At 37.7% G+C, this 72,089-nt stretch overlaps 4 protein-coding genes and 2 pseudogenes across 8 annotated transcripts; 2 read left to right on the top strand and 4 right to left on the bottom strand.

Moving 5' to 3' along the window:
- Window positions 1-16,840: 16,840 nt before the first annotated feature.
- Window positions 16,841-17,680, top strand: LOC122035857 (CRM-domain containing factor CFM9, mitochondrial-like). The gene has a single exon (XM_042594998.1). It carries the CDS (start codon window positions 16,841-16,843, stop codon window positions 17,678-17,680), a length of 840 nt encoding a protein of 279 aa, XP_042450932.1.
- Window positions 17,681-19,001: 1,321 nt separating this feature from the next.
- On the bottom strand, window positions 19,002-20,716 carry LOC122035875 (probable anion transporter 6). The gene has a single exon (XM_042595027.1). It carries the CDS (start codon window positions 20,449-20,451, stop codon window positions 19,120-19,122), a length of 1,332 nt encoding a protein of 443 aa, XP_042450961.1. The 5' UTR covers window positions 20,452-20,716; the 3' UTR covers window positions 19,002-19,119.
- A 14,205-nt stretch (window positions 20,717-34,921) lies between these two features.
- LOC122035862 lies at window positions 34,922-36,370 on the bottom strand (annotated as a pseudogene).
- A 12,272-nt stretch (window positions 36,371-48,642) lies between these two features.
- Window positions 48,643-51,571, top strand: LOC122035860 (CRM-domain containing factor CFM9, mitochondrial-like). The gene is made up of 4 exons (XM_042595002.1): window positions 48,643-48,760; window positions 48,862-49,135; window positions 49,451-49,852; window positions 50,489-51,571. The coding sequence occupies exons 1-4, from the start codon at window positions 48,681-48,683 to the stop codon at window positions 51,422-51,424; spliced, it is 1,692 nt and encodes a 563-aa protein (XP_042450936.1). The 5' UTR covers window positions 48,643-48,680; the 3' UTR covers window positions 51,425-51,571.
- Window positions 51,572-52,511: 940 nt separating this feature from the next.
- On the bottom strand, window positions 52,512-57,580 carry LOC122035861 (probable anion transporter 6). Of its 5 annotated transcripts, none has more exons than XM_042595004.1 (2): window positions 57,337-57,580; window positions 52,512-54,250 (listed from the first exon to the last, which is right to left on the bottom strand). In XM_042595004.1, exon 2 carries the CDS (start codon window positions 54,151-54,153, stop codon window positions 52,822-52,824), a length of 1,332 nt encoding a protein of 443 aa, XP_042450938.1. In that variant the 5' UTR covers window positions 54,154-54,250; window positions 57,337-57,580; the 3' UTR covers window positions 52,512-52,821. The 5 variants fall into 5 exon arrangements, with proteins under 5 accessions (XP_042450938.1, XP_042450939.1, XP_042450937.1 ...); XM_042595005.1 differs by lacking the exon at window positions 57,337-57,580 and adding an exon at window positions 56,119-56,167; XM_042595003.1 differs by lacking the exon at window positions 57,337-57,580 and adding an exon at window positions 55,391-55,794.
- A 14,100-nt stretch (window positions 57,581-71,680) lies between these two features.
- Window positions 71,681-72,089, bottom strand: part of LOC122035888 — a 4,196-nt pseudogene continuing 3,787 nt past the window's right edge.

Below are 72,089 nucleotides of genomic sequence, written 5' to 3'. Positions count from 1 at the left end.
CTTTAGAGAGATTTTTACTAATGGGCCCTTTTAGAGTGATTACAGTTTTAGGGTTTACGTGGAAAGTATTTCGGAACAAGGTGAAAATATACGGGGAGGTAGGAGGAGGAAGGTCGGACGTGGGGGTGGTTTTGCATGTCGTGTCCGGATACCGGATGAAAATTTAGATATATTTTGACGTATAGGCCCTTTTGGGAGGTCAAAGGATAATTTTTGACTCTAAATATTTGCTAGGTATTGAGGCTTTAAGGGACCCATTAAGAAATTTAAGTATCTAAATTTCAAACATTTTGACATATCATATGATTTATTATGATTTTAAAGTTATTATATTATTAAAATAATAGATATATAATAAAAACATAATTGTGATAATAACATTAATTTAATTTTGTTACTGCGTGTGGTACTCTTTATCTCCCCGTCGAGAGAGAGAGAGGGGGCGGAGTGGTTGGAGAGATAATAATAAAGTAATAGATTTAATAATAATAATATTTATAATAAGTAAAGGGTAGTTAAAAAATTTAATAATAGCAAGGCACCACGTCTCTCTTCTCGGGATAGAGAAAGAGGAGAGAGATAAGGTAAAACTAAAATAATAATAATAATAATAATAATAATAATAATAAATCCCGTGTGAGAGAGAGGGGGAACGAGATGAAGGGGATGGAGAGAATATAATAATTAATTAATATAAAGCACAATAAGGTAAATATTATTATTGTAAAAATAGTAATAGTATTTAAAAAATTATGGGATAAGTGTGAGTTGGATGGAGAGAGAGAGTAGGTAGAGATGATAATAAAAATTTCCCACTTAATGACTCTCTCTCTCTCAATCATTGCCTAATTTAATTACCCAAACTACTAGGCAACCTCTCTAGCTCTGAATGATTGTCCGCATTAATTTCCCATTGAACCACATCTCTCCCAATCATTATCTATTTAATTTCCCGCTCATTTATTCCAATCACTCTCTCTCCTTTCCTCACTCCCCCCATCTCTCTCTCCCAATCATTGACCGCATTAATTTTCCACGCTCCCACATCTCTTACAATCATTGTCTCATTTAATTTCCCGCTCTCACATCATCTCTCCAATCACACACACTCTCTCTCTTCCTTTCTCCTTCCACCTTCTCTCTCTCTCCCCCTAAAGGATTCCCGCTCAAGAATATATTTAATTTATTTTTTCGGTTTTTCATTATATATATATATATATATATATATATATATATATATATATATATATATATATATATATATATATATATAAATGTCACTACTATCTCTCATAATTAGAACTGTATTAGACGAGAGAATTTGGTGATGACACTTCAGGGACTTGGAAGAAACTTTTTAAGGGGCACGTGATGGTATACTCGGAGAGCGAGTTCGATTTGCGTTCCCGTGGAAAGTATTTCGGAACAAGGCAAAAATATACGGGGAGGTAGGAGGAGGAAGGCCAGACTTGGGGGTGGTTTTGCATGTCGCGTCGGGATCCCGGATGGAAATTTAGAGTGATTTTTACGTATAGGCCCTTTTAGAGTGATTACGATTTTAGGGTTTACGTGGAAAGTATTTCGGAACAAGGTAAAAATATACGGGGAGGTAGGAGGAGGAAGGCTGGACGTGGGGGAGGTTTTGCATGTCGCGTCGGGATCCCGGATGGAAATTTATAGTGATTTTTACTAATGGGCCCTTTTAGAGTGATTACAGTTTTAGGGTTTACGTGGAAAGTATTTCGGAACAAGGCGAAAATATACGGGGAGGTAGAAGGAGGAAGGTCGGACGTGGGGGTGATTTTGCATGTCGCGTCCGGATACCGGATGAAAATTTATATTAAATTTTACGTATTGGCCCTTTTGGGAGGAACAAAAGATATTTTTTGACTCTAAAGTTTTGCTAGGTCTGGAGGCCTTAAGGGACCCATGACGAAACGTAAGTATCTAAATTTCAGACATTTTGACAAATCATATGACTTATATTTAGATTTCAAAGTTATTATATTAATAAAATAATAGATATATAATAAAAATATAATTGTGATACTAACAATAATTTAATTTTGTTACTACGTGTGGTACTATGTATCTCCGCGTCGAGAGAGAGAGAGAGAGAAAGAGAGAGAGAGAGGAGGGGGCGGAGGGAGGAGAGGTTGTAGAAATAATAATAAAATAATAGATATAATAATAATAATAATAATAATAATGATAATAATAAGTAAAGGATAGTTAAAAAAAATTTAATATTAGCAAGACACCAAGTCTCTCTCCTCGGGTTAGAGAGAGATGAGAGAGAGAAGGTAAAGCTAAAATAATAATAATAATAAATCCTGTGTGAGAGAGAAGGGAAACGAGATGGAGGGGATAGAGAAAATATAATAATTAATTAATATGGATCTCGATAAGATAAATATTATTATTGTAAAATAGTTATAGTATTTAAAAAATTATGGGGTGATTGTGAGTGGGATGGAGAGAGAGAGAGGAGGGAGAGAAGATAATAAAAATTTCTCACTTAATCACTCTCTCTCTCTCAATAATTACCTCATTTAATAACCCAAACTCCTAGGCACCCTCTCTCTCAATGATTGCCTGCATTAATTTACCACCCACCCACATCTCTCCCAATCATTATCTATTTCATTTCCCGCTCATTTCTTCCAATCACTCTATCTCCCTTCCCCTCTCCCCCCATCTCTCTCTCTCAATCATTGACCGCATTAGTTTCCCACTGTCCCACATCTCTTACAATCATTCTCTCATTTAATTTTCCGCTCTCACATCATCTCTTCAATCACACACACTCTCTATATTCCTTTCTCCTTCCACTTTCTCTCTCCCCCTAAAGGATTCCCGCTCAAGAATATATTTAATTTATTTTTTCGGTTTTTCATTATATATATTATTTTTTCGGTTTTTCATTATATATATATATATATATATATATATATATATATATATATATATATATATATATATATATATATATATATATATCTCATATTCAGAACGGCACTAGACGAGAAAATTTGGTGATGACACTTCAGGGAGTCGGATGAAACTTTTTAAGGGGCACGTGATGGTATACTCGGAGAGCGAGTTTGTTTTGCGTGCCCGTGGAAAATATTTCGGAACAAGGTAAAAATATACGGGGAGGTAGGAGAAAGAAGGCCGGACGAGGGGGCGGTTTTGCATGTCGCGTCGGGATTACAGATGGAAATTTAGAGTGATTTTTACGTATAGGCCCTTTAAGAGTGATTACGGTTTTAGGGTTTACGTGGAAAGTATTTCAGAACTAGGCAAAAATATACGGGGAGGTAGGGCGAGGAAGGCCGGACGTGTGGGCGGTTTTGCATGTCGCATCGGGATCCCGGATGAAAATTTAGAGTGATTTTTACGTATAGGCCCTTTTATAGTGATTACGTGTTTAGGGTTTACGTGGAAAGTATTTCGGAACAAGGCGAAAATGTACGGGGAGGTAGGAGGAGAAAGGCCGGACGTGGGGGCTATTTTGCATGTCGTATCGGGATCCTGGATGGAAATTTAGAGTGATTTTTACGTATAGGCCCTTTTACAATGATTACGGGTTTAGGGTTTACGTGGAAAGTATTTCAGAACAAATTGAAAATATACGGGGAGGTAGGAGGAGGAAGGATGGACGTGGGGGCGGTTTTGCATGTCACGTCGGGATCCCGGATGAAAATTTATAGTGATTTTTACTAATGGACCCTTTTAGAGTTTACGTTGAAAGTATTTCGGAACAAGGCGAAAATATACGGGGAGGTAGGAGGAGGAAGGTCGGACGTGGGGACGATTTTGCATGTCGCGTCCGGATACCGGTTGAAAATTTAGATAGAATTTTACGTATAGGCCCTTTTGGGAGGACCAAAGGATAATTTTTGACTCGAAAGTTTTGCTAGGTCTGGAGGCCTTAAGGGACCCATGACGAAATGTAAGTATATAAATTTCAGACATTATGACATATCATATGACTTGTTATGATTTGAAAGTTATTATATTAATAAAATAATAGATATATAGTAAAAAAAAATTGTGATAATAAAAATAATTAAATTTTGTTATTGCCTGTGGTACTCTCTATCTCCCCGTCGAGAGAGAGAGAGGAGGGAGCGGAGGGAGGAGAGGGTGCAGAGATAATAATAAAATAATAGAAATAATAATAATAATAATAATAATAATAAGTAAAGGGTAGTTAAAAAAATTTAATATTAGCAAGGCACCACGTCTCTCTCCTCGGGGTTGAGAAAGAGGAGAGAGAGAAGGTAAAGTTAAAATAATAATAATAATAATTAATCTCGTGTGAGGGAGGGGGAACGAGATGGAGAGGATGGAGAGAATATAATAATTAATTAATATGGATCACAATAAAGTAATATTAGTATTATAAAAATAGTAATAGTATTTAAAAAATTATGGGGTGAGTGTGAGTGGGATGGAGAGAGAGTGGAGGGAGAGATGATAATAAAATTTTCCCACTTAAGCACTCACTCTCTCACAATCATTACCTCATTTAATAAAATATACTCCTAGACACCCTCTCTCTCAATGATTGTCTGCATTAATTTCTCACTCACCCACATCTCTCCCAATCATTATATATTTAATTTCCCGCTTATTTCTTCCAATCAATCTCTCTCCCTTCCTCCCTCCCCCCATCTCTCTCTCTCAATCATTGACCGTATTAATTTCCCACTCTCCCACATCTTTTACAATCATTGTCTCATTTAATTTTCCGCTCTCACATCATCTCTCTAATCACACAGACTCTCCCTCTCTCTTCCTTTCTCCTTACACCTTCTCTCTCTCCCCCTAAATGATTTCCGCTCAAGAATATATTTAATTTATTTTTTTCGGTTTTTCATTATATATATATATATATATATATATATATATATAAATGATACTACTATCTCTCATAATCAGAACGGCACTAGACGAGAGAATTTGGTGGTGACACCGAAGGGACTCGGATGAAACTTTTTAAGGGGCACGTGATGGTATAATCGGAGAGCGAGTTCGTATTGCGTGCCCGTGGAAAGTAATTCGGAACAAGGAAAAAATATACGGGGAGGTAGGAGGAGGAAGGCCGGACGTGGGGGCGGTTTCGCATGTCGCGTCGGGATCCCGGATGAAAATTTAGAGTCATTTTTACGTATAGACCCTTTTAGAGTGATTACGGTTTTAGGGTTTACGTGGAAAGTATTTCGGAACAAGGCGAAAATATACGGGGAGGTAGGAGGAGATAGGCTAGACGTGGGGGCAATTTTGCATGTAGCGTCGGGATCCCGAATGAAAATTTAGAATGATTTTTTACTAATGGGCCCTTTTAAGAGTGATTACGGTTTTAGGGTTTAGGTGGAAAGTATTTCAGAACAAGGCGAAAATACACGGGGAGGTAGGAGGAGGAAGTCCGGACGTGGGGGCGATGTTGCATGTTGCGTCCGGATTCCGGATGAAAATTTAGAATGATTTTTACTTATAGGCCCTTTTTGGAGGACCAAACGACATTTTTTGACTCTAAAGTTTTGATAGGTCTGGAGGCCATAAGGGACCCATGACGAAATGTAAGTCTCTAAATTTCGAACATTTGGACATATCATATGACTTATTATGATGTCAAATTTAATATAATATTAACATATAGTAACAGTATTTAAAAAATTATGGGATGAGTGTGAGTGAGAAGGAGAGAGAGAGAGGAGGGAGAGATGATAATAATAATTTCCCACCTAATCATTCTATCTCTCTAAATCATTACCTCATTTAATTACCCAAACTCTTAGGCACCCCCTCTCTCAATCATTGCCCGCATTAATTCCCCACTCATCCACATCTCTCCAAATCATTATCTATTTAATTTCCCGCTCTCCCATCCTCTCATCCAATTACTCTCTCTCCCTTCCTCCCACCCCCCCTCTCTCTCCCAATCATTGGCTGCATTAATTACCCACTCATCCACATTTCTTCTAATTAGTGTCTCATTTAATTTTCCGCTATCCCAATCTCTCTCCCAATCACACACACTCTCTCTCTTCCTTCCTCCCTCCCTCCCCCTTCTCTCTCTCTCCCCCGTAAAGAATTCCTGGTCATGAATATTTTTAATTTGTTTTTTCGGTTTTTCATTATATATATATATATATATATATATATATGTCACTACTATCTCTCCTTTTCGGAACGACACTAGACGAGAGAATTTGACGATGACACTGAAGGGACCCGGATGAAATTTTTTAAGAGGCACGCGATGGTATATTCGGACAGCGAGTTCGTTTTGCGTGCCCATGGAAGGTATTTCGGAACAAGGCGAAAATATATGGGGAGGTAGGAAGAGGAAGGCCGGACGTGGGGGCGGTGTTGCATGTCGTGTCCGGATTCCGGATGAAAATTTAGAATGATTTTTACTTATAGGCCCTTTTGGGAGGACCAAACGAGATTTTTTGACTCTAAAGTTTTGATAGGTCTGGAGGCCTTAAGGTAAGACGCTAAATTCCGGACATTTTTACATATAATATGACTTATTATAACGTCAAATTTAATATAATATTAAAATAATAGATATATAATAAAAAAATAATAGTGATATTAATAATAATTTAATATTTGTAATGAGTGTGGTACACTCTCTCTCCCCTTCGAGAGAGAGAGAGAGAGAGAGAGAGAGAGAGAGAGAGAGAGGAGGGGGCGGAGAGAGAAGTGGTTGTAGGGATAATAATTAAATGATAGATTTAATAATAAAAAAAATAATAATAATAAGTAAATGGTAATAAAATTTTTTTAATATTGGCAAGGCACCACAGAGAAAGATGAGAGAGAGAAGAAAAAACTATAATAATAATAATAATAATAATAATAATAATAAATCTCGTGTGAAAAAGAGGGGGAACGAGATGGAGAGGATAGATAGAATGTAATAATAAAATAATATGGATAACAATAAGGTAAATATTATTATTGTAAAAATAGTAACAGTATTTAAAAAATTATGGGGTGAGTGTGAGTGGGAAGGAGAGAGAGAGGAGGGAGAGATGATAATAATAATTTCCCACCTAATCATTCTCTCTCTATGAATCATTGCCTCATTTAATTACCCAAACTCTTAGGCACCCTCTCTCTCAATCATTGCCCGCATTAATTCCCCACTCATCCACATCTCTCCCAATCATTATCTATTTAATTTCCCGCTCTCCCATCCTCTCACTACAAGAAAAAAGCTAATAGACAACGCTTTTAAAGCGTTGTCTTTGTGCCTGAAAAAGCGTTGTTAAAGGCACTGTTGTTAAAAGTCTGCTCAACGACAACGCTTTTAAAACGTTGTCGTTTGTAGCAAAGACAACGCTTTTGCAACGCTTTAAAAGCGTTGTTGGTTTATGCAAAGGCAACGTTTTACAACGCTTTTAAAGCGTTGTTGTTTTTTTACAAAGACAACATTTTTTTGCAATGCTTTAAAAGCGTTGTCGTTTTAAATAAAAAAATAAAAAAAATATTTAAAAATTATTATTTTTATATTTACGAAACTATTATTTTTCTTTTACCATGTCTAGATTCAAATTTTACATATAATCAACTCAGCTAATGATTTCAAACTCATACCAAAATAATAGAAATCTAACGTTGAAGTAATATTAGTATTTAATTACATAAGAAGCTAGTAAATATCAAAATTAATACTAATTCTGTTTTAAAGTAGATAGTGATATTCACATATAAAACAAAAGAGCACAAAAAATCTGTTTTGAACAGCTGCAATCTGTTTAGCCAACAATCTGTTTACTTCTAAGAAGTAGCTACTGAATATTGAATACTAAAGAAGTAGCCAACAATCTATTTACTCGAAACAGTACAGTAGTTACTGAATCCGGACGCTTAGTGTACTGATCAATTACTGAATCCAAACGCTCCTTAGTGTACTGATCTCGACTGTCCTGTATCCACCTACAAAAGTAGCAATAATATGTTTCAAGTCCATACATGAGCATTACTGATGGCTCTCAAAAGAAACAAAACAATCATTGGAGACGAATGAATGAATACTCACAACCAATATTAGATGAACAATCATTGGAGAACTAGTATTAGATGCTAAAATTGCATAAACTTTTGAAATTCTATCAAGTTCTGAAAATAACTATTTTTTTTACTTCAGATTCCACAATGGCTTCAATTATGACATCTGCACTTTTAAGATCTTCTAAACTTGATGTGTATCTCGAGTGGTTCAACAAATCAGTACCTACAAGCCATAACACAGATGCAACAAGTGCTGGAAAATGGAAGCCTATAAGCTCTCATTTGCAGCAGCAGAGTATCAAGCCATTAATGGCTGGGCAGGATGAAGGAGAGGGACTATCTAATGCATACGTGTTTAATAAGGCTGAGAAAACAAGGACAATGGCGGAGTCATTACAGATTAGTATGGAGAATAGTAGGTTTCTCAATTTTTGCACTGCAGTTCAGATGTGCAGTTTCAGAAATCAGATTAAGTCCTGGCAAATTCTGAAGCAACAGATGTTTTCAACAACCAGTGAAATAGGGACTGATGAGACCATTTATAGCAGCAAATTGGAGGGAAGACCTTCAATGGTACATACAAATTCTCGAACACCATTCCAAGGAGTATGAAAGAACCTTTTTTTTTTTAATTCTGATTTCTACATCTGATACTCTACAATATCTAATAACTGAAGCTACCTTGAGTTTTCATAATCAGCAACCATCAACTGACTTGACTTGCCTTGCTGCTTTTTTGGGAAAACCAAGAGAGGATTAAAAAAGACTAGCAACCATCGTTCATGAAATTTTCTTCAATTATGTTCAAAGGGAAACAAGTGATTTCGCTACACAAGGCTAACTGGAGGTACCAAAAAGATGAACAACCCATATAAGAAACTTTCGAACATAAATGGAGGTACTCAGAGAATACCCACTGGTATTGATCAACATTAGAGTTGTGAAGGTTACAACATTGCTATGGCGACTTCATAACAAACAATAAAAAGTTGCATAAAGAACCAAACACCAAATTTTACCATCAAACATTAGTAAAAGTTGTAGACATTTCAAATCAAAATAAACGAGTTCAAAATGTGAAACTTTGCTAGAGAATCAACTATAATATGATAAACTGTGGTTTGTAGTACTCAGTATAACATCTATTTCTCAGTTTTTGTCTTATGTTGCATCTGTGTTTTTTTATTTCATATTTACATGAAGTATATATCTTGTAATACAAGCAAATATCCTGAAGGTCAATAATATAGATCTATAGTAAGCTTCTACGCCTACAACCAATGAAATTCTATAAGAACTTCTTATGAGACATCAGTTGAGGTTTGTGTTGTTTACATTCCTTTCTAATTTTAATAGAGAATGATCATGGCCAACATGCGAGTAAACAACTTTAAGGAAATTCAACAGCGTTATACTTTAACAAGTGCCTTAACTGGATTGAATAACTTACTTAAAAGAAGTAATGTCTACCTGAACATTGCTTTCTTCCATTAAAACCTCCTTAGCTTTTTCGCAAAGCACCTAACCTGAAATTTTATTTAAAAACATAAATATAGTTATTAACTCACAATGATAAACTGCAAGAAATTCCAAATATTATAAAATGATCCTCCTCCATCAGAAAAAACACCTCCACAACTCAAATAAACATAGCTAAACTTCATCTTATCGCACCATATATGATATACTAAACAAATTTCCAAAGCAGTAAATGTTGGAGCAATCCCGATGGTCCACGGGACCATGTGTTTTGGTGTTTGGGCAAAGGGTTTAAGTTAGGTTCACCCTTGTATTTGATATGTGTATTTGAGTTGTGCAGGTTTGCAGGATACACATGTGACTCAGGTTGATGGCTTCGGGTCCGGTGAAGGATGGAGCATCCGAGGGACCGTGGACAAGACAGCGAGGACAAGAGCCAAGGGAAGCGACTTCGAGGCATACGCGAAGGATGGCATTGGGGACGAGCCGCGGGCTTGAATGCATCCGAGGGACGAGAGCCAAAGGAAGTAGGCTTGAAGGCAAAAGGTCAAAGCTGCAAAGGAAGAATCAAGTGAGTCATAAGGGTGAGGGTACGAGTGCACGAGATATTGTACTCGGAGTAAAATCCTAGTTTTTAGGGTTTTACTGTAGCAGTACTGTAGTGTTACTGTAGCAGTACTGTAGCGCTACTGTAGCAGTACTGTAGCAGTCGACTGCATGTTTTAGCAGTCGACTGGTGCAGTCGACTGGGGCAGTCGACTGGCAGCGAACAGAATTTCCACAGAGGGCAGTCGACTGCATGTTTTAGCAGTCGACTGGTAGGCGGGGTTTTCCAACCCGTGGCCTATAAAACCAAAGCTTGGGAGCTTGGTTTGAGTTGACGAAATAGAGGTGGTTAATCTCTATTAGTAGTCTACCAGTGCCCTAGCGTCAAAGGAGCTCTTGTGAGGGTTGTGGTGAGGTTTCTCCACCCACAAGGAGGTTTGAGCTAGCCGGAAGTTTTCCGGGGAGTAATCCACCGAAGGATCGGGATCGTCCACCTTACGGACAGCCGTGGAGTAGGAGCCCTAATCTCCGAACCACGTTAAACGATCGTGTCAATTGGTTTGCTTGTCTTTCTCATTCTTAGTCTTTAGCTTTCGTATTTGTATTTGTATTGTTTGTATTCCGCTGTGCTAACAAATACGTAGGAAGCGCTTATTTGGGGGTGCCGTCTATCCAACCCCCCTTCAAGCCGGCCGTCCGATCCCCAACAGTAAAGACTAAGAAAGAATGTACAGATGAAAATAATTCTCATTGAGACAAATCAACAAACAAGTCCTCTCTGCCGAGTCAGTGTAGAAAAACAGATTCAATTCCTAACCAGCAAACCACGCACAAGCTGGAAAATGCTATTAGAGCACTAAAAAACAGTATGAGATTCAAAAAACAGAATCACTTACCACCGTGAACTTGAGACCTTCAGTCTTCGACAACGAGCCCATCAGATGCTTGGTGCCTGTCGCCAAGACAGGCGCACGCCCATTTCTTGCGCCGACTTCCGCAGAAGTGGAAGGAGCTCCTGGGACAAGCGGCAGATCAGGAGGCGCATAAGAACGGAGAGATAGTGGCGGAGATAGAGGCAGCAAGTGCTAGAAGATTACCTAGAAACGAAGAGGATAAAGAGATCAGGGATTCCGAAGCGGAACCGAAAGAAGGCGAGTCCGGTCGAGGATTTCTTCGCGTCGCCGAGAGCACTGGGAGGAGACGACCGAGATTGGCGGCGACAAACGAAGACATGGCCACTCTTCGAAGCAAGATCGTAAGGGTTTCCTGTGGACTTCCTTTGGAGTTCGTGCCGAAAGCGCTAGACAGCCCAGAATCGAGATGTAACCTCCTGTTCGTGCCGAAAGCGCTAGACAGCCCAACATCGAGATGTAACCTCCTTTTCGTGCCGAAAGCGCTAGACAGCAGATCCCAGTAATCACTAGAAACAAACATCTCAGCCAAACCACAGACCATAACAGCATCGCAGATCTGTAAATCACTAAACACCCACTCAACCTCAGATCTGTAAAGAATATGCATGAATCGAGCAGAAAACCCCCAAAACAAACATCCTAACCAGAGAAGGAATAAATCGAAGGAGCGATTGGACGAAAATAGGCGAGGGAAAGGGCGAGATGTAACCTCCTGTTCGGCGAGCGGCTTGCACTGCATGAGCTGCACGATCTGCTCGTCCAGGTTGACATGGGTGTCTGAGGCCAGCACTGGACTCACACTCATCTTGTCCTCATACCAGTCACCACCTCAACGTCAAGGGCGAAGGAGGTGAAGAGATGGGTCGATCTGTCGTGATCGATCGCCTCAGCACCGGGATCTGCCGCTTGACGAAGGTGTGGTCTTGACGGAGAGGAGTTCGGAGGAGTGGTTCGCGGAGAGGGGTTCGCCAGAGAGGGGTTTGCCGGAGAGGAGTTGGATGGAGAAGGCTGCGTGAGATGAGGAGTTGGGAGAAGGGTTCGGGATCAAAAACGATCGGAAGATAGAAGTTAGGAGAAGGGTTCGGGTTTTCTACTCCTTACCTATATCCAACGGTTTGTATTAATCAAGATTTATCCAACGGTTTGTATTAATCAATATTTAGATAAGAATTTAAACATAGACAACACTTTTTATAAAACGTTGTCGTAGATATTAAAAAAAAGTCTAATAGACAACGTTTTTTACGAAGCGTTGTCTTTGACCCGTAAAAAACACTAATAGACAACGGTTTTTAGAAAAGCGATGTCTATTAATAAGAAAATAATGAAATAGACAACGCTTTTCACTAAAAGCGTTGTTAAAAAAAAATAGACAACGCTTTTTATAAAAAGCGTTGTCGTTTAAGTGTTGTAGAATCCCAATTTTCTTGTAGTGTCTCATCCAATCACTCTCTCTCCCTTCCTCCCACCCCCCCTCTCTCTCCCAATCATTGGCTGCATTAATTGCCCTGATCGTAAATATGTCACAAAACAAATTTTTTAAATAATATTTTAAGCGATTCAAATTTTTAATACCAAATTAGGTCAAATTGGAATTAAAAAATTCCAAAAATAAAAATATTTGGTAAAAAATATTTTGATGGATATATTTACGATCAGGACAATGATACGAATGCATAGAAATTTGTTTCATCAAATTCTGATGTCTCTAGGTAGATGTTTTTTAATACATATATAGGTTGCTATTAACTAAAAAGGTGATGTGCAGTGAACGATTGTAAATTAGTGTCTGAAAGCTTATATCTTGACCTATAGACATCGAAATTTGATGAAACAAGGTTCTATGCGTTCACTGCACATTTATCATGTAATGTAATGAAAGCTAATCAAATATAATCTTCTATAATCATCTTTGATAGTAGATGTATGAGAAAGGGGGAAAAAGCTCATTTATCAAAAACTAAATTACCCAATGGCATTTTAGCACAAATTCACACAAGCACAAAGGCTCAAAAGCACAAAAGGGCAACAGGCATAATGGGAAAAAAAACCAAAAGGTCAAATGCGTAACATCCCATGTAACCCACTATAGTACCATGAAACCCAATTAGGCAATTAAGGCCATCTTAGGCCTAAGGCCTAAAGCCCTGACCTATTTGCCCTTAAACCATAACGATTAACGCTTAACGCTTAACCATTTACGATTAATCAACTTAAAATATTTAATCAACTTAAAATATTTTTCAAAAATTAATCAACTTAAAGATTTCACCTAAGTTTCAAAATTGGCTAAACTTTTCTTAAGTAAATCTTTTAGACTTTATTGAAGAATTATCTCATTATACATTTAGCTAACAGTTTTACAATGAAAATTAATTATAAAAAGCCATGCGTTTGAATAGCTCTTCAAAATTAGCCAAACATTCTTTTTTAAAAGCTAACTGTTCTCTTTAAAAGTTTTTCCTAAACATAATTCAATTTACGTACTTAAGAAAATTCCTTTTTAAAAGACTTTTAAGTTTAATCAAATATCTTTAAATAAAGTCTTTAAAAGCTTAAATCTTCAAAATTTTGGCTAAACATAGTTATTTGGCACTTAAACTATTTTCACTTAGCAAAATTTCTCTTACAAAGGTTTCCCTACAAGTATTTTTTAGGCTTCAACATGTTTCACTAAATTTTTCCTACAAAGTTTTTTTTGATTTATGGCAAAGGGGGAGAGTAGGACAAAAATTCAAATTAAGGATTCTCTTATTAAGGGGGAACCTTAAGGGGGAGCCTTAACTTTGAAAATTTTAAAGTTACCTTAACCTTTATAAAGCTTAAAATTTCCTTAGCTGGTCACTTAAGTATGCTTACGTTTGTGCTTAAACTTCTTATTTAAAAGCATGCTTATGTTTATTTATGTATTTTGTTTTACTTAACTTTGAATCTGAGTTGTCATAATAAAAAAGGGAGAGATTATTGGTGCGGGAAGTATCAGACGATCGAATCCAAGTTTTGATAATGGCAAAGAGTTCAAAGTTAAGTCATCTTGTGATCTAATAAGTTCATGGAGCTTGCAGGAAAGTCCTAAGTGCTCAGTAAAAGCCCTAGTTGCAGTTAGACAAGGTGAAAACCCTAGGGGGTGGTAACCCTAGGTCATAGGGGGTGGTAACCATATGCGGAAAGTCTTGGCGGGTCGAGAGCTTCAGGCAAAAGTCCTAGGGGGTGGTAACCCTAGGTGAAAAGTCCTGGTGTCGCGAACCAGGTGAAAGACTGGACATGTCAGGAAGCGGGAGTTCAGCAGAAAGTTCGAAAGCATAGAGCGCCGAGCAAAAGTCCAGTCGATCTGGAGGATCGTACTAGCAATAGGTAAATCTCCTGAGTGGAGTAGGTGAGGGCGCGTTCCCCATAGAGGGAACAGTAGGCGTCAAGTCGACCTAGGATTTCCGATCTGAAATCCGAAGTCAGACCCGGACAGTCCGATGACTGTCGACTATTATTTGTTATATCATTTCTTGTGTTAACTTTGTTTTGCAGGGTATGTGTTTGGGACTAACACACTTTACAGGAACAAAGAAACAACTTTGGCCTCGGATGAACAGTGTCTGAGGCGCCTCCAAGCCCCTATGGAGGCGCCTCGGGTACAAGCCGAAGCCAGCTGTCTAGCGGAGCTGGAGGCGCCTAGGAGGAAGCTGGAGGCGCCTAGGAGGAAGCTGGAGGCGCCTTGGACCATGCGTTGGAGACGCCTTGGAGCAGCTTGGAGGCGCCTTTAGAGGGATAAGGCGCGACCAGGCTTGCACTGATCCATTCGTGCGACTCGGCGGCCTGGAGGCACCTCGGACAGGCTTGGAGGCGCCTCCAGCACTGTATAAAAGAGGGATTCAAGCAACAGCAAAAATAAACACAACTCCTGAGCAATCCTAACGCTACAAGCTGCTAACGAGACGATCCCGAAGTGCTGCAACATAACCCCGACGACCCGGAGCTCCAGCTTTCGTTTCTTTGTTGTCGGTATTGCTTAATTCTGTTGTACTTAATTCATATATGTACTATTACGATTTGATAGTGAATTGCTCAAAGTAATCGCTCAACGAGCGAGAGCCTTGGAGTAGGAGTCCCCCAAGGCTCCGAACCAAGTAAAAACACTTGGATCTTTTCTGTGTTTGGTTTTTCCTTTATTTCCGCTGCATTACTCTCGAACGATTTCCGAATACGAAACAAACGAAATAACCACAAGCGCTATTCACCCCCAACAAAGTTGAATAATTTAAATAAATTAAATAAACTATATAATTTAAGTTAATTGACAAAATTAGATAAACCAAATAAATAATTTCATTAATGATATCATTTTATCACTATAACTAAATAAAAATTTAAAACATATTTAAAATCTTAGATCAAATGGAGGTAATCGAATTATTCTATATTTGCTTAGTTTAGCAATAGTTTAATTTTATATACATAATGTTTATTAAAAAAACATAATGTGATGATTAATTTTTATATTCATTACCTTAAACAAAATAAACATATCATAATCTATCTGCTTAATTTATATAACTATCAAATATGCCCTAAAAATATTTTTCAAAAGTATTAAAATAAATGACTTTTTTTTAAAATCATAATTTTTTTGTGCTGTTAGTTGCAAAGAACCCATTACACAAATTTATTTACCGTCCCATTAAACAAGGAAAATATTCATTAGGATTTACTTATAGTCATTTAGAACTATTCCACCCTCATGATAGATCCTCATAAGGATGGCGTGGTACTTAATCTCCTCCGTCCCTTTAAATTTAGGTTAGATTTTATGAGAAGTGCTTAAGGAAGATTTTATAGTTTAGCACTTTTAAATTACTAAAATAAGTACATCCAATGGAATATTAGAAATAGACTGTTAATACAGATAACATGATAAGAATGGAGATATGCAATCAAGAATGTTTCTAATTCCCAGTTCATCATACATGTGAACTCAAGTAGAAAAGAAGACATACTAATGGAGTGTTTGATTCATGGAATTGAAATATTATAAGAAATAGATACAAAGTTGTTTTTACAATGATAAAATGCTTTACAAGTAATATTGTATAATTCATCTAGCTCACACGATTTGCCTAGTTCAGTGTGATTGATCCACCCTGCCTCCCTGACTAAGCAAACTGGCCAATTAATATGCATTTTCAGATTAAATAGTCCATCCAGCCCAACTTGTCCCTTACCCTCCCCAACTTGTTCTGCCCATTCGGTACTAGTTATGCCCAAACCATATAGTACACTTGACCCACCCAAATTGTTCAGCCTGCTCAATCTTACACCGTCCAACACATGCAACCCGACGTGCCTGTCAGGACCATTCGGTCCAGCAATACCTATCGGGCCACCTGGCCTAATCGCGCCTTCTGAATCATCTGGCTCACCATGTCTTGACGGGTTAATCAATCCAACCACCTAATCATTCATTCAACTCACCCCCACCCACCTGCTTGGACTGAAGCAGACCAATTATAATCTGTTGTAAAAATACAACACTCCATTTGAAATAAGAAAAAGAGGTACAGGAATGTAATTGACCATAAAACTTCAAGAACTTGCAACCATTAGTAGGATAATAACAATAGTAGCACCTTTAAATGTTGCAATTGTGACGAATAAACTCGCTTAGTGCACTCAGACAAAAGTTGGCCCAAAGCATCAGTACTCGGAAACTGTGCAGTACCAAGACCATCCATCCATCCATCCATAATGGCAGTTGACAGAAGTTCTAGTTGACTAGTAGAATTTCCACTGATAGAATCAGCACCCACGACAGAGAGGAAATCATAATTCTCTGCGAGCCATGACCGAATTTGGCACTGCAACTCACCAGCTGGTGTATGAACAAAGAGTGCAGCAAGTGCCTCATTTCCAATGGCAAAAGCTTTAGACTCCTCAATTATTTCTCGGAGCTTTCATCCAGTAACATGATGCCTCCACGTCTCCTACGCTTTATTGATGTACCTTCTGAGGATGAGTCTATTGATGTACCTTCTGAGGACAGTGACCAGGAGGAACTTGACCGCTTTATTCGAGAGATTGAAGATGCTGCAGACAAAGAGTGGGAAGAGGAGGAAGCGGTAGAGAAAGAGGAACTTTCAAGAATTAGGTATTGGGGAAAAGATGACATGGGTCGGTCAAGCAGGGCACCAAATTGGAGAAGTGATAATTCAGAAGATGAGGATAGGGCTCATGTAAGGCGTTGGAATGGTACTTCTACTGGATTGGGAAATACAGAGAGGAAAAATTGGGATAGTGACAATGACATGTCCACAGCTTCAGAAGACGAGTGGGATTATGATGACAAAGTGAGTGATGCTACAATTGATGTTGATAGACATAACTCCTATAGTAAAGACGGGACTCGAGAAAGAGAGACAAATAAAATAAAACAGAGAAAAAGCAGGGCTGCCCCAAAGGAATATTTGAGAGATAGAGCTAGTGTTGAAACCAGATGGAGAGAACATGAAGATATCAGCCTAGATGGTGATGTTTTGGGAGATTCAGAAGATGCGGTTGGGGAATCAGAAGATGAGGACGGACACAATTTTGTGGAATCAACAATGGGCCCTTATGATTATCTCAGCAATGAAGATTCAGAAGACAACGATAGCGGGAGTAGACAGAAGATAGGTGCGCTTGATGAGAAAAAGGGTGATGAAAGTTGGGATAGTGATTAATCAATTAGGTGCCAACCTGCAACTCATTTTATATGCAGGTGAATGGAAGTAGCAATTGAAAATTGAAACAGAAAAGGTATGTCCTCTATCTAGTCTCTAAGCTATAATTTCTGGAATTTTCTTGATTTATTTGGTGTGCCAATTTTGAAGAAGGAAGATCAAAGGGTGAGTGAGCATTCTGTTTCCTCCTTGCTTTCTGGAATATTCTTTTTCATTCTCGTCTTTCTTATGTCTTGCAATCTATACTCAACTTCCTTCATTGTAGGCCTTTCCACACCTTTCAAACTAAGACATTTTTATCAAACTACTTATTTCAAAAAGCTCTTGCTCGGTTCCTTCTTGCAAAATACAATCTTCTACGAGATCAAAGAGCTTCTTCTCTCTTATTGTTTGATGAAAATTCATCGTTAGGTTTTGTGGTAACCCAGCATTGGTTAAGTAAATGGGTTTCTTTCCTGTTAAATCTCAAGAAGAATAACTCCAAAGCTATAGACATCACTTTTCTCGGTCAACTGACCCGTTTGATAATACTCCGGATCTAAGTATCCAAAGGTACCTTGAATTGCAGTATGTGAGTTTAATCAAGAGGATACTTTTGCCCTTAAAGTATCATCTAAAAGAATATTTAATGACTTGACGTCCCTATGAAAAATTGATATAGAAGTGTAGATTGACAAGTGCTCGTGCGGATTCTGTGGCAATTCTGAGACGATCATCCCATGATAATTTAGACTCACCTTGTAAAACATGAAGTTGAAAGGGCTCCATTAGAGATAAACTCATAAATTAACAAAGGTAAGGGCATTAAATGAATAGGTACTCAAAGAATTCACTCTTAGCAACAAGAGACACAGATAGCACTTAGACATGTTAGTTCACAGCATGCTTTATGTCCTGGATTTTGGTGCCTGACCATAACCAAGTTTGAATACTTCCAACTATCTCAAATTCCATTTAAAATCTATTAATGAAACTTCACGCGATTATATCAAACATGACAGCAACTTTAGACCAAAGCCTAATTGGCAATGAGTATAGATAGAATACCCAAACTGATAATACAACAACATAGAGCTCGAAGCTCATGGTCCCAAAGAAGAATAGAACCACATTAAATCTACTAGTCTACATAATAAAGACTATTTCCACAAATTAAATGTGTGACCATAAGATCAGTAAAACTCCCCTTTTTGTCACTAACAATAACCATAATAAAAGAAAAACTTTAAAATTTTCCGAGAATAATACAAATTTGGTATCTCAAAACTTAAATTTTTTCCAATCAGTAATACAAACTTGGTATCACATGCATTTACGATTTACCCTCTTGTACTACTTTGGCTAACAATATACTTGTACACTTTATTTTTGCTACCATATCAAATGGTAATAAGAGTGTGAGCGTCCATGGACCAACAAACATGCCGAGGGAGGGTTAGTTACTCAAAAATCTTTTCACATGTTGCGAATAGTAAAAAAAAGAAAGAACTAAATATGCAGAGATAGGCTGGGATCAAGAAGACATTTTTCCAACATTCTATGCTTGTAAGATCCATATCTGCTGACTTTGCGGCCTCCAAGATCCTTCCGGTGAGCCCGACGCCAACGATACCAGCTAAGGTCCCGGCGGTATTCGAAACTCCCATAGCAATTCCTGCATATCGCGGAGCCACGTCCATGTGATTTACAGCGAACCCGGCTCTTCCAAGTGCTAAGAATCCAAGAGAAATCGAAGAGCATATGATAGTCCAGGAGGGATTCCTGAATAGTGGAATGGCCATTAGAGCAAGAGCTGCAATGACAAAGTCGATGGTGTTGAGAAGCTTCCGAGTCTTGGTCACTGATAAGAGCCTTCTTGTGATTAAGTGATCAGCTAAAATCCCTCCTGTGTTTGAGAAGATGAACATGTTGAAGTAAGGAATCATCTTAGAAGATCCCATGTCCTGAAGACTGAGCTGAAGGCCGAGTTCAAAGTACGTTGGCAACCAATTCTTAAGTACGTACAGTGCGTATTGAAAGGTGAAGTTGTTTACCACGATTGCCCAAATCGGTAAGCTGAAAATTATCTTCTTCCAAGGAATTTTAGTGAAGCGCCTCAGGTTTCCAGCACTTGGGATTTTCTTTTCTCTTGAAACAGGCAAGTTGTGCTCTCCGAAACCTGCAGCAGCAGCTTTGGGATGTTCGGAACGAACTGGATCACTAGAAAACCTAAACCAGAGAAATGACCACATGATACCCAGAGATGATTCAACCATGAAAACTGACTGAGGTCCCTTGTATTTTACCAGACTTGGCAACACAAGCATACCACCAGCTGCTCCTAGGTACATCCCGGATGTCGTAAGAGAAACAGAACGCGAGCGCTCATGGGGAGGGACCCATTGTGCTAGAATTGTGTGAATGGAGGGGAATATAAAGCCTTGTGCCACACCTACAAGGAAGCGAGCAACAACCATCATATTCACTTTGCCGGCATCTAGTGGAGCAAATGCACATGTTAGCGACCATAGCAAAAACGAAAACAGCAGAACTCGTCGTCCTCCAACATATTGTGCAGCCAAACCCCCATGCACTTGTGACATAACATATCCATAGTAGAATACCGAAAGTATTAGACCCTTGCTTGATTGATTCACACCAATGCTATCTGCAGCCGCTGTGTACACAATTGAAAATCCTATTCGCTCTAGATAGCACACACTTGTGCAGATAAAGGTTAATAAAATGATACTGTACCGCTTTGGAAATCTCATCTTCTTCAACAGTTCCATTAGTTTATATCATGGAGTATATGCACATGTATTCAAATTTAACTCCTTGTGTCATTATTGTTCTTCAACAAAGATAATCCTGCACTCTTCTCTCACTCTGCATGATTTGGGAATATTGGCTCAACAAGTATAGGATTTCAACGAACCAAGCATGCTATATAAAAGTAACACAAGGGAAGCAGATCTGAACTCTCTAAGCATGTTATAAAACAAAGCAAAGGAAAGCAAATATGAACTTTTTAAACATGCTATAAAATAAGGCAAAAGAAAGCAACTTTGAGCTTACTAATCATGCTATAAAATAGAGCAAAAGAAAGCACTTGATATCTTACTTTAACCCTTCTAATCATACATAAATATGAATAAAGAAAAGGGAAACTAAATCTTCTATCTTACTTAAGCACTTAAAAACAAGTATTCTATACTGCAGTTAATAATAAAAAAAAGCAGAATAAAGAAAGAATATAAATACTTTCTTACTTGAAGACGACAAGGATGATGCTGATGTGTGTGTGATGCTGAAGAATGGGAACTGCTCTGATACCAACTGTAACGACCACCCTCCTTACTACTACTCTGAAGGCGACCATTACTTAACTACTCATTCTACTTAACTGATATTGCTATACTTTACAGATAATAAACTTGACATGATATATATATTGTTTCATTTTTTTTAAAAAAAAAAAACTATGAAGGCATGCTATATTACTACTAATTATTTCAGTGCTGCCATCAACCAAGCCTATCAATCATACCAAGATGTATTAGCATGTTTCCATAACAGCATTTAAAACTTGTATGCATGTGTATACCTTTGCATAATTCGGTCATGGCTGTTCTTACTAATATTGCATGCATAACAATGCATTAACAGCCAAACCTTTAACCATTAATAAGGAAAACATTAAACCAAGCTAATGTGAAACTTTAGCCTAAACCAATATACGAGTTGCCAATTCCAGCAGAATCAATTTAGCATAATGTCATCATGAATAAAGGTAGTCAATTCCAGCAGAATCGAAAAGCTATTAGTCCAGCAACCAAAAATAGACCAATTTCACAATTTATGGCACTAATTAGAGTATTAAACAGATTATGGAACATGTAAGAAGGAATCAAACTAACAGGTGCAATTGGGAGGTACAAAAATCAAATCTATATCTGCTTAAGGAAATTGAACTAAATCTGCACTTACTAATAGGAAAAAAGTAAGACTAAATCAAATCCAGCAATATAAAATAACATGTGCGGTTCTCTAATTTCTTTGGCAATTAAAAGAAAACTTCTATTCAACTCTTATCAGATTCTTAACAAGAATTCATTTAAATCCTCTAGCGAGGTCCCAAGCTTCCATATCAGCCACCACACACACACCATCAACGTCTCCTTGTCGCCTTCCTCTATAACACTTTAGCTTTTCCTTTACTTTTATCTATATCTGCAGTAGGAGGAAAGATAGTATCTATAAGATAAAAGCTTAGTAAGTGCTATCTACTCACAAAATCTCGATATGAAAAGCATGTGTACGAAATAAATTCGAAACATGATAAGAACTACTCATGCTTACTAAGAACAGCAACTAAAGTATAACTAACTGAAATACTAAACATGTGAAGCTAGTCATGCTCATAAATAGCAGTAGAAAGTCTCAATGGCATGCTAATATAAAAGAACTAACTTGCTGAATTTAAAGAGATAGAAATGACTATCTTGCTGAAATAAAACTAAGACAGTTAACTTGCTGAAATTGAAACAAAAAGAACTATCTTGCTGATTTCTGAACTTAAATTAAGTTTATTTCTTTTGTTCCAAAAGCTTATATATATATATATATATATATATACTTCAAAATAGATAATAAACTTCTTCTTGGGCCCGACATTGTACCACTTTGCGCGCATTCTTAGTAAGAATCGAGGTAGCTAATCCCGAAACTACTAAGATACTTCTAGGCCTTGTGTCTAGGGGCATCTTGGAGCTCATCCCTTGGACCTTGTGTCCGGTACATGCCCTTTAAAAGTAAAATACTTTTTATCTTTAAATACTTCTTATAATAAAATGCCTTGGCATTTATTTAAACACTTAGTGTGCTTTGATTCTAAATTCTGGAATTCAGGATCAACTTGTGACTTTAGTCTTGCTTGCTTGTACTTCTCACATATATACATTATACAAGAGATTCTAAAACCATATTCCACTGATATATAAAAGTATATATTCAAAACAAAACTCAACAGCAATTAAAAACTACTTGGTCATAGGAAATGAATTTGGTCAAGCCCACGGCAGCAACAAATTCCGAACAGCAAGTTTGTAAAACCAACTTATTTCTGAACCTTAACAGTCCTTTAATCATGCTGTGACTTGAAGGAAATATGACTACTTAGACATGCTTGAAATGTAAGGTAAATACATTTAAATTAACATGCTGTAACAATCAAGGAAGACCCTTAAACCTTCTGTCCGTGCTCTAAAAATATCAAAAGAACATGAACCAGATCTTAAACCAAATTGTTAGAGCAAGGGTTGAAATCAAAACCATAAGCTAGAATGAAAAGCTGCTCCTGTTCATTACACAATAACAAAAACGCAAACGAAAACCCCGAAAGCTACTCCTATCGCAGGTGAGAAGCACTTACATCGGGTTCTTGGACTTACAACCGAAGGGAAATGCTTTAGGGTTTCGGTGGAGCTTCGATTCTACCGGTTCCTTGTATTTACCGAGTTCTCATTGTCGGAATGGTCACCCACGGGTGAAAACCGGCCGGAAAAACCCTTCGCCGACGCCGGATGAAGGAAACCCTAGCCTTGGCTGCGGTTTTCGCCCGAGAGAAGAATCGCGCCGTCGGGAGAGAAAAAGCTTAGGTTTTGGTCACGGGAAAAACACTTAACCCTTTATAACTTAGTTTTAATTCGATTCCAACTATACTTAAATTTATTTCTCTCCATACTAGGTTAATAAAACCGTGTAGCTGAGCTGGTTGACTGGTTTTGTTTGGGCCATAGATCGCAGGTTCAAAACTCGCTGCAACCTATCTTTTTTTTTCCGAGTATTCTCTATTACTAACTTCAACCTTATATACATTTTATTCCATATATAATTAACAAAATAACTACAGACCGGTTGGTTGGGCTGGGTTCGGCTGAGATTCGGCTTGGGTCAAGGTCTCGGGTTCGAGTCTCACCTTCAACATTTTTTTTTTATCAAAACTTCTTTCTTTTTGTAACCCTACCAAACGACCTCCAAAAATTATATAAAAATACTCTAAAAATTCCTAAAAATCTCTAGAATATTTTAAAAATATTTTTAAATATTTTTATGAACTTTTAGAACTTAAAATAGGGAAAATTGGATCGTTACACTCAATCATTGCATAATTTAATTACCCAAACTCCTAGGCAACTTCTCTTTTAATGATCGCCCGCATTAATTTTCCACTCAACCACATCTCTCCCAATCATTATCTATTTAATTTCCCACTCATTTCTTCCAATCACTCTCTCTCCCTTCCTCACTCCCCCATCTCTCTCTCCCAATCATTGACCGCATTAATTTTCCACGCTCCCACATCTCTTACAATCATTGTGTCATTTAATTTCCCGCTCTCACATCATCTCTCCAATCACACACACACTCTCTCTCTCTTCCTTTATCCTTCCACCTTCTTTCTCTCTCTCCCCCTAAAGGATTCCCGCTCAAGAATATATTTAGTTTATTTTTTCGGTTTTTCATTATATATATATATATATATATATATATGTGGCACTACTATCTCTCATAATCAGAACGGCACTAGACGAGAGAATTTGGTGATGACACTTCAGGGACTCGGATGAAACTTTTTAAGGGGCACATGATGGTATAATCGGAGAGCGAGTTCGTTTTGCGTGCCCAAGGAAAGTATTTCAGAACAAGGTAAAAATATACGGGGTGGTAGGAGGAGGAAGGCCGGACGTGGGGGTGGTTTTGCATGTCGTGTCGGGATCCCGGATGGAAATTTAGAGTGATTTTTACGTATAGGCCCTTTTAGAGTGATTACTATTTTAGGGTTTACGTGGAAAGTATTTCGGAACAAGGCAAAAATATACGGGGAGGTAGGAGGAGGTAGGCTGGACGTGGGGTCGGTTTTGCATGTCACGTCGGGATCCCGAATGAAAATTTAAAGTGATTTTTACTAATGGGCCCTTTTAGAGTGATTACGGTTTTAGGGTTTACGTGGAAAGTATTTCGGAACAAGGCAAAAATATACGGGGAGGTTGGAGGAGGTAGGCTGGACGTGGGGGCGGTTTTGCATGTCACGTCGGGATCCCGGATGAAAATTTAGAGTGATTTTTACTAATGGGCTCTTTTAGAGTGATTACAGTTTTAGGGTTTACGTGGAAAGTATTTCGGAACAAGGCGAAAATATACGGGGAGGTAGGAGGAGGAAGGTCGAACGTGGGGGCGGTTTTACATGTCGCGTCCGGATGCCGGATAAAAATTTAGATAAAATTTTACGTATAGGCCCTTTTGAGAGGACCAAAGGATATTTTTTGACTCTAAAGTTTTGCTAGATCTGGAGGCCTTATGAGACCCATGACGAAATGTAAGTATATAAATTTCAGATATTTTGACATATCATATGACTTATTATGATTTGAAAGTTATTATATTAATAAAATAATAGATATATATAAAAAAAATTTGTGATAATAACAATAATTTAATTTTGTTACTGCGTGTGGTACTCTCTTTCTCCCCGTCGAGAGAGAGAGAGAGAGAGAGAGAGGAGGGGGCGGAGGGAGGAGAGGTTGTAGAAATAATAATAAATTAATAGATATAATAATAATAATAATAATATTATTATTATTATTATTATTAATAAGTAAAGGGTATTTAAAAAAATTTAATATTAGCAAGGCACCACGTCTCTCTCCTCGGGGTAGAGAGAGAGAGGAGAGAGAAGGTAAAGCTAAAAGAATAATAATAATAATAATATTAATAATAATAATAAATCCCGTGTGAGAGAGAGGAGGAACGAGATGGAGGAGATGGAGAGAATATAATAATTAATTAATATGGATCACAATAAAGTAAATATTATTATTGTAAAAATAGTAATAGTATTTAAAAAATTATGGGGTGAGTGGGAGTGGGATGGAGAGAGAGAGGGAGAGATTATAATAAAAATTTCCCACTTAATCACTCTCTCTCTCTCTCTCTCAATCATTACCTCATTTAATAACCCAAACTCCTAGGCACTCTCTCTCTCAATAATTATCCGCAATAATTTCCCACTCAATCACATCTCTCCCAATCATTATCTATTTAATTTCCCGCTCTCCCATCATTTCTTCCAATCTCTCTCTCTCCCTTCCTCCCTCCCCCATCTCTCTCTCTCAATCATTGACCGCATTAGTTTCCCACTCTCCCACATCTCTTACAATCATTGTCTCATTTAATTTCCCGCTCTCCCATCCTCTCCCAATCACACACTCTCTCTCTCTTCCTTTCTCCTTCCACCTTCTCTCTCTCTCCCCCTAAAGGATTTCCGCTCAAGAATATTATTATTTTATTTTTTCGGGTTTTCATTATATGATTCCATAACTATAACTAATTCCCAACTTACCGAAACACAAGATTTGAACCAAACAAATCTTTTTAAAAAGTTGTAGGTTGTTGCAAATTTGAGTGAAAAAATTCTTGGAAATTCCAACCCTAGAATAGGAGTATCAAAAGTTCAATTAATTAACTCATTGAATTTATTCATCTACAAATTGCTTTTAAAGTGTCAATTGTATCACCAAAAATTGGAAAGTATATCACTTTGTATTTTTCATAAAGAACCAACTTGGTTAAGTAATAATGAAAGCAATTTAAACTATATGCTTTACAATGAAACTTTGGAGGACTACACAATGTATACTAAGCATCAGACTATCATCCTGCAATGGAAGGGCACAATTCACCATATGATTCACAAGAAATGATGATACATGCTGAATGAGTAACAAGGATAGCAATAAATACAAGCTCGACATGGAACCAGGAAAAAACCAAGTCAGACTTGTTGGTGCAACCTTAGGTCAAGGTTGACCTGACTCGAGTTGACCTGACTCGAGTTGTATTTTGATGTTTGACTTAGGAAGATTGTTGGTGCAACCTTAGGTCAAGATTGACCTAGTTGAGTTGTATTTTGATGTTTGACACTCGTGGAAGAGTTGTATTCTTGATATGGGACAAGAATAGATGTTTGGGAGATTATTGGTGCAACCGTAGGTCAAGGTTGACCTGGTTGACCTGGTTGACCTGATTCGGGAAAAAGTCCAAGTATGGAGACTTGGCAACGGAAAAGTCCAAGCAGGGAGCTTGGCACTGGAAAAGTCCAAGTATGGAGACTTGGCACTGGAAAAGTCCAAGCAGGGAGCTTGGCACGCGAAAAGTCCAAGTATGGAGACTTGGCACTGGAAAAGTCCAAGCAGGGAGCTTGGCACGCGAAAAGTCCAAGTATGAAGACTTGGCACGGGAAAAGTCCAAGTATGGAGACTTGGCACTGGAAAAGTCCAAGTATGGAGACTTGGCACTGGAAAAGTCCAAGTATGGAGACTTGGCACGGAGAAGTCCAAGCAGGGAGCTTGGCACGAGGGAAAGTCCTAACTGGGATGTTAGGCAGTTGGAAAGTCCTGGTGAGTGAAGTCAGGGAGTAGGAAAGTCCTAACTGGGATGTTAGGCAGTGTGGAAAGTCCTGGTGAGTGAAGCCAGGCAGTGGAAAAGTCCTAACTGGGATGTTAGGCAATGGGAAAGTCCTAACTAGGATGTTAGGCAGTTGGAAAGTCCTGGTGAGTGAAGCCAGGCAGTGAGAAAGTCCTAACTGGGATGTTAGGCAGTGTGGAAAGTCCTGGTGAGTGAAGCCGGGCAAGGGAAAAAATCCAGATGGATCAAGGGTGATCGGACATCTGGTGTGGAGAAGTCTAAGTGGGTCAAAAGGATTGACCGGACAATTAGCGGGAAGTGCTAGCAGGTCAAGGGAGTGACCGGATGCTAGGAATGATGTACCAACAGGTCAAGGTTGACCGAATGTTGGTGTGGAAGCCTTAGGTCTAGGGCTGAGAAGTTTGGATCGGTCTGATGACCAATCAGATCTTGCCTCGATCGGTCCGGTGACCGATCGGGCGTGCTCAATGCTCATTTTTGACTGTGTTGTTGGAGACCGATCGAGGCAACGCAACCTCGCGAGAAGAAGCCGTGGATCGGTTCGCCGACCGATTCATTTATGGCCCGATCGGTCGTGGACCGATCGGGCTTGATCGCGACACCGATCGGTCCGGGGACCGATCGTGACAAAAAGTTTATGCGCTTAGGCCGACGGTCGCATCGATCAGGTTCTAGCGACACAACGGCTAGTTTCTTCGCCGTCTTCTTCGCAGTATAAAGGGGTCGAGGGCCTGCACGACTACTTCTTCTTCCTTCCTGTTGGTGTTGTTGTGCTTGAGCTTTGTTGAGCTCCTCCTTGTCGAAGCTTCGCGTGAGCTTCATTCCACGACTGGATCAGCTGCTGCTGAGTTGCTTGTTGCATCTGTCCGTGAAGTTGCTACTTCATCCGGGACCCCAGTCGACGAGAAGGCATGCTACTGTGTTTACATTCCTGTTGTATTTTGTTCTTGCTATTATCTTGTACTCTTAGCTTGCTGTTGCAAGTGATTGTGGCGAGGTTTCTCCACCCACAAGGAGTTTGATTTAGCCGGTTTTCCGGGGACTCATCCACCGACGGATTGATAGGCTTCGTCCACCTTACGGACACGCCGAGGAATAGGAGTTTCATCTCCGAACCTCGTTACATCCTTGCGTAGAGGTTTGATTTCTTCTCCTGTTTTCTTTCTGCATTTAGTTTCTGCTGCGCTAACCCTAGTTTGTAGAAAGAAACGCGAGCAATTGGGGTCAGCTATTCACACCCCCCTCTCTAGCCGTACGAAGAGATCCTAACAAGTGGTATCAGAGCGAGGTTGCTCTTCGACGGATCAACACCCGGGGGAGCACGGGCTAGAGATGGATCAATTCGGAGAAGACATCACCATTCCACCCTTCTACAACGACAACTTCGCATATTGGAAGGTAAGGATGATGTATTTTCTTAGGACTAATATGTGGAACTGGTTTTGTGTACAAGAAGGGTTTACTACTCCAATGGATAAAGAAGGAGAGCCTCTAGAGAAGAACAAGTGGACGAAGGAACAAGTCCACCAATCCACGATCAACAATGAGGTAACTAAAACAATTGAATTTTCATTACCTACTAATGTTTTGTGTAAGATAGGTAAATACAACAATGCCAAGGAGTTGTGGGATAACTTGGCCAAGTACCATGAGGAGAGCTCCACTTCAAGCCATGAAGAGGAGCCTAGTGAGCCAAGTAGCTCACATCATGGAGGGAGCGAATTGGGAGTTGAGGGCTACTCAACATCCAAGGAAGAAGAGGAAGAGAGTTCCTCTTGTTCAAGTTCGGAGCAAGAAGAAGAAGTTCCCACCTCCGAAAGGGTTGAAGAAGAAAGCTCATCTCCATCCACAACCCTAGGTAACTCAAACACTGTGATTTCAAGCAAGTTACACATAATGTGTTTTGAGTGTAGGAAACATGGACATTACAAGAGCAAATGTCCAAAGAAGGTTAGGAAGACTCCACCGGCACCAAAGGTCAAGGAAGCCGGAGTCCCAACACGCAAAGGCAAGAAGCACGTGGTGTGTTTTCAATGCAAGCAACGGGGACACTATAGGAGCCAATGTCCGAAGGGGAGGAAACCTCACAAGGACAAGGGATGCACATCGATAGGGGGAGCTAAGGCAAACCCTAAGGTATCTTTTAAAGCTCATTCGTGCAATTCTAGTAGGATACATGCTAGTAATTTTATTGCATTAGTCAATAATGATAAGCATGTTAACACTAAAAATCAATACATGTGCTTAGGTGCTAAACATGTCAACCTAGATAGGGATACTACTAGGAATGCTAACCCTAGGATTAACACTTCTAAGGTTAAGGAAAACCTAGGTAGAAACCCTAAATCAACTAGACACATGCCTAGGAACACCTCAAGAAAGAATGACAAATCAAAACTTGAGGTATTAGAAAAGGAGAATCAAGTCTTGAGGTCAAGGCTTGATACCCTAGAAAAGGCCCTTAAAAAGTTAGAGAAGTCAACTCTAGGGCCTAAGGGTCAAAAGTCCCAGGACAAGAAAGGTTTGAGTCACAAATCTAAGTCCCAAGTGGTCAAGCCCACTTACCACAATGTTCCATTCGATTATGGAACAAAACCTAGGGCTGGGAAGACCATTACCAAGGTTACAAGGGGAGTCACCCCTATAGTTGACCTTGATGAGACCCAAATGACCAAGGCTTCAAAGCCTAAGAGGGTCATTAGGAGGGTTGCTAGGGAAGTCATCCCTAGTGAATATTTAGTGAACCCAATGAGCTCACATAGATATTGGGTTCCTAGGAGCATCTTCTCTATCCCATAGATGGGTTAAGAGTGTCAACTCCAATTAGAAGGGTAGTTAACCCAACTTTGAGGAAATTGACACTCAAGGAGCATTTTCAAGGTTTTGATAACCTTTGAAAATGAAAAAGAATTATTATTTACTCCTTGAAGAGTAAATTGTGCCATATTTGAAAAATATCGATTTTAATCTTATTTGGCACAATTTAAGAAAACCTAGAGAAATACCATAATTGGGATTTTGGTTTTCTCTTAGGGATATATGAGCAATCTAGGGTTAGATTTTAAGTTAGCTAAGGCTAAGGATACTTAGATAGGGAATTTAGGTATTTTATTTGTGCTAACTTGCCATGATTGGTTGCCATATGCCATGCCATGACATCATATTTATTTTATTATCATTTGAAATGTCATGATAATGCTTAGGCTAGTTTATATGTCATGCTTTATTTAAGTTTTCAAACTTTATGCCATGACATCATGACATTGGCACATGTTTTTACTTATGATATCATTATATGCCATGTCATCATCTCTTGCATTATAATCAATGAAATTGATTTGAGGACAAACATATAATTTGATATTGAGATCAAATTGGTGTTTAGAAAATACATGAGAACTTAGCCTAAGTTGACCTTAACCCATATCTCACATCAAATTGACTTGAATGTGGTTTGATACACCTTAGATGTGTGTGAGATATTAGGATCATGAGTTAGGATCAAGGTGCATTGTCCTTGTACCTAGATGACCCTAATTCAAGAAATTAAGGATCATAGGGAAAGCTTGTGTACAAGTCATGTACATCTAGCCCTAAGATTATGGTCCTAAATTCAAATGGTTTTAAAAGCATTTTAAAATTGATTTGAAAAACCTTGATGAAGCTTTCCTAGTGATAGCATTCATCATTGAACATTGTGATACAAAGTTGAGTTAAACTTGAACTATTTCAAAGTTTTTGAACTTTGTATCAAGATTGAAAAATGGAAGTTATTTTCATAGAAAACTATTTTTCCATGATAGTATATGTTGTGAGGAATGTATCCTCAAAATTTCACAATTTTTCGAATTTTCTGGAATTTTCTAGGAGTTTCTGAATTTCGGGAAGGAAATTTCAGAAATCTGCCTATCAGAGTCTGGATCGGTCTGGGGACCGATCCAGGTAAGTCCTGATCGGTCTGTGGACCGATCCAGTGAAGCATGGATCGGTCTGCAGACCGATCCAGTGAGAACCAGTAGCTCGAGTGCGATCGGTCTGGGGACCGATCCATGGGGTTTCTGATCGGTCTGGGGACCGATCAGAGCGTGCCAGTTTCTGATTTTCAGCTGTTGGTCTGAAATTTCAGCTAGAAGTTGGGTTTTGTGGATTTCTAAAGGTTTGGAACTCACAAAGACATTGTTGGTGCAATGGTCAAGGGGGAGTTAACCTTTAGGGGGAGTTTTACCTAATTGTCAAGGGGGAGTTGACTGTTAGGGGGAGTTTTTACTCCTTAAGACTTTTGAGGATTAGTGATATGGGAATCACTAAGCTGATTGTTGAGTTTAGTATTAAGGGGGAAATTAAGAGTTTCAATGAAATGTATGGGACTTTCATTAGGAAGAAACTCTTGACCTTGATACCTTTTTTTTTCCTTTTTGATGTGTGTCAAAAAGGGGAGAGTGTTCATTGGAGAATTATTGGAGAACCCAAGTTAGGTTATCGGGTTAACCTAAGCTAGGGAAAGAATGTCAAGGAATGTTCAAGAAAAGAACATTGGAATTCTTTTTGATGTGTGTCAAAAAAGGGGAGAATTATTGGAGAACCCAAGTTAGGTTATCGGGTTAACCTAAGGGGAGAATGTCCAGAGAATGTTCAAGGAAAGAACATTGGACATTGGAAGATGGTTGGAAAACCTAAGTTAGGTTATCGGGTTAACCTAACTTGATTATGGGTTTTGTCAAACATCAAAAAGGGGGAGATTGTTGGTGCAACCTTGGGTCAAGGTTGACCTGGTTGACCTGACTCGAGTTGACCTGACTCGAGTTGTATTTTGATGTTTGACTTAGGAAGATTGTTGGTGCAACCTTAGGTCAAGATTGACCTAGTTGAGTTGTATTTTGATGTTTGACACTCGTGGAAGAGTTGTATTCTTGATATGGGACAAGAATAGATGTTTGGGAGATTATTGGTGCAACCGTAGGTCAAGGTTGACCTGATTCGGGAAAAAGTCCAAGTATGGAGACTTGGCAACGGAAAAGTCCAAGCAGGGAGCTTGGCACTGGAAAAGTCCAAGTATGGAGACTTGGCACTGGAAAAGTCCAAGCAGGGAGCTTGACACGCGAAAAGTCCAAGTATGGAGACTTGGCACTGGAAAAGTCCAAGCAGGGAGCTTGGCACGCGAAAAGTCCAAGTATGGAGACTTGGCACGGGAAAAGTCCAAGTATGGAGACTTGGCACTGGAAAAGTCCAAGTATGGAGACTTGGCACTGGAAAAGTCCAAGTATGGAGACTTGGCACGGAGAAGTCCAAGCAGGGAGCTTGGCACGAGGGAAAGTCCTAACTGGGATGTTAGGCAGTTGGAAAGTCCTGGTGAGTGAAGCCAGGCAGTGGGAAAGTCCTAACTGGATGACTTGGCATGGAGAAGTCCAAGCAGGGAGCTTGGCACAAGGAAAAGTCCTAACTGGGATGTTAGGCAATGGGAAAGTCCTAACTGGGATGTTAGGCAGTTGGAAAGTCCTGGTGAGTGAAGCCAGGCAGTGAGAAAGTCCTAACTGGGATGTTAGGCAGTGTGGAAAGTCCTGGTGAGTGAAGCCGGGCAAGGGAAAAATCCAGATGGATCAAGGGTGATCGGACATCTGGTGTGGAGAAGTCTAAGTGGGTCAAAAGGATTGACCGGACAATTAGCGGGAAGTGCTAGCAGGTCAAGGGAGTGACCGGATGCTAGGAATGATGTACCAACAGGTCAAGGTTGACCGAATGTTGGTGTGGAAGCCTTAGGTCTAGGGCTGAGAAGTTTGGATCGGTCTGGTGACCGATCAGAATCAGATCAGTGGCTCACTGATTGTAATCTGATCGGTCTGGAGACCGATCAGGAGGCAACGCAACCTCGCGAGAAGAAAGCCGTGGATCGGTCTGCTGACCGATCCACCCATGGCCTGATCGGTCGGCAAGACCGATCAGGCATAAGCCTGATCGGTCTGTGGACCGATCAGGGCTTCGATCGCGACACCTGATCGGTCTGGGGACCGATCAGGTGACAAACAGAAGCTTCATGCGCCTAGGCTGATCGGTCTGCAGACCGATCAGGGTTCTAGCCGTTGCGACGCAACGGCTAGTTTCTTCGCTGTCTTCTTCGCAGGTATAAAGGGGTCGAGGGCTGCTGCTGCACGACTACTTCTTCTTCTTCCTTCCTGTTGCGAAGTGCTGTTGTGCTTGAGCTTTGTTGAGCTCCTCCTTGTCGAAGCTTCGCGTGAGCTTCATTCCACGACTGGATCAGCTGCTGCTGAGTTGCTTGTTGCATCTGTCCGTGAAGTTGCTACTTCATCTGGGACCCCAGTTGACGAGAAGGCAAGCTACTGTGTTTACATTCCTGTTGTATTTTGTTCTTGCTATTCTCTTGTACTCTTAGATTGCTGTTGCAAGTGATTGTGGCGAGGTTTCTCCACCCACAAGGAGTTTGATTTAGCCGGTTTTCCGGGGACTCATCCACCGACGGATTGATAGGCTTCGTCCACCTTACGGACACGCCGAGGAGTAGGAGTTTCATCTCCGAACCTCGTTACATCCTTGCGTAGAGTTTTGATTTCTTCTCCTGTTTTCTTTCTGCATTTAGTTTCTGCTGCGCTAACCCTAGTTTGTAGAAAGAAACGCGAGCAATTGGGGTCGGCTATTCACACCCCCCTCTCTAGCCGTACGAAAAGATCCTAACAAGACTAACATAGTTAACTCACTGTATTCAGCTTGAACAATATTTATAGTTCCAAGCATTGATATATTGCTTACTCCCAAGCTTGTCAAGAACGAGATCTCAAATACAATGAGAGGTTCACAAGATAGGAGCATAAATGTAAGATCATACAATTAACCAACAATAATTTTTTGCCATATCAAAATAAGATGTTATCATCATTGTTGTCAACATCAACAACCTATATTTGTCCCAACTCTTTGGGGTCAGATACAATAACCCAAACCCAATGAATTCAATGAGATAATATTATTGTCACAAACATATTTGAAGATTCACGAAGTACCTCCTATTAGAATACCACACTAAAATTGATTGGCTAACTACTTAGGATTCAAAAGCTTGATCTGCTAGAAAAGTGACCACTCTTTATATTTATATACTTAATAGATATGATCTGCTAGGAGCATTAATGTAAGGGCATTAAATGAATAGGTACTCAAAGAATTCACTCTTAGCAACAAGACACACAGGTAGCACTTAGACATGTTAGTTCACAGCATGCTTTATGTCCTGGATTTTGGTGCCTGACCATAACCAAGTTTGAATACTTCCAACTATCTCAAATTCCATTTGAAATCTATTAATGAAACTTCACACGATTATATCAAACATGACAGCAACTTTAGACAAAAGTCTAATTGGCAATGAGTATAGATAGAATACCCAAACTGATAATACAACAGCATACAGCTCGAAGCTCATGGTCCCAAAGAAGAATAGAACCACATTAAATCTACTAGTCTACATAATAAAGACTATTTCCACAACTTAAATGTGTGACCATAAGATCAGTAAAACTCCCCTTTTTGTCACTAACAATAACCATAATAAAAGAAAATTTTAAATTTTTCCGAGGATAATACAAATTTGGTATCTCAAAACTTAAATTTTTTCCAATCAGTAATACAAATTTGGTATCACATGCATTTACGATTTACCCTCTTGTACTGCTTTGGCTAACAATATACTTGTACACTTTATTTTTGTTACCATATCAAATAGTAATAAGAGTGTGAGTGTCCATGGACCAACAAATATGCCGAGGGAGGGTTAGTTACTCAAAAATCTTTTCACCTGTTGCGAATAGTAAAAAAAGAAAGAACTAAATATGCAGAGATAGGCTGGGATCAAGAAGACATTTTTCCAACATTCTATGCTTGTAAGATCCATATCAGCTGACTTTGCGGCCTCCAAGATCCTTCCGGTGAGCCCGACGCCAACGATACCAGCTAAGGTCCCGGCGGTATTCGAAACTCCCATAACAATTCCTACATATCGCGGAGCCACGTCCATGTGATTTACAGCGAACCCGGCTCTTCCAAGTGCTAAGAATCCAAGAGAAATCGAAGAGCATATGACAGTCCAGGAAGGATTCCTGAATAGTGGAATGGCCATTAGAGCAAGAGCTGCAATGACAAAGCCGATGGTGTTGAGAAGCTTCCGAGTCTTGGTCACTGATAAGAACCTTCTTGTGATTAAGTGATTAGCTAAAATCCCTCCTGTGTTTGAGAAGATGAACATGTTGAAGGAAGGAATCATCTTAGAAGATCCCATGTCCTGAAGACTGAGTTGAAGGCCGAATTCAAAGTACGTTGGCAACCAGTTCATTAGTACGCACAGTGCGTAGTGAAAGGTGAAGTTGTTTACCACGATTGCCCAAATCGGTAAGTTGAAAATTATCTTCTTCCAAGGAATTTTAGTGAAGTGCCTCAGGTTTCCAGCACTTGGTATTTTCTTTTCTCTTGAAACAGGCAAGTTGTGCTCTCCGAAACCTGCAGCAGCAGCTTTGGGATGTTCGGAACGAACTGGATCACTAGAAAAACCTAAACCAGAGAAATAACCACATGATACCCAGAGCTGATTCAACCATGAAAACTGACTGAGGTCCCTTGTATTTTACCAGACTTGGCAACACAAGCATACCACCAGCTGCTCCTAGGTACATCCCGAATGTCGTAAGAGAAACAGAACGCGAGCGCTCATGGGGAGGGACCCATTGTGCTAGAATTGTGTGAATGGATGGGAATATAAAGCCTTGTGCCACACCTACAAGGAAGCGGGCAACAACCATCATATTCACTTTGCCGGCATCTAGTGGAGCAAATGCACATGTTAGCGACCACAGCAAAAACGAAAACAGCAGAACTCGTCGTCCTCCAATATATTGTGCAGCCAAACCCCCAGGCACTTGTGACACAACATATCCATAGTAGAATACCGAAAGTATTAGACCCTTGGTTGATTGATTCACAGCAATGCTATCTGCAGCCGCTGTGTACGCAATTGAAAATCCTATTCGCTCTAGATAGCACACACTTGTGTAGATAAAGGTTAATAAAATGATACTGTACCGCTTTGGAAATCTCATCTTCTTCAACAGTTCCATTAGTTTACATCATGGAGTATATGCGCATGTATTCAAATTTAACTCCTTGTGTCATTATTGTTCTTCAACAAAGATAATCCTGCACTCTTCTCTCACTCTGCATGATTTGGGAATATTGGCATGTTAAAGAAGACAATTAAACAAAATTATCTTAGTCTATAGGACTTGAAGCGATCTTCATAAACAAAATTAAAAAAATCTGAAGCCATGGATGGCCATATTACAGAAGATAATTATGGAATCTTGCTGAAGCAACAAAAAACTGACAATTTATAATCAATTGGAAAACACACCACTGGATGAAAAATATACAGATGAAACTGATCAACATTCTGATTGAGTCAGCACAAACAAAATGAAGGGCTTTCTACTAGGACAATCAAGCCATTGGAAGAAGACTAATTTGTTGAGATTTATTTTCTTAATAATGTATGTATTTATGTGTGTTTTAGATTGATGTGGTGGTTTTGGGAAGTCGATAGTGCATTAAGACATGCAAGCTATTAAATCACTATGCATTGCAATATGAGACACGAGATTCATTTTCATATCAGTAGACTTAAGAGTTGACGTTGCAGATGAAGTTTTAAACACCAAAAGGGTTCAACAATAGTCCAATCTTGTACCAAATTTACAACTTCAATGATTTAGGAAGATAGTCCAGTCAATGGAAACAAAAGTCCAGTCTTGATCATAATCCGGTTGTAAAACTAGTTAAAATGGTTTAGGCGAGGCAAGAAATATCAGTAATTGATTTAACATCCAAAATGTCAATTGAGTGATAGATTTACGGAAATCTAGAAGAAAACATAGGGAGGATATGCCATAAACTATAGGGAAGGAGATGCCCTAGGGTAGGAGATGCCAGAAACCATAGGGCAGGAAACCAACCTTGTTGAAGAGTTGATGGGGTTGCATGATTGAATTGGTTAGAGACGACGGCCTCAAACTCGAACTCCTAGAAAGCACCTGCCTCTTCTTCCCGTGGGCAGGAAACCTCAAAAAGGAAGAGACGACGCTGCAGGGAAAGGAAAGAAGGGGGTGGGAGAGGTAAGACATGCGCGCGTCCGAAAGGAAAGGAAGACGAAAATACAAAGGCGACAATGGAAACCTAGCTCTCGGCTGAAAGGAAAAGTAGAAGAGATGATAGAAAAATATTATAATCTGTTCAAACTTATTACTTCCGCACAGAAGTATATGAATTTTATTTTGAGTTATTACTTCATCAAATATAAATTATGAAATAAAATATTAGTAAAAATTAGTAGTGAGACCCACGGTTTTTAATCAATGAAGCCTAAAATGAAATTTACTTCATCAAATTTATTATCTAAGCTAATTATCATATATACTTGATGAAATAATATATGATAATTAACTTCGATAATAAATTTGATGAAATAAATTTCATTTTATACTTCGTTGATTAAAAACCGTGGATCTCACTACTAGTTTTTACTAATATTTTACTTCATAATTTATATTTGATGAAGTAATAACTCACAATATAAAATTCATATACTTATGTGCGGAAGTAATAAGTTTAAACTGATTATAATATTTTTTCTATTTATTAATAAATTAATCGGTTTACTATTTTTAAACTAATCCTTTGATAAAATCCTAACTCCTAACTTAGCGTTTTTTTTCCGAAAACAAGTCTTCACCGTCCCCGACTCACATCTCTTCTACTTTTCCTTTCAGCCGAGAGCTAGGCTTCCATCGTCACCTTTGTATTTTTCATCTTCCTTTCCTTTCGGTTGCGCGCATGTATTCCATCCCCCCCCCCCCCTTCTTTCCTTTCCCTGCAGCATCGTGTCTTCCTCTTTGAGGTTTCCTGGCCACGGGAAAAAGAGACAAGTGCTTTCTAGGAGTTCGAGTTTGAGGCCGCCGTCTCTAACCGATCCGATCCTGCAGCCCCATCAGCTCTTCAACCAAGTTGGTTCCCACTTGAAAATTATGAGAGAATTATTTTCCACTTGAAGACCTAGGTAATCTCCTTACACATATTTACAAGTGAGCAAGATTAGGACTTAGCCTCAAATTGATTTGAATATATTATAAAAACTCTAAGTCCTCTTAACAATTTTGGTAGAAAATATTATGACTAACTATTAGAACTAACAAAAGAGGAATGGGCTCATTATATTGCACTTCTCTCTAATACAATGAATCAAATTTTAACCTATTAAGTACTTTTAATTTATGAAGGATGTAAAGATTTTCTAAAAGTCTAGTGATATATATAACCTTGTATAAAGTGTTGAATTGTTGGGCAAACACGGTTTGATAATGATGATAACATAAACACTTTTCAAAATCATCTAAATGAATATAACAACCATAAGAGGAAGTAGCACCAAGAAATCTAGCATTATTGTGCAAGTTGGGAATAGATTATGACACACAAAAATACAAAGATTTGAAAGACATAACGATAAGAACCTACCTTGCAACTAGCAACAACTCCTTGAAAGACAAACTAACAGTTGTATCTATACACCAACACTAACCATTTAAGTTTGACAGATGTAGAACCCACAAGCAACCAAACACTCATATCAAATATAGAATTTCCACAATTATAATATTTATTGACTTGAAACACCGGTTATAAAAACCAAGGATGAAACACAACCAAATTTCAGCGCGAGCAGAAATGTATGGGCATATGGGCATATAATACCATGATTCATAGAAACAAGTGGATAAAAGCCTTCCTCAAATACAAATCTAAGCCAAAATTACCTCAAAAGTCTTGGTCTTCACCCCTACAAGTGGGATCTCAACTAGATATGTCAAACAATCCCCGCACAACTTCCAGACCCTAAATGAAGCAAAATCACACATCAAACACTACCAAAGATATAAATAAAAAGAAAGTATAATTAATTCAGATCAGATCTGAACTTGGACAAACATCGCCTTCGACATATCACTTCACTCAACACACAAAATTGCAACATCGAAGAGATTGAGGAATCCAAATAATTTGAAGCTACAAAAGAGAAAGGAGAGTTAGAAACAAGATGTTGACCGTCGTTTCAATGAGTTGGCTCGACAAGTTCCCCTGCTCCAAACCCTAGGTCTGCTTCGATAGATAGACGGCAGGGAAGGAAGAAAATGGACGAACTCGCGAGAGGCGACCACTGCTGTGGATTACTCCAAATCAGAAGAGGAGGAAGAAGATGTTTTGGATCAGTCGGCAAAAAGGATGACTGCGCTCGCATGATGTTTTGGATCGGTGGAATGAGGGTTTCGTGATCGGTCTCATTGTCATATTGCAGAAATGGATCTTAACCGTTAAAATTTAAAGGGACGGAGGAGATTAAGTACCACGCCATCCTTATGAGGATCTATCATGAGGGTGGAATGGTTCTAAATGACTATAAGTAAATCCTAACGAATATTTTCCTTGTTTAATGGGACGGTAAATAAATTTGTGTAACGGGTTCTTTGCAACTAACAGCACAAAAAAATTGTGATTTAAAAAAAAGTCATTTATTTTAAGACTTTTGAAAAATATTTTTAGGGCATATTTGATAGTTATATAAATTAAGCGGATAGATTATGATATGTTTATTTTGTTTAAGGTAATGAATATAAAAATTAATCATCACATTATGTTTTTTTAATAAACATTATGTATATAAAATTAAACTATTGCTAAACAAAGAAAATATAGAATAATTCGATTACCTTCTAAGATTTTAAATATGTTTTAAATTTTTATTTAGTTATAGTGATAAAATGATATCATTAATGAAATTATTTATTTGATTTATCTAATTTTTTCAATTAACTTAAATTATATAGTTTATTTAATTTATTTAAATTATTCAACTTTGTTTGATCGAAAGCGCTAGGAGTCTTGGGGGACTCCTACTCGTTGAGCGATTACTTTGAGCAATTTACTATCAAATCGTAATAGTACAGATATGAATTAAGCACAACAGAATTAAGCAATACCGACAACAAAGAAACGAAAGCTGGAGCTCCGGGTCGTCGGGGTTATGTTGCAGCACTTCGGGATCGTCTCGTTAGCAGCTTGTAGCGTTAGGATTGCTCGGGAGTTATGTTTTTTTTGCTGTTGCTCGAATCCCTCTTTTATACAGTGCTGGAGGCGCCTCCAAGCCTGTCCGAGGTGCCTCCAAGCCTGCCCGAGGTGCCTCCAGGCCGCCGAGTCGCACGGGTGGATCAGTGCAAGCCTGGTCGCGCCTTATCCCTCTAAAAGCGCCTCCAAGCTGCTCCAAGGCGCCTCCAACGCCTGGTCCAAGGCGCCTCCAGCTTCCTCCGAGGCGCCTCCAGCTCCTCTGGACAGCTGGCTTCGGCTTGTACCCGAGGCGCCTCCATAGGTGCTTGGAGGCGTCTCGGACACTGTTCATCCGAGGCCAAAGTTGTTTCTTTGTTCCTGTAAAGTGTGTTAGTCCCAAACACATACCCTGCAAAACAAAGTTAGCACAAGAAATGATATAACAAATAATAGTCGACAGTCATCGGACTGTCCGGGTCTGACTTCGGAGTTTCGACCGGAAACCCTAGGTCGACTCGACGCCTACTGTTCCCTCTATGGGGAACGCGCCCTCACCTACTCCACTCAGGAGATTTACCTATTGCTAGTACGATCCTCCAGATCGACTGGACTTTTGCTCGGCGCTCGATGCTTTCGGACTTTCTGCTGAACTCCCGCTTCCTGGCCTGTCCAGTCGTTCACCTGGTTCGTAACACCACGACTTTTCACCTAGGGTTACCACCCCCTAGGACTTTTGCCTGAAGCTCTCGACCCGCCAAGACTTTCCGCATAGGGTTACCACCCCCTATGACCTAGGGTTACCACCCCCTAGGGTTTTCACCTTGTCTAACTGCAGCTAGGGCTTTTACCTAAGAGCACTTAGGACTTTCCTGCAAGCTCCATGAACTTATTAGATCACAAGATGACTTAACTTTGAACTCTTTACCATTATCAAAACTTGGGTTCGATCGTCTGATGCTTCCCGCACCAATAATCTCCCCCTTTTTGATTATGACAACTCAAATTCAAAGTTAAGTAAAACAAAATGCATAAATAAACATAAGCATGCTTTTAAATAAGAAGTTTAAGCACAAACGTAAGCATACTTAAGTGACAAGCTAAGGAAATTTTAAGCTTTATAAAGGTTAAGGTAACTTTAAAATTTTCAAAGTTAAGGCTCCCCCTTAAGGTTCCCCCTTAATAAGAGAATCCTTAATTTGAATTTTTGTCCTACTCTCCCCCTTTGCCATAAATCAAAAAAAAACTTTGTAGGAAAAACTTAGTGAAACATGTTGAAGCCTAAAAAATACTTGTAGGGAAACCTTTGTAAGAGAAATTTTGCTAAGTGAAAATAGTTTAAGTGCCAAATAACTATGTTTAGCCAAAATTTTGAAGACTTAAGCTTTTAAAGACTTTATTTAAAGATATTTGATTAAACTTAAAAAGTCTTTTAAAAAGGAATTTTCTTAAGTTCGAAAATTGAATTATGTTTAGGAAAAACTTTTAAAGAGGACAGTTAGCTTTTAAAAACGAATGTTTGGCTAATTTTGAAGAGCTATTCAAACGCATGGCTTTTTATATTTAATTTTCATTGTAAAACTCTTAGCTAAATGTATAAAGAGATAATTCTTCAATAAAGCTTAAAAGATTTACTTAAGAAAAGTTTAGCCAATTTTGAAACTTAGGTGAAATCTTTAAGTTGATTAATTTTTGAAAAATATTTTTTAAGTTGATTAAATTTTGAAAAATATTTTAAGTTAATTGAATTTTGAAAAATATTTTAAGTTAATTAAATTTTGAAAAATAATTTAAGTTAATCAAATTTTTGAAAAATATTTTTAGTTGATTAAATTTTTGAAAAATATTTTTAGTTAATTGAATTTTGAAAAATATTTTAAGTTAATTAAATTTTGAAAAATATTTTAAGTTAATAAAATTTTTGAAAAATATTTTTAGTTGATTAAATTTTTGAAAAATATTTTTAGTTGATTAAATTTTTGAAAAATATTTTAAGTTAATTAAATTTTTGAAAAATATTTATGTTAATTAAATTTTGAAAAATATTTTAAGTTGATTAAATTTTGAAAAATATTTTAAGTTGATTAAATTTTGAAAAAAAAATTAAGTTAAAAATTATTATTTTTATTTAATTACGAATTTTAGTTTAATTTCAAAAATTAATTTCAAATTTAATTTTAATTTGAATTTCAAATTTTATATCTTGAATTTCAAATTTGATTTTAATTTTGAATTTGAATTTCGAATTTATATTCTGAATTTCAAATTGATTTTAATTTTCTGTTCCTTAGTCATCTCACCCAATCTAAGTTTTCAATCAGGGAATCCTATAATTTTTGTGAGATGAATTAGGTTCAAATTTAGGGTTTTGGTTTAACTTTGTGTTAGATTCAGGTTTGACTTTGGGTTCAACAAGTAGACATTTTTTGGATAAACTTCTGGCCTATGGTGAGTCACAAGGACATTATTAAAGTAACCATATCTTCGAAGTTTTCCAAATGGTCCTACCCATTAAACTTAGTACAAAACCTTGGTCTACTAGTTAGGATCCATAAAGGGTAGCTTCGGTCAGTTCCACTTAGCCAAATGCACCAGGTCGAAGCCATATCTTCCTAGACATGCGATGACTAAGCTTTCCCAACGTACTATCATCCAATACTTCACCAGTACCGTTAATCAAGTTAACCCTAACCCATTTTTATTCTAACCTTAATTACCCTACCGGGTAGTCTACTCTTGGTTACCTTTATCGGGTAGATTAATTTTGGAGGTGCCAGATATTCTGGAGCATTCCCTTGGATTTTTAAGATTTTGTAAAAATTTAATTTCAATTTGAATTTCAAATTTTTTTATTTTGATTTTAATTTTTGTTTCAATTAATTTAATTTTAATTACGAATTTTAATTTTTATTAATTTAGTTTTAATTTTAATTTTGATTTTAAATTTGAATTTCAAATTATTTAATTTAAATTTTGGATTTTAATTTGATTAATTTAATTTTAATTATGAATTTTAATTTTAATTAATTTAGTTTTAATTACAAATTTAAATTTTTAATTAATTTAGTTTTAATTACAAATTTTAATTTTAATTAATTTAGTTTTAATTGCAAATTTAAATTTTTAATTAATTTAGTTTTAATTACAAATTTTAATTTTAATTAATTTAGTTTTAATTTTAATTCTGATTTTAAATTTTAATTTAATTTTTGGATTTTGATTTGATTTTTGATTTAATTTTAATTTTAATTTTAATTTTAATTTTTAATTTGAATTTTGAATTTTAATTAAATTTTATTTTTATTGTTTTTCTTCTAGCTCCCCCTGGATCATACCCTCGATACGGTCTGTCGAGATAATGTATTTGATCCTTAGGGACCCAATATTGACCAAGTCCAACTTGATTAATCAGGTTGGACTTGAATACCCATGCTTGAACTGATTTACTATTTTGTCTATTTACTAAGGAAATGTAAGATCTATATTTCTTTTTGGTTTTGTAACCTAGCCCAATTTTGTTATAAACGGCTCTTTGTGTGTCAAGAATTAGGTTAAGGTTCTTGGAACCCAAGAAGAACTATTCTAAAGTTTTCTCCAAATCCTTGACCTGAGTCTTTAGACTAGAATTTTCTTCCTCAAGTTTTTGGACTTGAGTTGAACTTCCAGTCTGACCTGGGTCAGGCAAGATTTTGGAGTATTAGTCACTTCTTTAAGGACTACTACTTCCTTTAGAAGTGACTTGACCTTAATGTTTGATTTTACTAATTTGCGTAACAAGTAATTAACTAAATTATTAAGTCGAGGAATACTTACAGCGGCAAGCCCTAGTCCAAGGCGCCTCCAGCTTCCTCCGAGGCGCCTCCAGCTCCTCTGGACAGCTGGCTTCGGCTTGCACCCGAGGCGCCTCGAAGCCCCATGGAGGCGCCTCGGACAATGTTCATCCGAGGTCAAATGTGCTTCTTTGTTCCTGCAAAATGTGTTAGTCACAAACACAAACCATGCAAAACAAAGTTAGCACAGAAATATGATGAATAATATTTTGACAGTCTCCGGACTGTCCGAGTCTGACTTCGGATTTCCTACCGGAAACCCTAGGTCGACCCGACGCCTACTGTTCCCTCTACGGGGAACGCGTCCTCACCTACTCCACTCAGGAGATTTACCTGTTGCTAGTGCGATCCTCCAGATCGACGGGACTTTTGCTCAGCGTTCGAAGCTTCCTGACTTTCTGCTGGACTTCCGCTTCCCGGTTAGTCCAGTCTTTCACCTGGTTTGCGACACCAGGACTTTCACCTAGGGTTACCACCTCTAGGGTTTTTGCCTGAAGCTCTCGACCCTAAACCCTAAACCCTAAACCCTAAACCCTAAGTTTTAATTTTTAAAATAATTTTTAAGTTAAGTTTTAATTTTTTAAATAAAAAATTTAAGTTTTAATTTTTAAAATAAAAAATATAAGTTTTAATTTTTAAAATATTTTTTAAGGAAAAAAATTTAAGTTTTAATTTTAAAATAATTTTTATGGAGAAAATTTTAAATTTTAGTTTTTAAAATAATTTTTAAGGAGAAAAATTTAAGTTTAAAATTTTAAAATATATTTTAAGTTTAAAAAAACTTTAACTTTTATTTTTTAAAATAATTTTAAGTTAAAAAAAACTTTAAATTTTAATTTTTAAAATAATTTTAAGATGAAATTGACAATATATAGCGTCAGCGCCGAACTCTATAGCAATAATAAGAGACAACTTTCCCATCACCGTCGTGCCCGCGCCTATCAGCTGCTCGATCCGGCCACGCCGAAAAGCGCCTCTAGCGCCGTCCTTCATCCTCCATTTCAAATAGCAGCAACGCTGTCAAGACTATAGATGCTGAGAAGTCGGAATGTTATTCATCTAAATTTTGGCACTGCATAAGACGTTCCTGTACCGGAACATTCGTTCTAGCTATTCCATGTTCGTTCCGACGAACCATGCGTTTCACGGAACGGTCATGGTTCGGATATATATATCACTTAATAAATTTTTTTAATTCATGGTTAATTTATTAGTAATTTATCGTATTAAATATTTAATGATATACTAATTATTTAAAGTTGTGTAAAAAAATACTAAATAATAATAATAATAGTAAATAATAAATATTATATATATATATATATAATGATAATAATTAAAATTTAATCTAATTAAATTTACTTAGAAAAATAATAATAATATAAATAATAGTAAATAAGAAAATGAGTTGATATGATTATATAGATTTTGTTTAGATTTTTTAAAAATTTAAAATGATTTTTTATTATATTATATATTAAAATGATTTTATTTTTAGAAAATAAATTTTATTTATTAAATTATCCGTCTCCTCTCTCTTGTCTCACTTCTCACACGTAGCAACACTAAATTGTCGCCGCCGCCGCCTTCTTCGACAGCGCTCAAGCTTCCCGCTCAGGCCACGCCGGAGCGCCTCCAACGTCGTTTTCCGATTCCCGTTCCGTTCCGCCGTTCCGATCCGTTCTTTTACTGTTATAACGTCCGAGAACGGCATTTCAGAGCAAGCCACGTTATTTATCGGAACTTTGGAACGGCGTGAGGCGTTCCCGTGCCGGAACGCCGGTTCCAGCCGTTCCACGCCCGTTCCGACGAACCATGTCCTCATTCGACTGATCCAAAACATCTGCGAGCGATTTCTCCTTTTGCAGCAACTGATCCAAAACATCTTCTTCCTCCTCTTCTGATTTGGAGTAATCCACAGCAGTGGTCGCCTCTTGCGAGTTCGTCCATCTTCTTCCTTCCCTGCCGTCTGCCCATCGAAGCAGACCTAGGGTTTGGAGCAGGGGACCTTGTCGCGCCAACTTACTGAAACGACGGTCAACATCTCGTTTCTAACTCTCCTTCCTTTCATGTAGCTTCAAATTATTTGGATTCCTCAATCTCTTCGTTATTGCAATTTTGTGTGTTGAGGGAAGTGATGTGTCGAAGGAGATGTTTGTCTGAGATCAAATCTGAATTAATTATACTTTCTTTTTATTTATATTTTTGGTAGTGTTTGATGTGTGGTATTGCCTGATTTAGGGTCTGGAAGTTGTTCAGGGATTGTTTGACATATACTAGTCAAGATCTGACTTGTAGGCGCGAAGACCAAGAATTTTGAGGTAATTTTGACCTAGATTTGTTTGAGGAAGGCTTTTATCCACTTGTTTCTATGAATCATGGTATTATATGCGCATACATTTCTACTCGGGCTGAAATTTGGTTGTGTTTCATCCTTGGTTTTTATAACCGGTGTTTCAAGTCAATAAATATTATAATTGCTGAGATTCTATATTTGATACGAGTGTTTGGTTGCTTGTGGTTCTACATCTGTCAAACTTAATTGGTCAGTGTTGGTGTATAGATACATGAGTTGTTAGTTTATCTGTCAAGGAATTGTTGCTGGTTGCAAGGTAGGTTCTTATCGTTATGTTTCAAATCACGGTATTTTTGTGTATTGTAATCTATTGCCAACTTGCACAATAATGTTAGATTTCTAGGTGCTGCTTCGTCTACTAGTTATTATAATCATTTAGATGATTTTGAAAAGTGTTTATGTTATCATAATTATCAAACCTTGTTTGCCTAACAATTCAACACTTTATAAAAGGCTATAAGTATCACTAGAATTTTAGAAAATCTTTACATCCTCCATAAATTAAAAGTGCTTAATAGGTTAAAATTTAATTTTCATTTTATCAGAGAGAAATGCAATATAATGAGACCATACCTCATTTGTTAGCTATAATAGTTAGTCATAACATTTGCTGCCAAAATTGTTAACAAGACTTAGAGTTTTTATAATGTATTCAAATCAATTTTTGAGGCCAAGTCCTAATTTTACTGACTTGTAAATATGTGTAAGGAGATTACGTAGGGCTTCAAGTGGAAAAAAATTCTCTTATAATTTTGACAATTTTATAACAAAATTAGGAGCCAAGAAAACTTAGTATACCTTTTTTTTTTCATTTTATCTAACCACCTTTTCTCCTGCTAATATTTCATCAAAAAAACATTTGTTTATTTGTCATCACCATGCCTCTTAGCTGCTCTTTATGATTAGGTTTTTCAAAAAAAGAATTCATTTATCCATTAATTTTTTAGATGTCCTAATCAGGAACATGCTTTTCTTGTTTAAGATTGAAGAATCTAAGATTAGTTATGTAAAATATTCAAGGGATCATGATGTTTTAAATTTGATTGTATATAGTACATAGGTAGAGAATTCTCTTTTCATTTGGCCTATATATTAGTATAGGAGACTCAGACAAAAATATATTGGGCATATTATTAATTATGACACATTATTAATTATCTCATGCTATCACGACCATCAATTGGAGTTCGTGATTAAGGTACTTCGGGGACAAGTCTAATCTCCAAAACCCCGGACCGCATGACACCAAGGGAACTTAAAGAACTGAAGTTGCAACTATAGGATCTTAATGTTAGATAAGGGATTCATACACCCCAATATTTTCTCGTTGGGAGTTCCCTATCATTTGTTAAAAAAGAAGGATTGATCACTAAAATTGTGTAACGACTATAGACAACTGAATATAGTGATCATCAAAACAAATACCCTTTGCTACGGATAGAGGGTTTGTTTGATCAACTCAAAGACACTCATGTATACTCTTAGAGTAAAAGATGAGAGGTACCAAAGACAACATTCTGCACACAGTATGAACATCACAAGTTCTTGTAACATAGGTACCAAATTTTCCTTAGAATATTTAGTATTTCAGTTAACTTTTTTGTGTGCTACATTAAATAATCTATCATATTACCTTGAATATCTTCATACATCTACAATGCCCTCATCAAGCGATTTTTTGGAACTGGTCATCTATTATTTACGATCTCTTTCTAACATTGTTTTTATGACTGAATGGAGGCATCTAACATTTTTTATCACCAGATTGGAGGTTGTCATAATTCTTTTAATTCTCAGTTCAATGTGAATACAAATTTTCAATAAAAATCCTTTTTACTGAAAGCTACTTCTCATTTTAACCCTAAGTTTTGTATGCACAACTCTACTATGGTGGCACCTGTGGATCGGAGAAGATGCTTAGCCACTTTTTTCTCTTTCTTATGCTTCTTCTACTATACTTTCTATTACTCCTCTTCTCCTTTCCCTAGCTTCTCGATGAGAATGTCGCTAATAGTTCTTGGCTTTTGGTCTTTTTTGATACTTGAGAGGAAACATCTGCTGCACCTAGTCTTGAACAACATTTAGGATTGTCTTTCTGTCCTTAATTTTCTGATCTCGGAACTTTAACTATGGTGTTATCTAGGTGTATGATATTTGCTTTGTGGAAAAGCCAATAAATATTCATCCTTTATTTAGTTGAATGATATTCATCTCCAACATGCGGGCTCTCAGAAACTTACAAAGACACTGCTGGAAAAGTGCTTCACTTCTCGGAAAGAGGTGGGCAAATAACTGGTCTTAAAATTGTTTATTATTTAGCGGGTCTATTGACAGGGCTTTCTCATTTCTGAAATCTGAGTTTGTGTATATGTTGCTGACAGGTGTTATTCACATGGGATTACATGCTTGAAAACGTGGCCGAATAATGTGCACTCAGTGCTGCCTAGAGAAGTTTACTGTAATTCTATCAACCAGTTGGGTTCAACTTCTGGGCATCGATTTATGTCGACAACAAGAGGAAGAAGCATGCGGAGCAAGGTGGAGAAGAGAATGCGAAGAGAAACAGGAAAAACTTTAAAAGAGATCAGACGTGCAAAAAAAATAAGAAAGAAGTTAATGACAGAAGAGGAAAGGCTACTATACAACTTACGTAGAGTAAGCTAGGATTCTAAAATTCTGCGGGTCATTCTCTCAATAAACAGTTATTGATTTGTCCTGCCTTTTCTCTATAATGTTCTTTGATTGATTTGAGGATTGACAATTTTGATCATCTTTTCCAATATCATTCCTTTCTCAACTAGTAACATTGCATACTCTTCGCCTTGCATCATTACTAGGTAGATAAGTGGTTCTAGTACCAATAAGTATTTCTGTATAAAGGGATTTGACATTTATCATAAATTTTTACTTAAAATTTCCAAACTATAGTTGCTTGTTTGTACTGACTTAACTAATATAATTATTATGTAGGCCAAGAAAAAGGTGGGATTGCTTCTTCAAAAGCTCAAAAAATATGAATTGCCAGAGTTACCACCTCCTCGGCATGATCCTGAGCTTCTTACTCTTGAGCAGCTTCAGGCTTATAAGAAGATAGGTTTCAGAAATAGAAATTATGTTCCTGTTGGAGTTCGTGGGGTCTTTGGAGGAGTAGTTCAAAACATGCATCTCCATTGGAAGTTTCATGAGACTGTGCAAGTTTGTTGTGACAATTTTCCTAGGGAAAAAATCAAAGAAATGGCAACCATGATAGCAAGATTAAGTGGCGGCATTGTTGTTAATATACACGATGTGAAAACCATTATTATGTTTCGTGGACGAAATTACAGACAACCAAAGAATCTGATACCAATCAACACCCTGACTAAAAGGAAGGTACATCATGTCTCATCCACTAACTATATGCTGCAAGTGTGAAAATCAACTGATTTCATGACAGAATTTTAATCCAAATGCTTGGGGTTCATGTGAACTTGTTTACATGTTTATAACTAGAAGTTCGTGGTTTAAAAATTCCATAAGTGTTTTCTTTAGTTCTACTTTGTGCATATCCATAAATTTTGTTATTTCAAATTCTAGATTTACCTAGAATGTTCATGTTCATGTTCATGTTCATGGGAAGAGTTGAACTAGCATACAAGAACTCTCATACTTGTCAAGGCATTGCATTTGCACTTTAGATTTTCATGCCATTTCAACCGCCACTTGTTGCAAAGGGTGCCTTTTCTCACTATTATTGGGATAAATTAGTGCATAGTGATCCTTTTAAATGATCACAGTTGTTCCCTTGCTTTTTGCTCTAGTCTGTTTCATTTTTTTTTTTTCTGACAGATAAATTCTACTTCAAAGTAGTTTGTTATGTGTCATGAAGGATAATGTTCATAACATTGATGTGTAAACTGCTAATGCTACCTTAAATTACACATGATCTATTGTGTAATCTCTGTCATTCCATTGATTTTACCGTAGCTATGGTGTCAAGAGTCTTTTTTTTGTCTTGTCATATTGTAGGCCCTATTCAAAGCCAGATTTGAGCAGGCTCTTGAATCTCAAAAGTTGAACATCAAAAAAATTGAGCAAGAGCTAAGACACAAGGGTGTCAATCCAGAGGACCCAATTGCCATGGCTAGCATTCAGAGAATTGCTACTACATTTTTTAGGGCTATTGATGAGAAACAAGGAACTCCATATATATTCCATGGGGATAAACCATCCACAGCAGAAATTGTTGATAATCTAGATGAGTCTATTGATGTACCTTCTGAGGACAGTGACCAGGAGGAACTTGACCGCTTTATTCCAGAGATTGAAGATGCTGCAGACAAAGAGTGGGAAGAGGAGGAAGCGGTAGAGAAAGAGGAACTTTCAAGAATTAGGTATTGGGGAAAAGATGACATGGGTCGGTCAAGCAGGGCACCAAATTGGAGAAGTGATAATTCAGAATATGAGGATAGGGCTCATGTAAGGCGTTGGAATGGTACTTCTACTGGATTGGGAAATACAGAGAGGAAAAATTGGGATAGTGACAATGACATGTCCACAGCTTCAGAAGACGAGTGGGATTATGATGACAAAGTGAGTGATGCTACAATTGATGTTGATAGACATAACTCCTATAGTAAAGACGGGACTCGAGAAAGAGAGACAAATAAAATAAAACAGAGAAAAAACAGGGCTGCCCCAAAGGAATATTTGAGAGATAGAGCTAGTGTTGAAACCAGATGGAGAGAACATGAAGATATCAGCCTAGATGGTGATGTTTTGGGAGATTCAGAAGATGCGGTTGGGGAATCAGAAGATGAGGACGGACACAATTTTGTGGAATCAACAATGGGCCCTTATGATTATCTCAGCAATGAAGATTCAGAAGACAACGATAGCGGGAGTAGACAGAAGATAGGTGCGCTTGATGAGAAAAAGGGTGATGAAAGTTGGGATAGTGATTAATCAATTAGGTGCCAACCTGCAACTCATTTTATATGCAGGTGAATGGAAGTAGCAATTGAAAATTGAAACAGAAAAGGTATGTCCTCTATCTAGTCTCTAAGCTATAATTTCTGGAATTTTCTTGATTTATTTGGTGTGCCAATTTTGAAGAAGGAAGATCAAAGGGTGAGTGAGCATTCGGTTTCCTCCTTGCTTTCTGGAATATTCTTTTTCATTCTCGTCTTTCTTATGTCTTGCAATCTATACTCAACTTCCTTCATTGTAGGCCTTTCCACACCTTTCAAACTAAGACATATTTTTATCAAACTACTTATTTCAAAAAGCTCTTGCTCGGTTCCTTCTTGCAAAATACAATCTTCTACGAGATCAAAGAGCTTCTTCTCTCTTATTGTTTGATGAAAATTCATCGTTAGGTTTTGTGGTAACCCAGCATTGGTTAAGTAAATGGGTTTCTTTCCTGTTAAATCTCAAGAAGAATTACTCCAAAGCTATAGACATCACTTTTCTTGGTCAACTGACCCGTTTGATAATACTCCGGATCTAAGTATCCAAAGGTACCTTGAATTGCAGTATGTGAGTTTAATCAAGAGGATACTTTTGCCCTTAAAGTATCATCTAAAAGAATATTTAATGACTTGACGTCCCTATGAAAAATTGATATAGAAGTGTAGATTGACAAGTGCTCGTGCGGATTCTGTGGCAATTCTGAGACGATCATCCCATGATAATTTAGACTCACCTTGTAAAACATGAAGTTGAAAGGGCTCCATTAGAGATAAACTCATAAATTAACAAAGGTAAGGGCATTAAATGAATAGGTACTCAAAGAATTCACTCTTAGCAACAAGAGACACAGGTAGCACTTAGACATGTTAGTTCACAGCATGCTTTATGTCCTGGATTTTGGTGCCTGACCATAACCAAGTTTGAATACTTCCAACTATCTCAAATTCCATTTAAAATCTATTAATGAAACTTCACGCGATTATATCAAACATGACAGCAACTTTAGACCAAAGCCTAATTGACAATGAGTATAGATAGAATACCCAAACTGATAATACAACAACATAGAGCTCGAAGCTCATGGTCCCAAAGAAGAATAGAACCACATTAAATCTACTAGTCTACATAATAAAGACTATTTCCACAAATTAAATGTGTGACCATAAGATCAGTAAAACTCCCCTTTTTGTCACTAACAATAACCATAATAAAAGAAAAACTTTAAAATTTTCCGAGGATAATACAAATTTGGTATCACATGCATTTACGATTTACCCTCTTGTACTACTTTGGCTAACAATATACTTGTACACTTTATTTTTGCTACCATATCAAATGGTAATAAGAGTGTGAGTGTCCATGGACCAACAAACATGCCGAGGGAGGGTTAGTTACTCAAAAATCTTTTCACCTGTTGCGAATAGTAAAAAAAAGAAAGAACTAAATATGCAGAGATAGGCTGGGATCAAGAAGACATTTTTCCAACATTCTATGCTTGTAAGATCCATATCAGCTGACTTTGCGGCCTCCAAGATCCTTCCGGTGAGCCCGACGCCAACGATACCAGCTAAGGTCCCGGCGGTATTCGAAACTCCCATAACAATTCCTGCATATCGCGGAGCCACGTCCATGTGATTTACAGCGAACCCGGCTCTTCCAAGTGCTAAGAATCCAAGAGAAATCGAAGAGCATATAACAGTCCAGGAGGGATTCCTGAATAGTGGAATGGCCATTAGAGCAAGAGCTGCAATGACAAAGCCGATGGTGTTGAGAAGCTTCCGAGTCTTGGTCACTGATAAGAGCCTTCTTGTGATTAAGTGATCAGCTAAAATCCCTCCTGTGTTTGAGAAGATGAACATGTTGAAGTAAGGAATCATCTTAGAAGATCCCATGTCCTGAAGACTGAGCTGAAGGCCGAGTTCAAAGTACGTTGGCAACCAGTTCATTAGTACGTACAATGCGTAGTGAAAGGTGAAGTTGTTTACCACGATTGCCCAAATCGGTAAGCTGAAAATTATCTTCTTCCAAGGAATTTTAGTGAAGCGCCTCAGGTTTCCAGCACTTGGGATTTTCTTTTCTCTTGAAACAGGCAAGTTGTGCTCTCCGAAACCTGCAGCAGCAGCTTTGGGATGTTCGGAACGAACTGGATCACTAGAAAACCTAAACCAGAGAAATGACCACATGATACCCAGAGCTGATTCAACCATGAAAACTGACTGAGGTCCCTTGTATTTTACCAGACTTGGCAACACAAGCATACCACCAGCTGCTCCTAGGTACATCCCGGATGTCGTAAGAGAAACAGAACGCGAGCGCTCATGGGGAGGGACCCATTGTGCTAGAATTGTGTGAATGGAGGGGAATATAAAGCCTTGTGCCACACCTACAAGGAAGCGGGCAACAACCATCATATTCACTTTGCCGGCATCTAGTGGAGCAAATGCACATGTTAGCGACCACAGCAAAAACGAAAACAGCAGAACTCGTCGTCCTCCAACATATTGTGCAGCCAAACCCCCAGGCACTTGTGACATAACATATCCATAGTAGAATACCGAAAGTATTAGACCCTTGCTTGATTGATTCACACCAATGCTATCTGCAGCCGCTGTGTACGCAATTGAAAATCCTATTCGCTCTAGATAGCACACACTTGTGCAGATAAAGGTTAGTAAAATGATACTGTACCGCTTTGGAAATCTCATCTTCTTCAACAGTTCCATTAGTTTATATCATGGAGTATATGCGCATGTATTCAAATTTAACTCCTTGTGTCATTATTGTTCTTCAACAAAGATAATCCTGCACTCTTCTCTCACTCTGCATGATTTGGGAATATTGGCTCAACAAGTATAGGATTACAACGAACCAAGCATGCTATATAAAAGTAACACAAGGGAAGCAGATCTGAACTCTCTAAGCATGTTATAAAACAAAGCAAAGGAAAGCAAATATGAACTTTTTAAACATGCTATAAAATAAGGCAAAAGAAAGCAACTTTGAGCTTACTAATCATGCTATAAAATAGAGCAAAAGAAAGCAACTTTGAGCTTACTAATCATGCTATAAAATAGAGCAAAAGAAAGCAACTTTGCTGGAATTTATGGCAGCAGGTAGACCTACCCGGATGCAACATTTAAGAGCTAAAGGCATGCTTAAAACACAACCACAGGCTGGAATTAGGGGCTGTTCGGCTTAACAATGAATTCGAAACAGAAATTCTATGCAAGAAATGCTCTAATCTACATGGTATAAAGAGCTAACAACATAGGCAGAACATGCTATTACTTAACTGCATAAGGAAATTAATAGCATAAGCAAGAAATGCTACAATCTACCCGGTATAAGGGAACTAATAGCACAAGACAGCTACATATCAAACCCTAAACCCTTCCCCTCTTGTATCCTTAATGAACTCACGGCAGCAACCATGAACTGGCAATCTGTACGGTATGATCCAAAACAAACACAAATTGTTCATGCTTGTTAAAATGCAAGGTACCCAAAACTAAAACACTGATGTTAAGGACTGTTCTTGCTCCTTAAGTGCAAAGACAAGAAAGCTGAAATTCTAAACTTATTCTAACCAAATAAAGATTGTTCTTGCACCTAAAACAGCAACAAAAGAGTGCACAATGGTACAGGTGGTCATGATCAGAATGCACAATGGAATTGAGAGTGCAGGGACCAAGCTAATATCACATTGAGGAAGGCTATCTACTCCAAGGGAAACATCTAAACTTACCATGACATTATATAGCACGATCATGCTAACTGTACAGCAGGAAATTCAACAAAGAATTCAAAATTAAACCCTTTTTAAACATCACGGCAGAACTTCAAAAACAACAAGAGAAAAATTCTAAATCAATGCCACAAGGAGGATTGTTCATGCTCGGCAAGGAAATGAAGAAGGCAAAATCGCGGAACTACTCCTACTGCAGGTGAGAAGCAACTCACCTTCGGTTCTTGGACTTACAACCGAAGAAGAGAACTCTAAAGCTTCTAGGGTTCGGAGAAGGTGAAGATCTCGGCGATTCCTTCCTTTCCGCGTGTTCTCCTTGACGAGGAGAGCTCGGATCCGCAAGAGCTCGTGGAAATCCCCTTCGGCCGGCCGTCGGAGACGCGTTTTCCTTCGCTCGACAGAATCGGCGCACGCACGGGATAGAAGAAGGGAGAAGAGATGGGATTAGGTCACGGGAAAACACATAACCCTTTATAACCTAGGTTTAATTCTATTCCAACTATGCTTAAATATATTTCGCTACATACTTGGTTAACAAATCACGCGCAGCTCAGTTGGTTAGCTGCTTTTGACCGGAGCCTTTGGTCACGGGTTCAAATCCTGCTGCAATCCGTTTTTTTCCTCTTTTATTTAAAATGTTCCGACTATAGCTTAAATCTATTTCTCTCCATATAAGGTTAACAAAAACCGTGTAACTCAGCTGGTTGTGCCGGTTTTGCTTGGGTTAATCCGACCCGAGGTCGTGGGTTCGAATCTCACCTTCAACGTTTTTTTTTAAAACTTCTTTCTTTTTGTAACCTTACTAAACGACCTCCAAAAATTACGTAAAAATACTCTAAAAATTCCTAAAAATCTCTAGAATATTTTAAAAGTATTTCCAAATATTTTTATGGACTTTTAGAACTTGAAATAGGGAAAATTGGGTCGTTACAACTCTCCATACCTTATAAAAAGTTCGTCCTCGAACTTAGAATAGTTCTGGATATTTCTGTCTCATACTGTCCTCTCGCTCCCAATTGACTTCCTCGTGCTTCTGGCTCTGCCAGATGACCTTCACTAGTGGTACTTCTTTATTTCTTAGTCTCTTTACTGCTCTATCCACTATCTGTGTAGGTATGCTCTCATAACTAAGATCCTCTTAGATCTGCACCTTGTGTGCGCTTTTGATATTCAATCTTCTGGAATTGAAATCAAGTCTAAACTTTAGTCTTTCTTTCTTGTAGTTCTTAAAGACAGAAACTCATGCTTATGTAATAGTAAAGAAACTAATAATTGCATGCTCAAGATATTCTAATAGCAAAAGAGACTAGAAAGTATCACTGTGCACATCTAATGGCAAAGGGAAATAAATCATCTTAAACCTGCTGTGAAAGTAAAGCTAAGCATGCAATTTAAGAAATGCTTACAAATGCTATAGAAGATCAAACTGTGAAATATCCCAACTAAGCAAGTAGTAATGAGGACTTAAGCATGCTGTGAAAGTAAAACAAATTCAACTACCAGGCATGCAATGGAATCTAGAAAATCTGCTCATGTATATCTAATAATAAAGTACTAAAATTGCATACTATGAGCATATCATCTGAATAATCTAGGGTATTTCCTGGAATACTAATTTTCAACTAAGCACATGGTTATGGTTAGAACTTGGAAACAATTCTGTTCTCTGCTTGACAAGCTAGTAAGGAAAACCAAGCAAACTGAAATGCTAAATATAAGGACTGTTCATGTTCATTAAAACAACAAGAAGAAATCAAAACTAAGTTGCTGCCCGAGATCTAAACAGTAGGCTTAAGATGAGGGCTATTCATGCACGGCAGTAACTAAAAGGTACTGGAACTGCACACTTTGGCTTGAGGTAATTGGCTATGACTGTTATCAGTCCTATACAGCATTGTTCTTGCTTGCAAATATGAAGTTAAAGAAAAAGTTGTTCTAAACTCTAAACATACTTCAACAGATTAGCAACAGAGCCAACAAAATCTTAAATCTATTCCAAGATCTCTAACATCATGTTTCTCTACAACCAAAAATCCGAAAACCATGAAAACAAATCGAAGTTCGGAACCAATGAATCTAGGGTTGTTCCTACTCAGCGAGAAAACAAAGAAGAAAAGCGAAATCGCGAAACAACTCCTACTGCAGGTGAGAAGCAACTCACCGTGATTTGCTTGGACTTACAACCGACGGGAAGAACTCTAGGGTTCGGGCAAAGCTTGAGATTTCGGCGTTCTCCTTGTGTCCGCGCGTTCTCTTCGACGGAAGGTTCGAAACCAGCAAGGTCCGCCGGAAGAAAGCCTTCGCCGGCCGCCGGAGGGAGAAACCCTAGCCTTGGCTGCGGTTTCGCCCGAGAAGAAATCGCGACGCCGCGCAGAAGAGAGACGCGAGGAGAGGAGATAATTAAGTCTCGTAAATTATCACTAAGTTTCCCCTTTATAACTCAAATATTTCTATTATCAACTATCCTTTAAATTATTTTCGTTCTCCACTTAACTAACAACAGCCGCTAGCAGAGTTGGTTGGTTGTGTTTTGCTTAAGGCGCGGCTCGCGGGTTTCAGTCTCGGTTGCAACCATTTTTTTCTTCTTATTTATTCTCTATTCCTTAACTACTGATTAAATAAAATATTTCTCCTTTTTTAATAGGAAAAACCCCGTTAGCACACTTGGTCAACCACGATTTGGCCAAGTCAAAGGTCGTGGTTTCGAATCCTCAGCCGAGCGTTTTATTTCCATTTTATTTAAAATGTTATAACTATAGCTTAAATAAATTCGCTACATACTTGGTTAACAAATCATGCGCAGCCCAGTTGGTTAGCTGCTTTTGACCGGAACCCTTGGTCACGGGTTCAAATCCTGCTACAACCCGTTTTTCCCTCTTTTATTTAAAATGTTCCGAATATAGCTTAAATATGTTTCTCTCCATAAAAGATTAATAAAAATCGTGTAGTTCAGCTGATTGTGCCTGTTTTGCTTGGATCAATCCGACCCGAGGTCGTGGGTTCGAATTTTACCTTTAACGTTTTTTTTTAAAAACTTCTTTCTTTTTGTAATCCTACTAAACGACCTCCAAAAATCACGTAAAAATACTCTAAAAATTTCTAAAAATCTCTAGAATATTTTAAAAGTATTTCCAAATATTTTTATGAACTTTTAGAACTCGAAATAAGAAAAATTGGGTCGTTACAGGTAAAACTAAAATAATAATAATAATAATAATAATAAATCCCGTGTGAGAGAGAGGGGAACGAGATGAAGGGGATGGAGAGAATATAATAATTAATTAATATAAATCACAATAAGGTAAATATTATTATTGTAAAAATAGTAATAGTATTTAAAAAATTATGGGGTAAGTGTGAGTTGGATGGAGAGAGAGAGGAGGTAGAGATGATAATAAAAATTTCCCACTTAATGACTCTCTGTCTCTCAATCATTGCCTAATTTAATTACCCAAACTCCTAGGCAATCTCTCTCTGAATGATTGCTCGCAATAATTTCCCACTCAACCATATCTCTCCCAATCATTATCTATTTAATTTCCCGCTCATTTCTTCCAATCACTCTCTCTCCTTTCCTCACTCCCCCCCATCTCTCTCTCCCAATCATTGACCGCATTAATTTTCCACGCTCCCACATCTCTTACAATCATTGTCTCATTTAATTTCCCGCTCTCACATCATCTCTCCAATCACACACACACTCTCTCTTCCTTTCTCCTTCCACATTCTCTCTCTCTCCCCCTAAAGGATTCCCGCTCAAGAATATATTTAATTTATTTTTTCGGTTTTTCATTATATATATATATATATATATATATATATATATATATATATATATATATATATAAAAATGTCACTACTATCTCTCATAATTAGAACGGTACTAGACGAGAGAATTTGGTGATGACACTTCAGAGACTCGGAAGAAACTTTTTAAGGGGCACGTGATGGTATACTCGGAGAGCGAGTTCGATTTACGTTCCCATGGAAAGTATTTCGGAACAAGGCAAAAATATACGGGGAGGTAGGAGGAGGAAGGCCGGACTTGGGGGTGGTTTTGCATGTCGCGTCGGGATCTCGGATGGAAATTTAGAGTGATTTTTACGTATAGGCCCTTTTAGAGTGATTACGGTTTTAGGGTTTACCTGGAAAGTATTTCAGAACAAGGCAAAAATATACGGGGAGGTAGGAGGAGGAAGGCTGGACGTGGGGGAGGTTTTGCATGTCGCGTCGGGATCCTGGATGGAAATTTATAGTGATTTTTACTAATGGGCCCTTTTAGAGTGATTACGGTTTTAGGGTTTACGTGGAAAGTATTTCGGAACAAGGCGAAAATATACGGGGAGGTAGAAGGAGGAAGGTCGGACGTGGGGGTGATTTTGCATGTCGCGTCCGGATACCGGATGAAAATTTAGATTAAATTTTACGTATAGGCCCTTTTGGGAGGAACAAAAGATATTTTTTGACTCTAAAGTTTTGCTAGGTCTGGAGGCCTTAAGGGACCCATGACAAAACGTAAGTATCTAAATTTCAGACATTTTGACATATCATATGACTTATATTTAGATTTCAAAGTTATTATATTAATAAAATAATAGATATATAATAAAAATATAATTGTGATACTAACAATAATTTAATTTTGTTACTGCGTGTGGTACTATGTATCTCCGCGTCGAGAGAGAGAGAGAAAGAGAGAGAGAGAGTAGGGGGCGAAGGGAGGAGAGGTTGTAGAAATAATAATAAAATAATAGATATAATAATAATAATAATAAGTAAAGGATAGTTAAAAAAAATTTAATATTAGCAAGGCACTAAGTCTCTCTCCTCGGGTTAGAGAGAGAGGAGAGAGAGAAGGTAAAGCTAAAATAATAATAATAATAAATTCCGTGTGAGAGAGAGGGGGAACGAGATGGAGGGGATAGAGAAAATATAATAATTAATTAATATGGATCTCAATAAGATAAATATTATTATTGTAAAATAGTAATAATATTTAAAAAATTATGGGGTGATTGTGAGTGGGATGGAGAGAGAGAGGAGGGAGAGATGATAATAAAAATTTCTCATTTAATCACTCTCTCTCTCAATAATTGTCTCATTTAATAACCCAAACTCCTAGGCACCCTCTCTCTCAATGATTGCCTGCATTAATTTACCACCCACCCACATCTCTCCCAATCATTATCTATTTAATTTCCCGCTCATTCCTTCCAATCACTCTATCTCCCTTCCCCTCTCCCCCCATCTCTCTCTCTCAATCATTGACCGCATTAGTTTCCCACTCTCCCACATCTCTTACAATCATTCTCTCATTTAATTTTCCGCTCTCACATCATCTCTTCAATCACACACACACTCTCTATATTCCTTTCTCCTTCCACCTTCTCTCTCCCCCTAAAGGATTCCCGCTCAAGAATATATTTAATTTATTTTTTCGGTTTTTCATTATATATATATATATATATATATATCATATTCAGAACGGCACTAGACGAGAAAATTTGGTGATGACACTTCAGGAAGTCGGATGAAACTTTTTAAGGGGCACGTGATGGTATACTCGGAGAGCGAGTTTGTTTTGCGTGCCCGTGGAAAATATTTCGGAACAAGGTAAAAATATACGGGGAGGTAGGAGAAAGAAGGTCGGACGAGGGGGCGGTTTTGCATGTCGCGTCGGGATTACAGATGGAAATTTAGAGTGATTTTTACGTATAGGCCCTTTTAGAGTAATTACGGTTTTAGGGTTTACGTGGAAAGTATTTCAGAACTAGGCAAAAATATACGGGGAGGTAGGGCGCGGAAGGCCGGACGTGTGGGCGGTTTTGCATGTTGCATCGGGATCCCGGATGAAAATTTAGAGTGATTTTTACGTATAGGCCCTTTTATAGTGATTACGTGTTTAGGGTTTACGTGGAAAGTATTTCGGAACAAGGCGAAAATGTACGGGGAGGTAGGAGGAGGAAGGCCGGACGTGGGGGATTTTTTGCATGTCGCATCGGGATCCAGGATGGAAATTTAGACTGATTTTTACGTATAGGCCCTTTTACAGTGATTACGGGTTTAGGGTTTACGTGGAAAGTATTTCAGAACAAATTGAAAATATACGGGGAGGTAGGAGGAGGAAGGCTGGACGTGGGGGCGGTTTTGCATGTCACGTCGGGATCCCGGATGAAAATTTATAGTGATTTTTACTAATGGACCCTTTTAGAGTGATTACGGTTTTAGAGTTTACGTTGAAAGTATTTCGGAACAAGGCGAAAATATACGGGGAGGTAGGAGGAGGAAGGTCGGACGTGGGGACGATTTTGCATGTCGCGTCCGGATACCGGATGAAAATTTAGATAGAATTTTACGTATAGGCCCTTTTGGGAGGACCAAAGGATAATTTTTGACTCGAAAGTTTTGCTAGGTCTGGAGGCCTTAAGGGACCCATGACGAAATGTAAGTATATAAATTTCAGACATTATGACATATCATATGACTTATTATGATTTGAAAGTTATTATATTAATAAAATAATAGATATATAATAAAAAAAATTGTGATAATAAAAATAATTAAATTTTGTTATTGCCTGTGGTACTCTCTATCTCCCCGTCGAGAGAGAGAGAGGAGGGGGCGGAGGGAGGAGAGGGTGCAGAGATAATAATAAAATAATAGAAATAATAATAATAATAATAATAATAAAGGGTAGTTAAAAAAATTTAATATTAGCAAGGCACCACGTCTCTCTCCTCGGGGTTGAGAAAGAGGAGAGAGAAAAGGTAAAGTTAAAATAATAATAATAATAATAATAATTAATCTCGTGTGAGAGAGAGGGGGAACGAGATGGAGGGGGTGAAGAGAATATAATAATTAATTAATATGGATCACAATAAAGTAAAATTAGTATTATAAAAATAGTAATAGTATTTAAAAAATTATGGGGTGAGTGTGATGGAGAGAGAGTGGAGGGAGAGATGATAATAAAATTTTCCCACTTAAGCACTCACTCTCTCACAATCATTACCTCATTTAATAAAACAAACTCCTAGGCACCCTTTCTCTCAATGATTGTCCGCATTAATTTCTCACTCACCCACATCTCTTCCAATCATTATATATTTAATTTCCCGCTTATTTCTTCCAATCAATCTCTCTCCCTTCCTCCATCCCCCCATCTCTCTCTCTCAATCATTGACCGTATTAATTTCCCACTCTCCCACATCTTTTACAATCATTGTCTCATTTAATTTTCTGCTCTCACATCATCTCTCTAATCACACAGACTCTCCCTCTCTCTTTCTTTCTCCTTACACCTTCTCTCTCTTCCCCTAAATGATTTCCGCTCAAGAATATATTTAATTTATTTTTTCGGTTTTTCATTTTATATATATATATATATAAATATAAATGATACTACTATCTCTCATAATCAGAACGGCACTAGACGAGAGAATTTGGTGGTGACACCGAAGGGACTCGGATGAAACTTTTTAAGGGGCACGTGATGGTATAATCGGAGAGCAAGTTCGTATTGCGTGCCCGTGGAAAGTAATTCGGAACAAGGAAAAAATATACGGGGAGGTAGGAGGAGGAAGGCCGGACGTGGGGGCGGTTTCGCATATCGCGTCGGGATCCCGGATGAAAATTTATAGTCATTTTTACGTATAGACCCTTTTAGAGTGATTACGGTTTTAGGGTTTACGTGGAAAGTATTTTGGAACAAGGCGAAAATATACGGGGAGGTAGGAGGAGGTAGGCTAGACATGGGGGCGGTTTTGCATGTAGCGTCGGGATCCCGGATGAAAATTTAGAATGATTTTTACTAATGGACCCTTTTAAGAGTGATTACGGTTTTAGGGTTTAGGTGGAAAGTATTTCAGAACAAGGCGAAAATACACGGGGAGGTAGGAGGAGGAAGTCCGGATGTGGGGGCGGTGTTGCATGTTGCGTCCGGATTCCGGATGAAAATTTAGAATGATTTTTACTTATAGGCCCTTTTTGGAGGACCAAACGACATTTTTTGACTCTAAAGTTTTGATAGGTCTGGAGGCCATAAGGGACCCATGACGAAATGTAAGTCTCTAAATTTCGAACATTTGGACATATCATATGACTTATTATGACGTCAAATTTAATATAATATTAAAATATAGTAACAGTATTTAAAAAATTATGGGATCAGTGTGAGTGAGAAGAAGAGAGAGAGGAGGGAGAGATGATAATAATAATTTCCCACCAAATCATTCTATCTCTCTAAATCATTACCTCATTTAATTACCCAAACTCTTAGGCACCTCTCTCTCAATCATTGCCCGCATTAATTCCCCACTCATCCACATCTCTCCAAATCATTATCTATTTAATTTCCCGCTCTCCCATCCTCTCATCCAATCACTCTCTCTCTCTCTCCCTCCCCCCTCTCTCTCCCAATCATTGGCTGCATTAATTACCCACTCATCCACATTTCTTCCAATCAGTGTCTCATTTAATTTTCCGCTATCCCAATCTCTCTCCCAATCACACACTCTCTCTCTCTTCCTTCCTCCCTCCCTTCCCCTTCTCTCTCTCTCTCCCCCGTAAAGAATTCTTGGTCATGAATATTTTTAATTTGTTTTTTCGGTTTTTCATTATTTATATTATATATATATATATATATATATATATATATATATATATATATATATATATATATATATATGTCACTACTATCTCTCCTCTTCGGAACGGCACTAGACGAGAGAATTTGACGATGACACTGAAGGGACCCGGATGAAAATTTTTAAGAGGCACGCGATGATATATTCGGACAGCGAGTTCGTTTTGCGTGCCCATGGAAGGTATTTCGGAACAAGGCGAAAATATATGGGGAGGTAGGAAGAGGAAGGCCGGACGTGGGGGCGGTGTTGCATGTCGCGTCCGGATTCCGGATGAAAATTTAGAATGATTTTTACTTATAGGCCCTTTTGGGAGGACCAAACGAGATTTTTTGACTCTAAAGTTTTGATAGGTCTGGAGGCCTTAAGGTACCCATGATGAAATGTAAGACGCTAAATTCCGGACATTTTTTCATATAATATGACTTATTATGACGTCAAATTTAATATAATATTAAAATAATAGATATATAATAAAAAATAATAGTGATATTAATAATAATTCAATATTGGTAATGAGTGTGGTACGCTCTCTCTCCCCTGAGAGAGAGAGAGAGAGAGAGAGAGAGAGGAGGGGGAGGAGGGAGAAGTGGTTGTAGGGATAATAATTAAATGATAGATAATAATAATAATAATAAGTAAATGGTAGTAAAAAAATTTTAATATTGGCAAGGCACCACAGAGAAAGATGAGAGAGAGAAGAAAAAATTATAATAATAATAATAATAATAATAAATCTCGTGTGAAAAAGAGGGGAACGAGATGGAGAGGATAGAGAGAATGTAATAATAAAATAATATGGATAGCAATAAGGTAAATATTATTATTGTAAAAATAGAAACAGTATTTAAAAACTTATGGGGTGAGTGTGAGTGGGAAGGAGAGAGAGGAGGGAGAGATGATAATAATAATTTTCCACCTAATCATTCTCTCTCTCTGAATCATTGCCTCATTTAATTCCCCCAACTCTTAGGCACCCTCTCTCTCAATCATTGCCCGCATTAATTCCCCACTCATCCACATCTCTCCCAATCATTATCTATTTAATTTCCCGCTCTCCCATCCTCTCATCCAATCACTCTCTCTCCCTTCCTCCCACCCCCCCTCTCTCTCCCAATCATTGGCTGCATTAATTACCCTGATCGTAAATATGTCACAAAACAAATTTTTTAAATAATATTTTAAGTGATTCAAATTTTTAATACCAAATTAGGTCACATTGGAATTAAAAAGTTCCAAAAATAAAAATATTTGGTAAAAAATATTTTGATGGATATATTTACGATCAGGACAATGATACGAACGCATAGAAATTTGTTTCATCAAATTCTGATGTCTCTAGGTAGATATTTTTTAATACATATATAGGTTGTTATTAACTAAAAAGGTGATGTGCAGTGAACGGTTGTAAATTAGTGTCTGAAAGCTTATATCTTGACCTATAGACATCGAAATTTGATGAAACAAGGTTCTATGCGTTCACTGCACATTTATCATTTAATGTAATGAAAGCTAATCAAATATAATCTTCTATAATCATCTTTGATAGTAGATGTATGAGAAAGGGTGAAAAAGCTCATTTATCAAAAACTAAATTACCCAATGGTATTTTAGCACAAATTCACATAAGCACAAAGGCTCAAAAGCCCAAAAGGGCAACAGGCATAATGGGAAAAAAAAAACCAAAAGGTCAAATGCGTTACATCCCATGTAACCCACTATAGTACCATGAAACCCAATTAGGCAATTAAGGCCATCTTAGGCCTAAGGCCTAAAGCCCTGACCTATTTGCCCTTAAACCATAACGATTAACGATTAACGCTTAACCATTTACGATTAATCAACTTAAAATATTTAATCAACTTAAAATATTTTTCAAAAATTAATCAACTTAAAGATTTCACCTAAGTTTTAAAATTGGCTAAACTTTTCTTAAGTAAATCTTTTAGACTTTATTGAAGAATTATCTCATTATACATTTAGCTAACAGTTTTACAATGAAAATTAATTATAAAAAGCCATGCGTTTGAATAGCTCTTCAAAATTAGCCAAACATTCATTTTTAAAAGCTAACTGTTCTCTTTAAAAGTTTTTCCTAAACATAATTCAATTTACGTACTTAAGAAAATTCCTTTTTAAAAGACTTTTAAGTTTAATCAAATATCTTTAAATAAAGTCTTTAAAAGCTTAAATCTTCAAAATTTTGGCTAAACATAGTTATTTGGCACTTAAACTATTTTCACTTAGCAAAATTTCTCTTACAAAGGTTTCCCTACAAGTATTTTTTAGGCTTCAACATGTTTCACTAAGTTTTTCCTACAAAGTTTTTTTTGATTTATGACAAAGGGGGAGAGTAGGACAAAAATTCAAATTAAGGATTCTCTTATTAAGGGGGAACCTTAAGGGGGAGCCTTAACTTTGAAAATTTTAAAGTTACTTTAACCTTTATAAAGCTTAAAATTTCCTTAGCTTGTCACTTAAGTATGCTTACGTTTGTGCTTAAACTTCTTATTTAAAAGCATGTTTTTGTTTATTTATGCATTTTGTTTTACTTAACTTTGAATCTGAGTTGTCATAATCAAAAAGGGGGAGATTATTGGTGCGGGAAGCATCAGACGATCGAATCCAAGTTTTGATAATGGCAAAGAGTTCAAAGTTAAGTCATTTTGTGATCTAATAAGTTCATGGAGCTTGCAGGAAAGTCCTAAGTGCTCTTAGGTAAAATCCCTAGCTGCAGTTAGACAAGGTGAAAACCCTAGGGGGTGGTAACCCTAGGTCATAGGGGGTGGTAACCATATGCGGAAAGTCTTGGCGGGTCGAGAGCTTCAGGCAAAAGTCCTAGGGGGTGGTAACCCTAGGTGAAAAGTCCTGGTGTCGCGAACCAGGTGAAAGACTGGACATGTCAGGAAGCGGGAGTTCAGCAGAAAGTTCGAAAGCATCGAGCGCCGAGCAAAAGTCCAGTCGATCTGGAGGATCGTACTAGCAATGGTAAATCTCCTGAGTGGAGTAGGTGAGAGCGCGTTCCCCATAGAGGGAACAGTAGGCGTCGAGTCGACCTAGGATTTCCGATCTGAAATCCGAAGTCAGACCCGGACAGTCCGATGACTGTCGACTATTATTTGTTATATCATTTCTTGTGCTAACTTTGTTTTGCAGGGTATGTGTTTGGGACTAACACACTTTACAGGAACAAAGAAACAACTTTGGCCTCGGATGAACAGTGTCTGAGGCGCCTCCAAGCCCCTATGGAGGCGCCTCGGGTACAAGCCGAAGCCAGCTGTCTAGAGGAGCTGGAGGCGCCTAGGAGGAAGCTGGAGGCGCCTTGGACCATGCGTTGGAGACGCCTTGGAGCAACTTGGAGGCGCCTTTAGAGGGATAAGGCGCGACCAGGCTTGCACTAATCCATCCGTGCGACTCGGCGGCCTGGAGGCACCTCGGACAGGCTTGGAGGCGCCTCCGGCACTGTATAAAAGAGGGATTCGAGCAACAACAAAAATAAACACAACTCCTGAGCAATCCTAACGCTACAAGCTGCTAACGAGACGATCCCGAAGTGCTGCAACATAACCCCGACGACCCGGAGCTCCAGCTTTCGTTTCTTTGTTGTCAGTATTGCTTAATTCTGTTGTACTTAATTCATATCTGTACTATTACGATTTGATAGTGAATTGCTCAAAGTAATCGCTCAACGAGCGAGAGCCTTGGAGTAGGAGTCCCCCAAGGCTCCGAACCAAGTAAAAACACTTGGATTTTTTCTGTGCTTGGTTTTTCCTTTATTTCCGCTGCATTACTCTCGAACGATTTCCGAATACGAAACAAACGAAATAACCACAAGCGCTATTCACCCCCCCCCCCCCCCCCAGCGCTTTCGATCCAACAAAGTTGAATAATTTAAATAAATTAAATAAACTATATAATTTAAGTTAATTGAAAAAAATTAGATAAATCAAATAAATAATTTCATTAATGATATCATTTTATCACTATAACTAAATAAAATTTTAAAACATATTTAAAATCTTAGATCAAATGGAGGTAATCGAATTATTCTATATTTGATTAGTTTAGCAATAGTTTAATTTTATATACATAATGTTTATTAAAAAAACATAATGTGATGATTAATTTTTATATTCATTACCTTAAACAAAATAAACATATCATAATCTATCCGCTTAATTTATATAACTATCAAATATGCCCTAAAAATATTTTTCAAAAGTCTTAAAATAAATGACTTTTTTTTTAAATCACAATTTTTTTGTGCTGTTAGTTGCAAAGAACCCATTACACAAATTTATTTACCATCCCATTAAACAAGGAAAATATTCATTAGGATTTACTTATAGTCATTTAGAACCATTCCACCCTCATGATAGATCCTCATAAGGATGGCGTGGTACTTAATCTCCTCCGTCCCTTTAAATTTAGGTTAGATTTTATGAGAAGTGCTTAAGGAAGATTTTATAGTTTAGCATTTTTAAATTACTAAAATAAGTACATCCAATGGAATATTAGAAATAGACTGTTAATACAGATAATAGGATAAGAATGGAGATATGCAATCAAGAATGTTTCTGATTCCCAGTTCATCATACATGTGAACTCAAGTAGAAAAGAAGACATACTAATGGAGTGTTTGATTCATGGAATTGAAATATTATAAGAAATAGATACAAAGTTGTTTTTACAATGATAAAATGCTTTACAAGTAATATTGTATAATTCATCTAGCTCACACGATTTGCCTAGTTCAGTGTGATTGATCCACCCTGCCTCCCTGACTAAGCAAACTGGCCAATTAATATGCATTTTCAGATTAAATAGTCCATCCAGCCCAACTTGTCCCTTACCCTCCACAACTTGTTCTGCCCATTCAGTACTAGTTACGCCCAAATCATATAGTACACTTGACCCACCCAAATTGTTCAGCCTGCTCAATCTTACACCGTCCAACACATGCAACCCGACGTGCCTGTCAGGACCATTCCGTCCAGCAATACCTATCGGGCCACCTGGCTTAATCGCGCCTTCTGAATCATCTGGCTCACCATGTCTTGACGGGTTAATCAATCCAACCACCTAATCATTCATTCAACTCACCCCCACCCACCTGCTTGGACTGAAGCAGACCAATTATAATCTGTTGTAAAAATACAACACTCCATTTGAAATAAGAAAAAGAGGTACAGGAATGTAATTGACAATAAAACTTCAAGAACTTGCAACCATTAGTAGGATAATAACAATAGTAGCACCTTTAAATGTTGCAATTGTGACGAATAAACTCGCTTGGTGTACTCAGACAAAAGTTGGCCCAAAGCATCAGTACTCGGAAACTGTGCAGTACCAAGACCATCCATCCATCCATCCATCCATAATGGCAGTTGACAGAAGTTCTAGTTGGCTAGTAGAATTTCCACTGATAGAATCAACACCCACGACAGAGAGGAAATCATAATTCTCTGCGAGCCATGACCGAATTTGGCACTGCAACTCACCAGCTGGTGTATGAACAAAGAGTGCGGCAAGTGCCTCATTTCCAATGGCAAAAGCTTTAGACTCCTCAATTATTTCTCGGAGCTTTCATCCAGTAACATGATGCCTCCACGTCTCCTACACTTACAAACCAAAGAATACTTAGGACACCAGTAACATATGTGTTAGCCAATAGTCTAAGTAGTACTTTTTCCCTGTCTTGAAAAAGGTTTATACATGATCAATCCCTCGAAGCTTTAAGACTATGGATGATGATTTAGACTTTTTTTCTGGTTTTATGTTCACCTTAAAACCATGAACTGAATCATAGTGAACCAGAGATCTACTAGGACTACTACCACGGCTAGAGCATCTGCTATGGCCATCATTAGCTTTTTCAAGGAACCGTTCTACTGAAGAAACCTACTAAAAAGGAGTGGAACAAGATTAAAGGATTTCACAGCTATCAAGAAATGAAACCAGTTCAGTAAGAAACTCTTAGAAGGTAGCAACGAGTGGGATACATTACCTTGATCAATTGTAGCTCAGGTGATCGAGCAAGCAGAGATCTTATGTATAATATTCTGACACGTGAAACTAGCATAGTATCCATAACCTTCTTTGGTTCAATTTTACGAATAAATGAAAAAACAGCATCTCTGATCTCAGCAAGTATTTCGTGTTCCCTAGCAGCACCTGCTTTGATGACTGCAGCCAAAACCTGCAACACTATTTACATTTTATGAGTAAGACACTCTAGATGTCATAAGGACTATTAAGTACCAACCAAAAAGATACCATTATCACACACAAAAAGAACATTTGTGATTATTCTAAACAGTATGCGCCAAATTGATATGATTCCATAACTATAACTAATTCCCAACTTACCGAAACACAAGATTTGAACCAAACAAATCTTTTTAAAAAGTTGTAGGTTGTTGCAAATTTGAGTGAAAAAATTCTTGGAAATTCCAACCCTAGAATAGGAGTATCAAAAGTTCAATTAATTAACTCATTGAATTTATTCATCTACAAATTGCTTTTAAAGTGTCAATTGTATCACCAAAAATTGAAAAGTATATCACTTTGTATTTTTCATAAAGAACCAACTTGGTTAAGTAATAATGAAAGCAATTTAAACTATATGCTTTACAATGAAACTTTGGAGGACTACACAATGTATACTAAGCATCAGACTATCATCCTGCAATGGAAGGGCACAATTCACCATATGATTCACAAGAAATGATGATACATGCTGAATGAGTAACAAGGATAGCAATAAATACAAGCTCGACATGGAACCAAGAAAAAACCAAGTCAGACTAACATAGTTAACTCACTGTATTCAGCTTGAACAATATTTATAGTTCCAAGCATTGATATATTGCTTACTCCCAAGCTTGTCAAGAACGAGATCTCAAATACAATGAGAGGTTCACAAGATAGGAGCATAAATGTAAGATCATACAATTAACCAACAATAATTTTTTGCCATATCAAAATAAGATGTTATCATCATTGTTGTCAACATCAACAACCTATATTTGTCCCAACTCTTTGGGGTCAGATACAATAACCCAAACCCAATGAATTCAATGAGATAATATTATTGTCACAAACATATTTGAAGATTCACGAAGTACCTCCTATTAGAATACCACACTAAAATTGATTGGCTAACTACTTAGGATTCAAAAGCTTGATCTGCTAGAAAAGTGACCACTCTTTATATTTATATACTTAATAGATATGATCTGCTAGGAGCATTAATGTAAGGGCATTAAATGAATAGGTACTCAAAGAATTCACTCTTAGCAACAAGACACACAGGTAGCACTTAGACATGTTAGTTCACAGCATGCTTTATGTCCTGGATTTTGGTGCCTGACCATAACCAAGTTTGAATACTTCCAACTATCTCAAATTCCATTTGAAATCTATTAATGAAACTTCACGCGATTATATCAAACATGACAGCAACTTTAGACAAAAGTCTAATTGGCAATGAGTATAGATAGAATACCCAAACTGATAATACAACAGCATAGAGCTCGAAGCTCATGGTCCCAAAGAAGAATAGAACCACATTAAATCTACTAGTCTACATAATAAAGACTATTTCCACAACTTAAATGTGTGACCATAAGATCAGTAAAACTCCCCTTTTTGTCACTAACAATAACCATAATAAAAGAAAAACTTTAAATTTTTCCGAGGATAATACAAATTAAATTTGGTATCTCAAAACTTAAATTTTTTCCAATCAGTAATACAAATTTGGTATCACATGCATTTACGATTTACCCTCTTGTACTGCTTTGGCTAACAATATACTTGTACACTTTATTTTTGCTACCATATCAAATAATAATAAGAGTGTGAGTGTCCATGGACCAACAAACATGCCGAGGGAGGGTTAGTTACTCAAAAATCTTTTCACCTATTGTGAATAGTAAAAAAAGAAAGAACTAAATATGCAGAGATAGGCTGGGATCAAGAAGACATTTTTCCAACATTGTATGCTTGTAAGATCCATATCAGCTGACTTTGCGGCCTCCAAGATCCTTCCGGTGAGCCCGACGCCAACGATACCAGCTAAGGTCCCGGCGGTATTCGAAACTCCCATAACAATTCCTACATATCGCGGAGCCACGTCCATGTGATTTACAGCGAACCCGGCTCTTCCAAGTGTTAAGAATCCAAGAGAAATCGAAGAGCATATGACAGTCCAGGAGGGATTCCTGAATAGTGGAATGGCCATTAGAGCAAGAGCTGCAATGACAAAGCC

This window comes from Zingiber officinale, unplaced genomic scaffold (genome assembly GCF_018446385.1).
Source record: "Zingiber officinale cultivar Zhangliang unplaced genomic scaffold, Zo_v1.1 ctg125, whole genome shotgun sequence".
Taxonomy (NCBI): domain Eukaryota; kingdom Viridiplantae; phylum Streptophyta; class Magnoliopsida; order Zingiberales; family Zingiberaceae; genus Zingiber; species Zingiber officinale.
The sequence above is the reverse complement of the archived record's forward strand: the minus strand, read 5'-3'. Positions and strand labels throughout refer to the sequence as shown.

Bases quoted from the DNA above. Each gene is read 5' to 3' on its own strand.
- LOC122035857 (XM_042594998.1), top strand. From the start codon at position 16,841: ATGAACAAAGAGTGCAGCAAGTGCCTCATTTCCAATGGCAAAAGCTTT.
- LOC122035875 (XM_042595027.1), bottom strand. From the start codon at position 20,451: ATGGAACTGTTGAAGAAGATGAGATTTCCAAAGCGGTACAGTATCATT.
- LOC122035860 (XM_042595002.1), top strand. From the start codon at position 48,681: ATGATATTCATCTCCAACATGCGGGCTCTCAGAAACTTACAAAGACAC. The intron at 48,761-48,861 runs GTGGGCAAATAA...TGTTGCTGACAG, and splicing joins GCTTCACTTCTCGGAAAGAG to GTGTTATTCACATGGGATTA. The intron at 49,136-49,450 runs GTAAGCTAGGAT...ATTATTATGTAG, and splicing joins TACTATACAACTTACGTAGA to GCCAAGAAAAAGGTGGGATT.
- LOC122035861 (XM_042595004.1), bottom strand. From the start codon at position 54,153: ATGGAACTGTTGAAGAAGATGAGATTTCCAAAGCGGTACAGTATCATT.